This window comes from Glycine max, chromosome 10, assembly GCF_000004515.6.
Source record: "Glycine max cultivar Williams 82 chromosome 10, Glycine_max_v4.0, whole genome shotgun sequence".
NCBI lineage: Eukaryota > Viridiplantae > Streptophyta > Magnoliopsida > Fabales > Fabaceae > Glycine > Glycine max.
The window spans coordinates 45852404-45923356 of NC_038246.2; the positions used below are offsets into that span (position 1 = coordinate 45852404).

Consider the following 70953-nt stretch of genomic DNA (forward strand, 5'->3'; position numbering starts at 1 on the left):
TGCATGGTCCTCGTCTCACATGCGTTGTTTTTGGGAAACAACACATTTACATATAGACAAATAAAACAGTGAAAAGCAAAAGGGTAAATGTTACTCCTACTATTATCATTGTTTGTTCTTAAAATGGCAAAGAATCTTTGTACCATGCAGCACCCGGTCATTTCGGGCTTTTGTCTATCTCTGCTTGTTTTTTCACACATGGTTTTGCATTAATGCATTATTCTTATGGTCTTAAACGCTTCACTTCAATTAATGCTAATTATGCTCTATGTATACATGTCTCTATATGATTCCATATTATTCCCTTCCATGAACATGCATGATGCATATACACTTGCTATGCTAGCTTTTCTGTGTGATTCAACTATAATATATATTCAAGGACCACATTATTTTGTTAAAGCTTCTTTTGGTTCTTTTCTTTATTCAGGCACACAATTAGTTCTTAGAATCTTGTATAAAATTCTTCCCTTTCTACCTTTTTCTCTCTGAAGGGAATGCTTTTGTGTGTGTGAGTCGGCAACTTGGACTGGATCACAAGCGATCATTCAGCGTGACAATAATAATGAAGCCGTTTATTTTGTAACCTTGCATGCATTAAAAGGACTATCTCACAAGTCACCTCACAGAAGCACATGGTGCGTTCAGTGTTCTTGTAAACACTTGTTGCTTTCTGAGTTTGAGGTTTGCATGTCATGATCATATCCACCCATCATTGTAATTGGTGTCTAATTGCATATGCAAATTTGCGTTTTTAAATTAATTATTCGTGTGTGTTCAGACTTCAGATTAGATTATTTTGTATTCAAAATAGTTTATAGTAAATATTAACAGGAGAACTTTGAGAAAATAAATAGGGGATTATTCATTTAAGCAAATCCAAAACATGCAAAGAGTAAACTCCTTATAGACTAATGTTTTCCTTTATTATCAAATGTCAATGTTAACATCTTTTACTCTTAAAATCAGCTTGGTGGTGTTTTCAAGTGTGTTTCTTTTACTAAACCTTGTTGATGATCTGTTTTTTTTTTCCTTTTGATGTTACAGAACAAAGAGAGCGAGGTTTTGAGCAGCAACTAGATGGCAAAGAAAATGGAGGGGTTTTGGAGCATGTTTTGTGGGAAATCTGGTTGTGCAGAGACAGGAGGGAACCCTTGCAATTATGATTTTAAGTTTTTGAAAGATCCTTCCACATGTGTCAACCATTTGCTGTTTATTTGCATTAATGTGTTGCTGCTGATCATGATCTTATTTACAATCCTCAAGAAGTCATCACAGAAACCATCTCAAGGTCTAATCCAAGTGCAAAGTTATTCCAAATTGCAGCTAGTGTCTGCCATAGCCAATGGCTCTCTGGGGCTAATACATTTGTGCTCAGGCATTTGGCTTTTAGAGGAGAATCTGAGAAGAACACAAACAGCTTTGCCTCTTGATTGGTGGATGCTCGAAAGCATCCAGGGATTGACATGGTTGCTGGTGGGTTTTACAATAACTCTTCAGCTGAAACAATTTCCAAGAGCATGGTTATATATATTTTCTGTTGTAATCTTTATGGTTTCTGGTATTCTCTGTGCTTTGTCCTTGTTTTATGCAATTAGTACCAGAAAATTGTCCCTGAAAGTAGCTTTAGATGTTTTATCTTTTCCAGGGATAATTTTATTGGCACTATGCACTTACAAGGAATCTAAGTATAGAGACACTGAGAGAGAAAATAATGAAAGTCTATACACCCCTTTAAAAGAAGAGTCCAATAAAGTTGATTATGTTAGTTATGTCACACTATATGCAAAAGCTGGACTTTTCAGTAGGATGTCATTTTGGTGGATGAATCCATTAATGAAAAGGGGTGAAGAGAAAACACTTCAGGATGAGGACATACCAAAGTTGGGGGAGGCAGATCAAGCAGAAAGTTGTTATTTTCTGTTTCTAGACCAATTGAACAGACAGAAACAGAAAGAACCATCATCACAACCATCAATTTTGAAGACAATAATTATGTGCCACTGGAAGGAGATTTTGATATCAGGATTCTTTGCATTGCTAAAGGTAGTCACTCTCTCATCTGGCCCTTTGCTTCTGAATTCCTTTATATTGGTTGCTGAGGGTCATGAGAGTTTCAAATATGAAGGTTATGTGTTGGCCATATCACTGGTCTTTACAAAGATCATAGAATCCTTGTCACAAAGGCAGTGGTACTTTCGCACCAGACTCATTGGTATTAAAGTTAGATCACTGCTCATTGCAGCAATTTATAAAAAGCAACTGAGGTTGTCCAATGCTGCAAGATTGGTGCACTCTGGTGGTGAGATAATGAACTATGTGAATGTGGATGCTAATAGAATTGGAGAGTTTCCCTACTGGTTTCACCAGACATGGACAACAAGCGTCCAACTGTGTATTGCATTAGTAGTGCTTTTCCGTGCTGTTGGGCTAGCAACATTTGCCTCATTGGCGGTGATAGTTCTAACTGTGCTTTGCAATACTCCACTTGCTAAGTTGCAGCATAAGTTTCAGAGAAAACTTATGGTGTCACAAGATGAGAGATTGAAGGCCACTTCTGAGGCTCTTGTGAGCATGAAGGTTTTGAAGTTATATGCATGGGAAACCAATTTCAGAAATGCAATTGAAAGGTTGAGGGATGTGGAACTCAAAAGGTTGTCTGCGGTGCAATTAAGAAGGTCATATAGCAACTTTCTCTTTTGGGCCTCACCTGTTTTGGTCTCTGCTGCTTCCTTTGGGGCTTGCTACTTGCTTAATGTTCCTTTGCATGCAAATAATGTTTTCACTTTTGTGGCAACTTTACGCCTTGTTCAAGATCCTATTAGAACCATCCCTGATGTCATTGGAGTGGTCATTCAAGCAAAAGTTGCATTTGCAAGGATTGTTAAATTTCTTGACGCGCCTGAACTGCAGAGTGAAAATGCCAAGAAAAGGTGTTTTAGTGAAAATATGAGGGGCTCAATTTTGATAAATTCAACTGACTTTTCATGGGAAGGTAACATGTCAAAACCAACACTGAGAAACATAAACTTGGAGGTTGGACCAGGGCAAAAGGTGGCAATCTGTGGTGAAGTTGGCTCAGGAAAATCAACTCTCTTAGCAGCAATTCTCAGAGAAGTTCCTATTACTCGTGGAACTGTAAGTTTTAATCTCTTCTATGCTTATAGAAAACACTGCAAAAACTCGTGATAACGTAAGTGTTTTTCAGTACTTGGATAACATTGCCACCTCTTATGCTTGATTTGGACAGTAATGTTATTATTGTGTTATTAGATCTGTGATTGTCTTTTTTTTTTTTTAATTGCAGATTGAAGTTCATGGGAAGTTTGCCTATGTTTCTCAAACAGCATGGATACAGACAGGTACAATACGGGATAATATATTGTTTGGAGCAGCTATGGATGCTGAAAAATATCAAGAAACACTTCATAGGTCTTCACTAGTGAAGGACCTTGAGTTGTTTCCAGATGGTGATCTTACTGAAATAGGGGAGAGGGGGGTCAACCTGAGTGGCGGTCAGAAGCAGCGAATTCAACTTGCTCGCGCTCTTTATCAGAATGCTGATATATATCTCTTGGATGATCCATGCAGTGCTGTTGATGCACACACTGCCACAAATTTGTTTAATGTAATGAGAAAAACTTCTTTTCTTCAGATACTATATTTGCTTTTTTTTTTTTACTTATAGATGGCTTTGAAACTTCACAGGATTACATCATGGAAGGACTTGCAGGGAAGACAGTCTTACTGGTGACTCATCAAGTTGATTTTCTTCCAGCCTTCGATTCTGTTTTGGTAATTTCCTCAATCTTAGGCATTGGTTTTGTCATTTTGGTTTCTTTTTCTTTCTTCTAATCAATAAATGTACGTTAGTGATTTAAAAGTTTTTGTCTTGTGTTTGTTCAAAGTTGTGAATTAACATAACAAGATCTTTTTACCTGCAGTTGATGTCTAATGGGGAAATCATACAAGCTGCTCCTTATCATCATCTGTTGAGCTCAAGCCAAGAATTTCAGGACCTTGTCAATGCTCACAAGGAAACTGCTGGTTCTAATAGGCTTGTGGATGTCTCTTCTTCCAAAGGAGACTCAAATACTGCCACAGAGATTAGTAAAATATACATGGACAAACAGTTTGAAACATCACAAGAAGGTCAATTAATTAAGAAGGAAGAGAAAGAGAAAGGAAACAAAGGGTTCAAACCTCACTTACAGTATCTGAATCAGGACAAAGGATATATATACTTCTATGTGGCTTCTCTTTCTCACCTTATATTTGTGATTGGCCAGATATTTCAGAACTTATGGATGGCTTCTAATGTTGACAATCCTTATGTCAGCACATTGCAATTGATTTTTGTGTACTTGTTGATAGGGTTTATTTCTGCATGTTTCTTGTTCATCAGAAGTCTTGTTGTAGTTTCTATGAGTATTCGATCATCAAAATCTTTATTTTTACAACTACTAAACTCCCTATTTCGTGCACCTATGTCATTTTATGACTCCACTCCTTTGGGAAGGATACTTAGTAGGGTAAGCATATCAAATAGTTTAGTTTCTTTTTCCTTTGCAGTGAAATGCAATGAAAAATTTAATATTTTGAATTTTATCTCGTTGTTCAGGTCTCCTCAGATCTAAGCATTGTCGATCTTGATGTCCCATTTGGCCTTATTTTTGCTGTGGGAGCTACTACAACTTGTTATTCAAATCTTGCAGTTATAGCAGCCATCACTTGGCAAGTCTTGTTTATCTCTATACCAATGCTTTACATAGCATTTCGCTTGCAGGTATTGAACAGATTTGATGAAAAGATTTATTTTGCTGTAAGGATTTGATGTCTGCTTTCAGTAATTAACATTGACAAAGCCATCATATTTAACCCCTCAATGCTTATGTTTAACTGCAGATGAATAATAATTCATATAGACTAACCTCTATACCGAAGTATCGTTTGACAATTCAAATTTATGATGTTTATTTAATTAGGAAAATTTTGAAGTGTATGTAGTCAGGATTCCACTTACGAATTAAGAAAACATTGGTACTTGAAATGGATGGTAAGGGTGAGAAATGGATACATATTGCACTAAGTTTTTTTAACTAGAAAGCAATCAAAAAGAAAATTTTCAGTATGGTTTCTGAAAGTTAGATCACTAAAGAATAAAAATAGAGTATCCGAATTCTGCCTAAATATTATAAGCAGTAGAAAGCATGATGCATATTTTACCCCTTCAGTGGATGAGAATTTACATTTTAATATTTTTTTTAACTCGTGTTCTAACATTGAAGCTATTTTTTAAAAATTATTTTTTATATATAATATAAAATATTCTTTGTTGGAAACAGAGGCTAATAAGAATTTTATTTTGTAGAGATATTACTATGCCACTGCAAAAGAATTGATGCGGATGAATGGCACAACAAAATCCTTTGTAGCTAACCATCTTGCTGAATCTATTGCTGGAGTTGAGACAATAAGGGCTTTTGAGGAGGAGGATCGTTTTTTTGCAAAGAATCTTGATCTAATTGATGTCAATGCCAGTCCTTATTTTCATACCTATGCAGCAAATGAGTGGTTAATGCTAAGGTTAGAAACAATCAGTGCAGTGGTCTTTGCATCCGCTGCACTTTGCATGGTGGTACTTCCACCTGGGACTTTCACCTCTGGTGAGCCTTCAGTTTTTACTATCTTTGAAACTACTGTCACTTTATGTTTCTTCTAAACTTTAAGAAAACAACTTTAAAATAAGTGCACTTTTGTAATAAGCAAATATGATTTGTTTCTAGAAATAAAAAAAACTGTTTATTTTAAGTAAAAATAATTTAGATAAACATATCAGAAAAATATAAAACTGTTTATTTTTATTAAAATAAGCGTTTTTTTAAATAAGCTTAAACAAACTCACCCGATATATGTTTATTTATTTTTATGTCAAACTATAACATTCACTCTTATGCAAGTATTTTCATCTCAACGTGTGATGTTATTTCAGGATTTATTGGCATGGCTCTCTCTTATGGCCTTTCATTAAACTCTTCCCTAGTATTTTCAATTCAAAACCAATGCACTCTAGCAAATCAAATAATATCAGTAGAGAGGCTAAATCAATACATGCATATACCAAGTGAGGCCCCAGAAGTAATAGAGGGAAATCGTCCTCCTGTGAATTGGCCAGCTGAGGGAAAAGTAGAATTACATGATTTGGAGGTAATAAAATGAACTAACTGCAAGTGATTTTAAAATTTTGGTGAGTTGATCACTGAAGTGCATGATTTTTTTGTTGATAATAAACAGATAAGGTACCGGCCTGATGCGCCACTAGTACTACGTGGGATCACATGCACATTTGAAGGAGGGCACAAGATTGGTGTTGTTGGCAGAACAGGCAGTGGAAAATCCACTCTTATAGGTGCCTTATTCCGTCTAGTGGAGCCAGCAGGTGGAAAAATAATAGTTGATGGCATAGACATTTGTTCTATTGGACTTCATGACTTGAGGTCACGCTTTGGTATCATACCTCAGGATCCTACTCTTTTCAATGGCACAGTCAGATACAATATGGACCCCTTATCTCAGCACTCAGATAAAGAGATATGGGAGGTAGCAACTAATAATATCTTGTTTTTCAACATGTGTATTAAGTCCTGTTTGAATAAAGTTTTCTATAGACATTTATAGGAGGCAAAAAATTAAGAAGGTAAATTCCAATAGTTAAAATCAACTTATACTATATGCGCTTCGATCAGCTTTGGAAAAATTAAATGAAATAACTTCTATGAAAATTAAATGCATAAATTGATTTTAGCTCATAGAAGAACTCAATTCATTTTACCTTCTAATTTTCTTTTCCTATATGAAGAAATTTATCCAGATAGGACTTTATTTAATAATAACAAGAGGAAATTTTGCTGGTAGTTTATCTTTTCTTGGCATGGCTGAAGTGGACTAAATGTTGCTTGCTTGTGAAGGTTCTTAGGAAGTGTCAGTTGAGAGAAGTTGTTGAAGAGAAGGAAGAAGGGTTGGACTCCTCAGGTACACTTTTAAGCTTTGTTGAAACAACACCACAATAATCAAGTCTTGTTTGATTAACGAATGGCTTGTGATAAAACTGTCATCCAGTTGTTGAAGCTGGGGCAAATTGGAGCATGGGACAACGACAATTGTTCTGCTTGGGGCGTTCCCTTTTGAGGAGAAGTCGGATACTAGTGCTTGATGAAGCAACTGCATCAATTGATAATGCAACAGATTTGATTCTACAGAAAACAATTAGGACAGAGTTTGCAGATTGTACTGTAATCACGGTTGCCCACAGAATACCAACTGTGATGGATTGCACTAAGGTTCTTGCCATTCGTGAAGGTATGTTGCATCTTATCTGCCCGTTATCTAATATTGCACATGACTTTTCATATTAATCCATAGGCCTTGCTAATGCCGCCTCAAAAGAATTTTGTTCTAGCAAGTTGACTAGGTTGCAAATCATATGAGAGTTCTCCTACACTGCATGAGAATTATAACATATCATGTGGTTTGACAGAGAAAAAAGAGTAATAATACATAATCACCTCGTTATTTTAAACACCATTCTAACATCTCTTATTTTTTCTCTATCTCTCTTTTCTTATCACATCATAAATCCTATCATATCTATATTTTTCTCTCTCTTTTCTCCCTCTCTCTAGGTGTTTATGTAGCATTTTTTGAGAAAAAAACATGCTTACACATTTGAGCAAAGGGTAATAAATATAAGCATGGTCTAGTTGATTCAGCATTTTGAGTTTTATCACACAAAATTATGAATCCACATGATATGGTCTAGTTGGTTTCACATTTGAACTTCTATGGCATAAAGATGTGAATAAAACATTTGATTTTGTTTTAAGAAAAAGAAAATTATTATTGATTTTGTTTTCAGGAGAATTGGTGGAGTATGATGAGCCAATGAACTTGATGAAGAGAGAAGGATCACTGTTTGGACAACTTGTCAAGGAATATTGGTCTCATTTGCAGTCTGCTGAATCACATTAAAGCTAGAAATGTTTCATTTTTATTGATGTCAATCTAGTCCAACCCTGCCCATAGACTAAACGGATTGGAAAAGTAGACTCACTTTTTCACCAATTGATTTTTCAAAATTTCTTGATATTTTTATTTTCTTATTCTTTGAGTTTGTTGTTATGAATTAATATGTTGCTGGATTTGTCGTATTTATATATTTTTTCTTTTTTAAATTAGATAAATAAACTCAATCTTGTAACGGTCGTTTTAATTCCCTATTAATTGTTATTGTTGATGACTTACAATGGCTTTTGAACAATTATTACAGCTCCATAGGATTATAATAAGAATGATTTATCATTATTAGTAACGAATCGATTGGAAACCAATCCACAAAAACTAAACTATGTGATAGAAGTTATTGCCGATGCCCGATCAGTACGATGCAAAAATTATATAAAAAGACATAGAAGCTGGTTATATTATAGCTTTAATTACTGTTATACATGCACGTCCTCTATTTATAAATTCACATATTTAAATTTTTACCCATCAACTGACCTTAACAAATTTTAGGATCAAGTAAGAAGAGAGATAAACTCGTGCCAACCCATATATATCACGCTGACCCTATCTACTATTGAAACACAAGACCTAATACACAATAAATATGTACATAGAACAAGATTTAATGGCTTTTGAATTCTTATCTGCAAGCTAGTGTCTTTTAGCTTGTTCCTTAGAAGTCACATTTTCTGACATGGGAGAGAGGTTTAGAGTGACGATGGGATTTGAAGAATTCAATACAAATTTAGATTTGGATCTGAAATGGAATATGCTGCAATTTTTTTTTCTTATTGATGGTGCCTATCGAAGTTATGGATCCTGTTGAAGCAATTTCTATTGTTTAGAACGGCCATAATTGTTTAATAATACATTTAAAACACTAAGGTATGTGTCCAAGAAAAAGGCGTGACAATATAATAATCTATTGTTTTTTTTTTTTTTTTACTTTTTTAGTTTAATAATTATATATTGACCGTATAAAATAATTTTATATCATTCAAAAAAGCTGCTGCAAATATTACGAAACATCATAAGTTTTTAATAACTAAAATCAAGCTTTACATTTAGTTTAAATCTGAACCAAACAATATAGTTTTGGCTGACTGAAGATGGTTGTGGTAGTGAGTGTTAACATAATTGGGATGCATTCCAAGGGGTGGACTTAGAGCAATGTGTACTTGTATTCTCTTATTTTTTAAAATTTATTAAATTTGTAAATAAAATTTTATATTTTTATATTTTATTTTATTTATATAATTGAACTTATTAATTTTTTTTTATAATTTAAATTTATTAACTTAGTATTTTGAATCCGTCACTGTCACAAGAGTGCAGTTGTTCATTTTCAAAAAAAATATTGTAATTGATTATCATATTTCTCTAAAAAAATTAATACGGTAAAAAAAGCTTTGACGAAGTGAAGAAATCCTCTTTTTAATCACATGATTAATCTCTCATACTTTTTATATATTTAAAAATTAAAATTAAAATTTTTATATTTCAAGAATCATTTTGTGATCATCTCACTCCTTCAGAAATCAAAATATATATTAGTATTTATCCATATAAATATGATTCGGCTGCAACAGTGAGAGCCAGAACAGTACCACACTAGGACAGCCACATTAGGAACCAAACCAACGACAAGATTTACAGTTCAGAAGCCTACTACACACATGTGAGTGTTGAAAGATGTCAGGAAATTGACGTACAAAAATTATTTACTAATGTTAATCAAAGAATGTCTTTTAAGTAACACACGTGTTGTCTCTACAAATTCATTTCTCGCCCAAAAACAGAGTAGCCTTGTGCCTTGTCTTGCATAGTCTCTAAGGAAAATAAAAATAAGAAAAAGTGAAGTAGAATGACATGAAACATATAATAAATTTTAAGGTATTTAATTTGAGAGAGATAAAATAGAAATAGGAAAATTAAAAATTACGGAAATCATTTTTTTCAGCTACAAGCGATTTTTTTGCATTATAGTTGATTATTATTTTTTCAAAATCAATTATTTTTACGTTATACACGTTTTTGGCGCTTGTAAATGGCTATTAAACACCTTCATCTAGCCATTTTTGGCAGTTTTTTTAATCGATAGAAGAAAAATCGCTTGTGAATTTTATTTTTTTGGGTACACAAGTAGTGAATATAGCTGCATAGGGTGGTCGTGGTGATTTTTATTTTTAATAAATGAATGCACATATTCAAATATTTCATTTATTTAATATTTTTAAAATGACATCTTTATTTTAAAATAAAATTCATAAATACATAAAAACAAACAATTAAGAGATGAATAAAAAAAACAATTAAAGCCATAAATATCCATTATTCTCCCCTAATACTACTTAATAAATAATGAACACGAATAAAAATAAAAAAATAAAAAATGATCTAAAGTACCCCTATTTGATCAGAAAAAAGTCGCGCCAAAACTTATATATTTTTATTACGTAAAAGATGCAAAAAGATAGTAGTTATTTTCAATTTGGTCATCGTTTATTGTCGTCAACACATTTTTTAATTTGGCTACTACTTTCTTCTTGAGTCTAAACTCCACTTTTATATGGATAAAAATAATCATATAAAATTTTAGAGTGAGAGATTATGTTCGATTTTTATTGTATATAAAAAAAATTTTAGACCAAAGAGAATCATGTTAGTTGAAAATATTCGTTATCTTCACAGAAAAAGAAACACTAATTTCCACAGATATTAGAATAAAAAAAGTAATTTATTTATAGAAATAATTGTAAAATTTTCAATCAAAAGATATATTAATTAGCAAGGGAGTCGACTTTAGAGTAAGAAAAAAATGGACATGACTTTTTTACTGTTTTTTTTCACCCATTAAAATAACAATGTTTGTATTAATATTTAATGATGATATTTAATTTTAAAAATTATGAAAATTATATGGCGAGGAACAACACAGAAAAGACAGCCCAAAAGGATAAATTCGAAAAAAACACAGTAACATACGTGAGCCATGACGACATCGTACCTAGCTCTGATATCATATGATAATAACCTTATACATGCAGTTACAATGCTTATTTATGGCTATGCACACGTTCATTCTTTAACCCATCACTAACTTACCTTCTCTTTTTCTTCACTTGCTGTCTTTCGTTTTCTCGTTCATCCAGGAACCCTTTACAATCCCCTTAATTACGAAACAATTAAACATCATCTACGTACGTTGTTTTCGCGAAACAGTACTTTCACAATACTGAAAAACAACATAAGAACAAGGTTTAAGCGCAAGAAGTTAACTTCTGTCTTTTTTTTTCTTTTTCTTTTGCTTGTTATTAATTTAAGCGTAAACTGTCCAATACAGTTGTTTCTAAGAGGCAAAAGCAAGGACGCGTTGAAATGGCAAATACGTTTGCGTATCGCTTTTAGCCACCGATCATTTCTGGCTTCGCTGTTCGCACAATATAGGTTTGTATCTATTCCCACTTTTGTTTATTTGTTAAATTAAATGACTCGTTTTCCATTCCTCTATTTTAAAATGTTTTCCTCTTTTTTTAGTATTATCATAACAATACTTCAACTGTTGGTTCATTCCTTCATAGACTCAAAACAGCAACCGGACATTTTTTTTATGTGTTTTTGTTCATTTCCATGTTTTCTTAACAATGTGTGTAAAATCTTTACATTCTATCTCTCACCATCTTCTGTCTAACTTGAAGTTATATTGTATTCGATACTATATCTCAGTGTATTAGAAAAATAAATAAATCATGTTAGGAGAAAAATATCTATGTCCTGAAAAATTTATTAGTGCTTTCAGTGAAAATAATTTGTACAAATCAATATCATGGTTAAAAAAAAGGGATTGAAAGTGATGAAAGAGAGAGTGAAACCTAAGGACAGAATTAGAGTTTAATTTTCATGTCTCTGAATCTCATGTATCCATTAAAAATTTGATAACAATTTTTAAGTTGATATGAATTTTATGGTGGTTATAGTACAAGTAAATAAATTTATTATAAATGATGGTGCAAATCTTTTATATTACCAATATATACATATATATGTATTGATTAAAAAAAATGAGACTGAAATTCTAGCACGTCTCTACTTATTATACTCTTTCCTAGTGAAGTTTATGATCAAGTCTCGTTACATAGTGTGTTCTATTTCTAAACTAGTGACATTCACATGAATTTTAGAAGACAAGAGAGTGTGTATTGAAAAGAGAAGGTTGGAGAAGTTAATTATACTATTCCACTTCAGAAAACAAAAAACAAACTAGTATTGCCCCTTTATGATCATATGTATCTACTATATATCTACTAGTTGGTGATAAGTGACGACTGTATGTGCACATTTATATTTTCAAGTTTATTTCTCTTTCATCGAGCTTTTGATCTAACTAGTAAGAAAGATGGAGAGATATTATATGCGTGTGTGGCATGTTTGCAAATGTGTTTCTTTTGCTAAAGCTTGTTTTGAAATTGATCAGTTTCAAAGTTTTAGGACAAACATTTTTGCTCAACAAAGGCATTTTTTTTTTTTGTTACAGAGTTTGAGCAGCAAAGAGAAGTAAAGGAAAATGGCGGGTTTTTGGAGCGTGTTTTGTGGGGAATCTGGTTGTTCAGAGGCTGGAAGAATGCCTTGCAGCTATGATTTTAGGCTTCTCATTGATCCTTCCACTTGTGTCAACCATTTGTTGAATTCTTGCTTTGATGTGTTGCTGCTTATCATGCTTGCATGCATTATGATCCAGAAATCATCATTAAAACCATCTCGTGGTCTAACACAGGTGCAAAGATATTCATATTTTCAGCTAGTTTCTGCCATAGCCAACGGTGCTCTTGGGTTGACACTTTTGTGCTTTGGCATTTGGGTTTTAGAAGAAAAGTTGAGGAAAAACCAAACTGCGTTGCCTCTTAATTGGTGGTTGCTAGAAATCTTTCATGGATTAACATGGTTGTTAGTGAGTTTAACAATAACTCTTAAGTTGAAACAACTTCCAAAAGCATGGTCAAGGCCTTTTTCTGTTCTAATCTTCTTGGTTTCTGATTTTTTCTGTGCTTCATCAGTGTTTTATGCAATTAGTAGCAGAGAACTATCCCTTAAGATCTCTTCAGATATTCTATCTTTTCTTGGGGCGATATTATTGTTATTATGCACGTATAAGGAATCCAAGCATAGGGACACTGACAGTGAAATTGATGAAAATCTTTATGCCCCCTTAAATGGTGAGTCCAACAAAAATGATTCTATTAGATATGTAACCCCATTTGCCAAAACTGGATTCTTTGGCAGAATGACATTTTGGTGGTTGAATCCATTGATGAAAATGGGCAAAGAGAAAACACTTCATGATGAAGACATTCCGCGGTTGCGGGAGGAGGATCGAGCAGAAAGTTGTTATTTGCTGTTTCTGGATCAATTGAACCGACAGAAACTGAACGATCAATCCTGGCAGCCATCAGTTTTGAGGACAATAATTTTATGCCATTGGAAAGAAATTTTAATATCAGGATTCTTTGCATTGCTAAAGGTAGTTGCTCTGTCTTCAGGACCTCTTCTTCTGAATTCTTTTATATTGGTTGCTGAGGGTAACGAGAGTTTCAAATATGAAGGTTTTGTGTTGGCCATATCACTTTTCTTTACAAAAAACATAGAATCCTTATCACAAAGGCAATGGTACTTCCGCTGCCGACTCATTGGTCTGAAAGTTAGGTCGTTGCTAACTGCAGCCATTTATAGAAAACAATTGAGGTTATCCAATTCTGCTAGATTGATGCACTCTAGTGGTGAGATAATGAATTATGTGACTGTGGATGCTTATAGAATTGGTGAATTTCCCTATTGGTTTCACCAGACTTGGACAACAAGCTTTCAGCTATGTATCTCATTAGTAATACTTTTTCGTGCTGTTGGATGGGCAACAATTGCCTCCTTGGTGGTGATAGTAATCACTGTGCTTTGCAATACTCCACTCGCAAAGTTACAGCACAAGTTTCAAAGCAAACTTATGGTGACACAAGATGATAGATTGAAGGCTTGTTCTGAGGCTCTTGTGAATATGAAGGTGTTGAAGTTGTATGCGTGGGAAACCAATTTTAGAAGTTCTATAGAGAGATTAAGGAATGAGGAGCTCAAATGGTTGTCTGCAGTGCAATTAAGAAAGGCATACAACACCTTTCTCTTTTGGTCCTCTCCTGTGTTGGTCTCTGCTGCTTCCTTTGGGGCATGTTACTTTCTTAATGTTCCATTGCATGCAAATAATGTTTTCACTTTTGTTGCAACTTTGCGCCTTGTTCAAGATCCAATCAGAACCATCCCTGATGTTATTGGGGTGGTCATTCAGGCAAAAGTCGCGTTTGCTCGGATTGTCAAATTCCTGGAGGCACCTGAACTTCAGAGTGTAAATATCACACAAAGGTGTCTCAATGAGAATAAGAGGGGTTCAATTTTAATCAAGTCTGCTGACTTTTCATGGGAAGATAATGTATCAAAGCCAACACTGAGAAACATAAATTTGGAGGTTAGACCAGGGCAAAAGGTGGCTATCTGTGGAGAGGTTGGCTCAGGCAAATCAACTCTCTTAGCAGCAATTCTCAGAGAAGTTCTTAATACTCAGGGGACAGTAAGATTTTATTCCTTTTTGGCTATTATATACTTTGCAAATTGTGATACTTTCATTGGTTTATAACTTAGATGAAATTTTCACCTTGTGTCAGCAGTGTGTTAGGATATCTAGCACAGAAATTCAACTTACTAGATTGCATTTTTCTGCCCTTCATTAGAGTAATAATTTTGTTAATTGATTTGATTAATAGGTATCTGATTTTCTTTTCTGAATTACAGACTGAGGTTTATGGGAAGTTTGCCTATGTTTCTCAAACAGCATGGATACAGACAGGTACAATAAAGGAGAATATATTGTTTGGAGCAGCTATGGATGCTGAAAAATATCAAGAAACACTTCACAGGTCTTCACTATTGAAGGACCTTGAGTTGTTTCCGCATGGTGATCTCACTGAAATAGGGGAGAGAGGAGTCAATCTGAGTGGAGGTCAGAAGCAGCGAATTCAACTTGCACGTGCACTATATCAGAATGCTGATATATATCTCTTGGATGATCCATTCAGTGCTGTTGATGCACATACTGCAACAAATTTGTTTAATGTAAGGAAAAGTTCTTTTCTTCAGGTACTACATTCATATCTTGGTGTTATTATATTTTTACTTATAGATGGCTTTTCAACTGGACAGGAATACATAATGGAAGGACTTGCAGGGAAAACAGTCTTGCTCGTTACTCATCAAGTTGACTTCCTTCCAGCATTTGATTCTGTTTTGGTAATTGCTTTCATCTTAGAACACTGGTTATGTCATTGTCAATGTCATTGTTTCATTTTCTTTATCTGCATGTAGTTAAATTTAATGGTTATGTCATATTAAAGCACCAGCTGTAAATTAGCATGGCTGTAATTATTTCTTTGATTACAGTTGATGTCAGATGGGGAAATCATAGAAGCTGCTCCGTATTACCATTTGTTGAGCTCAAGCCAAGAATTTCAGGACCTTGTGAATGCCCACAAAGAGACTGCTGGTTCTGACCGACTTGTGGAAGTTACTTCTCCGCAGAAACAATCAAATAGTGCTAGAGAAATTAGAAAAACATCTACGGAGCAGCATTATGAAGCATCAAAAGGTGATCAATTGATTAAGCAAGAAGAGAGAGAGAAAGGAGACCAAGGGTTCAAACCGTATATACAGTATCTGAATCAGAACAAAGGATATATATACTTCTCTGTGGCTGCTCTTTCTCACCTAACATTTGTGGTTGGCCAAATATTGCAAAACTCATGGATGGCCGCTAGTGTTGACAATCCTCAAGTCAGCACTTTGCAATTGATTCTTGTTTACTTGCTGATTGGAGTTATTTCAACACTATTCTTGTTGATGAGAAGTCTTTTTGTAGTTGCTTTGGGCCTTCAATCATCAAAGTCTTTGTTTTCACAGTTACTGAACTCCCTTTTTCGTGCCCCCATGTCATTTTATGACTCCACTCCTTTAGGAAGGATACTTAGTAGGGTAAGCATATTAAACAGTTTTTTCTTTCCCCTTACAGTGCAATGCGATGAATGGAAGCCTTTATGCTTTGACTGTTATTTCCTTGTTCAGGTCTCCTCAGATCTCAGCATTGTGGACCTTGATGTCCCATTTGGCTTTGTTTTTGCTGTGGGAGCCACTATGAATTGCTATGCTAATCTAACCGTTTTAGCTGTTGTTACTTGGCAAGTCTTGTTTGTCTCCATACCAATGATTTATTTTGCAATCAGCCTGCAGGTAATGAGCAAATTCTTCTTTGGATTACATTGCATGGATAATTTGGTGTTTCTTTCTAACTTAATTTGAGAATAGCATCATTTAACGACACATTGTTATTGTTTGACAGTAGATGAATACATGACATAAATAGACTTCATACCTGTATTAGTAGACAATGTAGGTTTTTGAAACTTATTCTATCTAGAAAAGATTGAAGTTTAAAATAACAATTGCAAAGTGTTTGATTTAACCATGGTTTGACTTACAAATTAAGGAAACACATGTACAGGAAATGGGTAGTCATACATTGATACACAAAAAGTTCTGTTCATCAGAAAATAATCATATAGAAAATTCAAAATATGGAAGCCCTTTTATCCTTTTTTCTTTTGGAAACTTCGTAATAATTTTTCATATATTTAAAATACTCTTATTGGAAAGTAAACATACTAACCTAATTGTTTCTTTTATATAGAGATATTACTTTGCCTCTGCAAAAGAACTGATGCGGCTGAATGGCACCACAAAATCCTTTGTTGCTAACCATCTTGCTGAATCTGTTGCTGGAGCTGTGACAATAAGGGCTTTTGAGGAGGAAGATCGTTTTTTTGAGAAAAATCTTGATCTGATTGATGTCAATGCGAGTCCTTACTTCCAAAGTTTTGCAGCAAATGAGTGGTTGATTCAACGATTAGAAACAGTCAGTGCTGTTGTTCTTGCATCTGCGGCACTATGCATGGTTGTACTTCCACCTGGAACTTTCTCCTCTGGTGAGACTTTACCTATTATTGCTTTTGAAAATGTCACTTTTACTGTTCTTTTAATATCGCGCAACTAATGTTTTTTTCCCGCTCTGTCTGATGCAAGTTTATAATTTCAACATGTTCCAGGATTTATTGGCATGGCTCTCTCTTATGGCCTTTCACTTAACATGTCCTTAGTATTTTCAATTCAAAATCAATGCAACATAGCCAATTATATAATATCAGTGGAGAGGCTAAATCAGTACATGCATATACCAAGTGAGGCTCCAGAAGTAATAGCAGGAAATCGTCCTCCTGCGAATTGGCCAGTTGCTGGTAGAGTACAAATAAACGAATTGCAGGTATTTGTTACTATTGTTAGTCAGGTTTCACAATGTCCTGAAAACTTGTAGTTGAACACTCGAACAGAAGCATATAATTTACTTCTTGATATCAAAACAGATACGTTATAGGCCTGATGCGCCACTAGTACTTCGTGGAATCACATGCACATTTGAAGGAGGCCACAAGATTGGTATTGTTGGCAGAACAGGCAGTGGAAAGTCTACTCTTATAGGCGCCTTATTCCGTCTAGTAGAGCCAGCAGGTGGAAAAATCATTGTTGATGGCATTGACATTTGCTCCATTGGTCTCCATGATTTGAGGTCCCGTTTTGGTATTATACCTCAGGATCCTACTCTTTTTAATGGGACAGTCAGATACAATTTGGACCCATTATCACAACACTCTGATCAAGAGATATGGGAGGTAATAATACAAAGTTTGTTATTTTTCAGTATGTTGCCAATTCTTTTATGTTTGTCTATTTCTGCTTTCCATGGTACACGTGGACTAATTGCAGTTTTCATTTCATATGAAGGCTCTTGGGAAGTGTCAGTTGCAAGAGACTGTCCAGGAGAAAGAGGAGGGATTAGACTCTTCAGGTACAACTCTTCATGTTTTGCTGTCACAACTTTGCAGTGACTGGTTCCTGATTAAGTACTAATGACTAGTGACTAATTGTAATGCAGTTGTTGAAGCTGGAGCAAACTGGAGCATGGGACAACGACAGTTATTCTGTTTGGGGCGTGCTCTTCTAAGGCGAAGTAGGATATTGGTGCTTGATGAAGCAACTGCATCAATTGATAATGCAACTGATTTGATTTTGCAGAAAACCATTAGGACCGAGTTTTCAGATTGTACAGTGATCACAGTAGCTCACAGGATACCAACTGTGATGGATTGCACTAAGGTTCTTGCCATCAGTGATGGTAAGTTTTACATTAACTACTCCTTTGTTCCATCATTCTCGTTGATTACATGTTTTTCCAAGCTAAACTATAATTCAGTCATTTGGTAATTAATAGATAAGTTAGAGAGTAAAAATTAAGTTGTTCATCTGTGCCACATGAGAATTCTAATATACCTCACTGTTTGACCAAAGAAAAAATTTAGGAATGTTGTTGAGTATAGGTCTTCTTGAGTTTACTTATAGCTACTAGCTAGAGAGGGTAATAAAATATGAGATAATAGGTGTATCAGCTTCTTAGCTTCGATCACACAAAATTATGAATTATGATGCAAAATTTGAGGTACTTGATCGCACGTTTAAACATTTGATCCTTTAGTTATTGTCTTATATGAAAATGAAATGACATTGTTTTTCAGGGAAACTTGTGGAGTATGATGAGCCGATGAACTTGATAAAGAGAGAAGGATCACTGTTTGGGAAGCTTGTTAAGGAATACTGGTCTCATTTTCAGTCTGCAGAATCTCATTGAGGCTGAACATGGCTCTCATATCTTTTTCTCTGGATTAATAAGAAGCCAAGAAAGTGTACATAGTAGGATGTAAAGTGTATTATATTTGGAAAACCCTGAGGCTTGAGAAGTGAGAAGTGGGAAGTAAGAAGAAAATGGTGCAATGGTATTCTAATGTACCATTTTCTAGAATGACTTTGATCTGTTTTACAGTGGAAAGCTCCATTATTATCAATCGTTGCTTATAATTTCACATTTTTTAGCAACATTTCACGTTTTATATAATCCACACAATTAATCCCACAAAAGGTACCCAACAATTTAAAAATGTGCCATATTTTAAGTGTGAAACAGGTGAAGTACCTAATATAGTTAACCAAAAAGTAGATATCTTTTCTATCTGGCTATTTTCCCCTCGTCTGTGTGCGTGGAAAACTGAGTGAGATCTAGGTTACTCAACTTTTTTCCATTCATAATTGGAAAAATTATTGGATGTTATCATGAGGCTTTCTATGCCAACCATTTTTAGTTCTCTGTCTGCCAAAGTCTTCTTCCCATGAGTAACCAATTAAGATGATATTTTGTTAACACATTTGCACAATCACCTACCAGTCCTCAATAACAGAGTTTCATCTAAAAGAAACTATTTTTTTTTTGGTGAGACAAATATAACTATTTTTTATTGGTGATAATTTTGTTTTACGGTTAATATAGACAATAAAACTTAAAGAATTTAATACTCAGAATTCAAATTTGAATTATAAATTAAATTAAAATTTTAAACAATCTCTTGCCAAATTGATTCACATTTTGTGATAATTACCAACTAACTTAGAGAAACAGCTCAGCATATTTTTAGGCATATATACACGTGTCTTTTGGTGCAGACTCTGCAGAGTATACGCTCTATAAGGTGGACCCTAAACAAACTAAATAGATATGGGGTACATGTAGGTGAGAGAGAAAGGCCGGTGAGGAGTCACAGGGTAATTTTTTAATAGAAAATTAAATATCATTTGTTATAAGAAAGATTCACTAAACTCATTATAATACTATTGGCAAATTAAGTACTTTTAAATAATGAAGAATCACAACCTTAACATAATTTTGTTTCTGGTTACACACGAAATTAAGACACAGCAACAAACTTCAGTCTAAAGTGAACTACTCCTGAAGAGTAAACATAGACTAACGAGGAATTGAAATAATTTTTCTTTTACTATGTTTACCAAAATAAATAAAAAATACTTAAGGCAACTAATATTTTTTTTCTTGAACTTTATACTTAACTAATCTCAATACTAACTTAACACAAACTTCCTACATCATACAAGATCATAATTATGCTACAAAATCACACATGGAGAGATTATCTTACACAAAATAATTCTTTGTCCTCACTATTCTTTCTCTTAAAATTTAATGATTATAATAAATCATTAATCTTATCCATGTTAAAAAAATAAATAGTGAAAAAGAGATATCAAAAATAGGAAAATAAGTTACTTTGAATCATTCTGATCAGGATTAGTCTCATTCTTATCATTCATTTTTTTTCCTTTATATTTAATGGATAAAATTAGTGAAGGTTATAACCATTAACTATAAATCAAATGATTCCTAGTGATCATTGTGCCTAGCTCTGATCGATCATTAATTACCATACTATATATATGCATCCAGTTATGCACATTCATAAGCCATCACTCCTCACCTTCTTCACTTCCTCACTTTCGTTTTCATGTTCAGCCACGAACCTTTTCCAATCCCCACACAAAACATCATCATTGTCTTCATGAAACAACACTTCACATGCAGTACTACTGAAAAACAAAACAAGAACGAGAAGAAGAAGAAGTGAATTAAACATTCAACTTCTATTTTCATTTATTTATTTTTGTTTATTTAACCGCAACTTGTCCATACGGTTTTTCCTAAGAGACAAGCAAGAACTACATTTGCGTCTCGCTTTTAGCCACCGAGCATCAGGCTTCGTTTGATCCAGGTTTGTCTTATTCCCAATGGTTTTTTGTTTCTTCATTTATTCCTCTTTTTGACATTGGAATAATGCTAACATTTTTCTAGTGAGTATAGGTGAAAACTTTTCATGACATTCTTAAAAAAATCATCTTAAAAAATTATTATTCTAAGATAATTTTTAGATACATAATCGTCGTAATCGTTTTAAAATGTATTTTTTTAAAAATAAAATTAAAAAAATTAAAAGTTTTAAGATGATTTTTTTAGCATGGATACAATCTATGATGGTTTTTCAATGAATCATTTTAGAATTTATTTTTTTAAAAAATAAAATAAATTGAAGATTCTAAAATGATTTTTCTAAATACCATCTTAAAATGTAAACATTTTAAAACCGTTTTTTAGATAACCATTTTAGAATGTTTTTTTTTTATTATTTTAAAAAAATTAAAGATTCTAAGACATTTTTTTTAAATAAAAGGTCCTAGATTTTTTTTTAAAAAAAATAAATTGAAGATTCTAAGATGATTTTCTCAAAAATCGTCTTAGAATGTTTTTTTTTTAAAAAAAAAGGGTTAAAGATTTTAAGACGATTTTAACCCAAAAACCATTTTAAAATGTCTTTTTTCTAAAAAGAATTAAAATTATTTTCTTCATAATTTTAAAAATAAGATGATATTTTTAATTATAAAGAAAAATAAAAAATACTAATTATGAATACAACATGCATAATATGTTGCTTCAGAAAACTATAATGAGGTAAAAAAATAAATAAATGATTTTGATTACTTGAATACAAAATCATTATTAAAAACAACTAACTTTACATATACCTACAACTATATGTAGAAAAGATAGCTATAAAAAAATTTAACAAGCATTTGGGACCTAGTTAGTTCAATTCTTTAAGTGTAGAAAGGTTTCCCTGTCTTCCATAAAAAATGTGTGTTTGTTTACAATATACCACTTTTTTTCCCTAGTTCTCGTAACTCTAACAGTATAGGAATAATTGACCAAGTAAAACTAAATACAAAGCATTCTCTATCAGAATAAAGGTTTAATCTTAACATAGGTTAATGGGCTTTAGTTTATAGGTTTTATGACAAGGTTAATTTATCTGATATTACAATAAATAGTTCATATATTACAATGAAAAAATATCACTAAATCATTTTAGTTTCCATGCATACATATTCCATTAACAAGAATTATATAGCATGTTGTCATGTGTAACACTCTTTACCCCTAGACATATATGTATTAATAATAAAAGGAATAATATTGTGAAATTAATTAAAAAAATTTAAAACATTTAAATAAAAGTATTTCAAAAGGTTAAAAAGGCTCACGTTCACTCTTCTAACATTATAATAGAATGCGTCCAAATAAATAATAAAATTATCTTGGCTCAAAACAAGGTCGTCCAAGACTTCATGCAATTAATATAGAAACTTATGTCCCAATATCACATCCTATCAGAGTATTGTTTTCCAGCGCCCTCTAGCATGATGTTCTTTAAAATCATCCACCTAGTCACTACTCCCATGAACATAAGGTTCGAGATCATCACATGATCTAAATACAAATAACATACAAGTAGTGAGTTATCACATTTCTAAAAAAATACAAATAAACAAAGACATAATCAAAATAAATTATAAAAGTATTTATAACATATCTCAAATTAATATAATCTACGTCACTTTGCCACTTTATCATTTAAAATTTATTTTTTAATCATCAATCACATTACACATAAATCACACACTTGGATCAAAATGTAATAACACTTATTAATTTCATAATAAACAATTAGCAAACGTTATGCAACAATTATACTAAGACTCAAACATATATGCAATGTGATATCATGCCAGTGAAAACCCATATTGGGACGCTTAGGAGTACATAACAAGACACACCACACAATGGGTATGTGAGGTCACTCTTACTAAGTAAAATCATAAGGTAACGAGTCAGGGTCACTTTGTTTTGCGAGAATGTTCCAACCATATGAGATCAACATAGGCTTAAAGGAGCACTCAAACCATGTGTCTTTATCCGAAGGCCTAGACTCCAAAGAATCTGTTAGGATCTCACCTTCTTGATTCAGGTCCAACACCTAAAATAATTTTTGCACGCAGATACTGCTTATGAATTATACAATATCCACGACCTCACACTCATGTTTCAAACATGTTTAACACATTATGCTATAATTTAACACTCTAGGTTCCTAACTAGGAATCCTACACTTTCCCTTTAACACTGCGCATAAACAATTTTCTCAAGATAAACACCAGTCGAGTTATTGTATAATTCACAACACAAGTATTTTCATATCAAGTATTAACCATTAACATCTTATAATGTCATAATTCACCATCACATGTTTACTTGTATCTCATAAATTGATACAAGTTCAGCTTTACACTTATAGTAAATCTCAATAACAATATTATAATCTCAAAACAACATGTTATTCCATAATTCATCATATATTCAATTTATCACTTATAAATAATTTCAATAACAATTTCATGATCCTAATATAACTATTTATCATGCTAATCTTATCCAAAACGCACAAAAATTATACAAAAATGTTCCACAACACGGGGAGTAAAACCCCTTAAACAATTTCACATAATCATACAGGAAGAGTTACAATACAATAAATATACTAAAATAAATTTCAATTTGATCCTATAAAGACCCTACACATATTTATTTTAATCCCAATTGCGATAAACTCATCACTTACCTCTAAGCGGACTTACTATGTATTCTAACAATGATAGCGACATCTCTAGCAATTTTCTAAGATCCCTCAAGCTTTTTCTATGGTTGTTCTATTAGGGTTTCCAAGCATTAGAACGAAAGAGAAGGGATTGAAGTCTCCATTTTACTGTCTCCGTGAAAGGGACACTTCTCTCTTTATCGACATTATTTCAAAAATCTAAACGGTGAAAGTGTGTGAAGATGAATTGCAAACATGCTATTTAAATTTAACAATGATCCAATGGTTAACGAGTCCAGATTGTAGTTTTACTGGAACAATTTGGATGTATGCGAGAAAAAGAAAGTTATGATGCGAAGGACATTTCTCTCACCTCAGACGTTGTTTCGGAAATTCCAACGAGCAGAATGTTTGAAAATGAGTTCCAAACCTGGTGCTCATACTTCACAATAATTCAATGACTACCGAGTTCGAAACCGTTATTTTACTGAGACATGTTTGGGTGTATGCGAGAAAAAGAGAGAATTTTGGGAGAGGAAGAAGGAAAAATAAAATTAAGAGGAAAAGGAACCATAAAGACTTGAAAACTGACCTAACATGTCTCTATTTATAACTAGGATACTCGCAGCCTATTATTTATTCTATTTTTCTTTATTTTTATTATTTTGTAAATAAGAACTCTATTTTATTTTCTTTCAAATAATTATTTTAATTAATAAAGTTATTTTTTCTTATTTATTTAATTATAAAAACTTCATCATTTTTATAAAACTATTTATTTTTAAATAAAAAATATTTTTTTAAAATTTATTTTAGAAAAATGACGAACAAAGAAATAAGGATAAAGCCTACATCAGAAAGAAGTTGTCTTGTCTTTGTATCTCAAAGGCGTAAATAGTTGTCCGGTCCAGTAGCTACACATTTTGAATGAGCTTTAGGAGCAATTAAGAAAAAGTAGATAATGTAACATAAGATATAAATTTGTTGACTTTTTTCTGTGAATATATTCTCTCTCTTTGGCTTTTTTTTATTTTTATTTACAGTACTTTATAATTTAATTTCTAATGTATATTACTTTGAACTTTGTGTTTCGATTCATATCATTTTGTAAATCAACGTTGCTCGAGAGATATGAGAGTTGGAAACTCAAATGAACGTGAATACACTCTCTCAATATATCTCCATCTTAAATTTTTTCTTAGCCAAGTGTAATTATTTATATATTTTATTGATAATGCAATATAATATTCTTCTATAAATAAATTGTTAAACAAAAAGTCTTATCATTTTTAATTAAATTTAATGACATAAACAAATTAATTATATTTAGTAATATAATTATATTAGAAAATTCTGATTTTAAATAAAAATATTCACCTAAAAAATATGTTAAATAAATTAAATAATAAAACAAAAATAATTATATTTAATAATATAATTTTCTTTTAAAAAAATAAAAAACAAAATTATGAAATTTAATTTAATAAATAAATAATTTTAAAACCAATTAAAAAATTATATAATATAATATTTATATTTTATAATATTTTAAATTAAAAAAAAAAAGGAGAAAGAGTGCATTCAGGTTCATTTGAGTTTTCAGCTCTCACTCTCTTTGGTCATATTGATTTGCAATGCAATGCAAAATAGTGTGAATCAGACCATAAAGTTTAAAGCAAAATAGTGTGAATCAGACCATAAAGTTTAAAGCATGTACATTGAAAACTAAATTACAAAGTAGTGTAAATCGGAAAAAAAACCAAATTACAAAGTAGTGTAAATCGGAAAAAAAGCAGATTGTGTATTCACAGAAAAAAAGCTAAATTTGTTTCACAAAACCAAAATAATTTTAGAAACAAACAAATAAATTTTAGATATCCAAAACCTGCATCAGAGAGCCTTACTTGTATTCAAGGAATATGCAATAAAAGGAAATCACGGAGTAATACTCACCACAAGAAGCTATTACGGGTAGCTCGGGGTGCTTGACTATGGATCTGATGCTTCCAAAGCATTTTCTAGAAAGAAAAAAAAACCTTAGCATTTTTCCTGTAATAATTCTTTTAAAAAAACAAACTCATTATAAAAATCAACAAAAAGGCAACAACAATCAAACCTTTTGATATGTATAATAATCAAGTACATAATAAGTTTATTAGTTATTATAATAATTATCTTAAGAATAATTTTGTATTAATTGGCAAGTAAATTACAAAAAAAAAATAAATGTGATAAAATCTAACAATTAAATTTGGATTTATATTATTAGTTCTAAAATTTCATATTCATGAGCCACAACACAACTACACCAATTAAATTTGAGATTTATATTATTAATCTCAATACAGCATGTAACTTACATGTTCTCGATCGAATTTCATGATGTTCTTGTGTTTCAATGTCTTGAGAAGATGAATTTCGCTTTTTAACCTCTCAAGATCTTTGATTCTGCAAAAAGTCAAAACTTTACTTGATTCCATGCTACCTCCGATCCACACGCTTCTCTTACATGTTAAATTGAAAAGCATGAAAATAGGAAGAGGAGAGAGCACCTTGGTTCTCGATCGAACTTGGAGTGGCGACACTTGGAATTAGAGTCTTGATGAGACATTAGGTTTTTCTCTTGACAAATTGAAATCTCAATCCGATCAGATTAGGTTTTTCTTCCTCGATGCGGACACTAATGGCAAAAGGGGTTTTGAGGCTGAGGGACTAAGTCATGCCCATGGCAATGGCGGTCTTGCCAGTGCCGGGTTGGCCAACCAAGTCGACTACACAATTTTCCCAACCATGTCGTCCGAGACGATGCGTGATTCCTGGGAGGAGTCTAGGCCAAGGCCGCGGATATCAGAGTGCGTGCCTAAGCACTTTATGCGAGTTAGATTACCATTTACGACTCTTAGAGAGTTTTAGGTGCGCCATTATAGAAATGGCGAAGTTGGTGAGAGGGAGAAAGAGGATTTCGGAGTTTATTTAGGGTTTTGAGGGTTTGGTCTTTAGAAACTGAGAATACTATTCTTACTGGAGAATGCATGAGAGTAGTTAGAGGGACACATTTAAATATTAAAAATAACAAATAATCTTTTAAGTTGAATTTTGTAAAAACCAAATTAAAATGATAGTATTATAAGACGGTTTTATAAAAATCATCGTAAAATGATAATTATTTTAAGATGATTTTTACAAAATCGTCATAAAATGATTATATTTCTTTTTAAGATGACTCTTTATTAAGAGTCATAAAAATTCATTTTTCTAAAAGTGTTATTACACAACCAAACGCATATAGCTTTAGGTCTTTTTAATATACTCTTTCCCAGTGAAATTTATAAGTCTAGTTAAATAGTGTGTTCTTGTTTCCAAATTAGTGGCATTCACATGAACTTTAGCCCACGACAAGCGAGTGCGTATTAAAAAGACTAAGTCAGAAAATATGTTAATACTTCAGAAAACAAACTTGTCTTGCCCATTTATGATTTGCCATTATCATATCTACGTGATGGTGATAATAAGTGACGACTGTATGTGCACATCTGTATTTCCAAGTTTATTTATCTTTAGAGTAAGAGTCTTGATCTAACTATTAAGAGAAAATTATTTATATTGTCAGTCTTAAAAATTAACTTATATAGCTAGGGACATGGACATGCTTTCAAATGTGTTTCTTTAATTTGCTTAAGCTTGTAGAAAAACTATTTATGGCTTTTAGTTTCCAAGTTTTACGACAAAGATTTGCTCAACAAAGGCATGATATTATTTTTCTTTTCTTATATTTACTTAACAAATGCAATGGAGAGAAGGCAGGTGGAAGAGCGTGGCAATGGCTTTCATTCCTGCTGCAACGGAGCTGTTGCCGACCGTTGTCAGTGATGCTGAACTCTCTAAAAAAGATGAGAAGCAGAAGATAGATATTCAACAGAATAGTAATCATATGACCAATCTTGCTATCACCAAGTGCAGTGGCGAGACACAAGCCAATTTGGCTTCAGTTATTACTCAATACGTGGAGACTCTAAATCAGCACAACTTGCGCTTCTTGGGTAAGTTTTTGGTGTTTTAATTTTCTTTTAAGCGTGTGCTTAATTAGTTTTTATTTATTTATTGAAATAGAGTTTAATTCAGTGCAAAAACATATTTTGTTGGGTTTAATATGTTTTTATCTTTTAAATATAGCTGTATTTTAGTTTTCTATTTTATTTTAGTTCTTATAGTATCAATTTATTTATTTATTTTGGTTCCTATAATATATATGTAGATAATTTGTTTTTAGTGTTTCTACCTGGACTAAAATAAAATAATAAGGGGGAAAAAATAAAAAATAAATTTTACAAGTATTATTTTAAAGTTATTTTTTATAAAGACTAAAATAATATTATAGGTCAAAAGGTATAATTTTTTCTCCCAAAAACTAGCTGAAATGGTAAAATTTATGCTGTCCCAAACATGCTCTTTGTTTTTTATAATGGGGTTCTCAATCATGCTCTGAAACAATGTTTAGGAAACTATAAATATATTCAGGACTTCAACTATAATGTGGTTTATGTACTAGATTGGTTTGTAAATATGTGAGAGATAATTAAAGAAGAATGAGTATATATTGGGGTATAGTACTACATTATGCTTGTATTTGGAAATATATATATATATATATATATATATATATATATATATAAAGAGCTTCACTAACAATTTATACGCAAAACAGGTTACCCCACTAATCAAGACTTCGACTATGATGCACTAGCACCGTTATTGCATTTTCACCTAAACAATGTTGGTGATCCATTTACAGAGAGTAGCTTTAGTTTAAATTCATCAAAATTTGAAGTTTGCGTGCTTGATTGGTTTGCTAACCTATGGGAGATAGATAAGGGTGAGTATTGGGGATATGTCACAACTGGTGGAACTGAAGGAAATCTTCATGGAATTTTAACAGGGTCAGTTTTGTTGAATCTAGAGCCTTTTCATGTATTACAAATAGTGAGTATCCTAAATATAATTATTTATTAATTAATTCTCATTTACTATATATAGGAGGGAACAGTTTCCAGATGGTATTCTATATACTTCACAGGATTCGCATTATTCAATATTTAAAGCAGCAAGAATGTATAGGATGCAATGTGTGACAGTTGGCACTTTGGTCTCTGGTGAGATTGATTGTGTTGATTTAAAGGCTTTACTTCTTGCTCATAAGGACAAGCCAGCCATCATCAATCTGAATATAGGTATTCTCTTTATTCCTGAAAGCTATAATGCATTCAAGTAACAAACTTATATGCTTAATAGTTCCCATATATAGATCTTATTGTCTCTAAGCTTATATATGCACTTAATTAGACACTTAAAGGATTTTTTTTTCGTGCACAACTTAATTAGGAACAACCATGAAAGGAGCTATTGATGACATTGATCTTGTAGTGCAAACACTTGAAGGAAGTGGCTTTTCGTGTGATCAATTTTACATTCATTGTGATGGAGCTTTATTTGGAATGATGATGCCATTTCTTATACAAGTGAGTATACATTATTAACACCAGTTTCTTTGTTTCATAAAAATTACTTTGATAGTGCACATATAGTGAAAAAGTGCTACGTACAATCAATTAGTTGGTAAGAATGCCAAGAAATGCAACATAATGAATTGAAGTGACGACATTCGCTAATGGAAAAAATGATGAAATTCACATGATCAACATCGCCATCCATCATTGCTTGAAAATATGCTTCATTATTTTTATATAAGAGTATGTTTGGATAGAGAATTTCAACTGGGGAAAGTAATTTATCAGAGAATTTGAATTTCTGTAATCTAAAATTTATTGTTTGAATATTTTTTTTGTGAAAAATTTAAAATTTTGAAATTTTAGAAAAGAATTTTAAACAACTAAAAATCTGAAATTTTAATTTTTTTCTAAAAGGTGAGAAATTGAAATTTTCTTCTTACCGTCTTCTTCAAGAAACACCGTTTGAGATGTGGAGCATTGTTCGGGCCTGAGAATATAGAGGAACATGTATAATTAGCACACCAATCATATTTTTTTTCATTCATTTTTTTTCACCCTGATAATTTTAACTTTTTTTATTCAAACACAAAATTTTGAAAAATAAAAGAATTTCAATTGAAATATTTAAAATTCTTAGAATTTAAAATTTTTCAAAATTTTAAATTCCTCCATCCAAACACATTCTAAGAGTAATTGTGTTTTTTGTTATAATATATAAAAATAATTTCTGTATATCATCAGTGCATTTTTAATATATATATATATATATATATATATATATATATATATATATATATCAACTTCGCATATTTTTCATATTAATATATAGCTAGGTAGAGTTTTATGGGTTAAACGAATTTATCTGATAAATTTTATTCAACCAAATATTAACTTGGATAAATATTTTTGAATCACTTAAAATTCAATCAAAATATTTTTGAAGCTGTACAAGTCGTGATTCTCTTGCCATAGTGTAATTCGTCTTGTTTTGTATTTTTTTTTCTTTCAGCATTGTACCAAAAGAAAAAGTTGTGCATTTTAAACTTTTCTATCTAATTAGTTAAACACTATTCTATCCCTTTTTGAGTCATTCTGACTTCAGAACTCAACGCTTAAATTGTCACCAAATGTTTTTTAAGTACATTTATTATGTTTATTTGTGTTCATATTTAGAGTAATTAGAGTTTAAAAGGTATTTAATAAAAATATAAGCATAATTAAATTTGTTACGAAAAATATAAGCACAAAAAGAAAAGAATTGCGGGAACCCTAGTCCAGCCCAACCTAGCCCTCAAATTCGCTCGGCACCACACAAACACACACATACACTTTATTTAAATTTTTATATAATGAAATAAAATATTTTAAGAAAGGTGGATTATTGAATTGGTTCTGTATGACGTTTCTTGACCTGATGGAAATGTGATTTGAGTTTTAATTTTTCATATCCATCTCTTTTCTTGACCTAATAGTTCACTAGCATATGATTCATTCTTGATTATTGTGGTTGTTATTGCTATTATGGATATTTGGAAAACCATCAGGCTCCAAAGGTTACCTTCAAGAAGCCTATTGGAAGTATAACCATTTCTGGCCATAAGTTCCTGGGATGCCCATTTCCTTGTGGTGTTTTAATAACTCGTTTGGAATATATCAACACATTAGCTAAAAATGTTGAATATATTGCTTCAAGGGATGTCACAATCACAGGAAGTCGTAGTGGGCATGCTCCAATTTTTCTCTGGTATGCACTCAAAGAAAGAGGTTCAGTAGGACTCCAAAATGAAGTACAAAAATGCATAATTAGTGCACGTTATTTACAACATCGACTTCGTGAAGCCAAAATTGGTGCAATGTTAAATGAGTTTAGCAACACTGTCGTCTTTGAGAGGCCTCAAGATGATGACTTCGCTCGTAAGTGGAGCTTAGCATGCAAAAAAAATATTGCACATGGGGTGGTGATGCAACATGTTACTGTTGAGATGTTGGACTCCTTCGTTAATGAATTTATTCAGGAACGACAAATTTGGTTTCAAGATGATGGTAAGAGAAATCCCCTATGCCTTGCAAACGACATTGGTGTTGGAAATTGTGCTTGCATATTGCACGAATGATTTTCATGCTTGTGTGTTCAATTGTGTTTCCTAGCTTTAATTTTTCCTTTCTGAATAGTGTATTGGATACAATGTCATAATATATTTCCGAACCATCTGCATTATTATCAGCAATATGCATATTGTACTATTTCTTTTGTGGTCTTATTAACCAGTAATTTTTGGAGGTATCGATTAAAAATTTTAAAAAAAAGAACTTATTTATTGTAAAAATCATAAAAGAATAAAAAAGGTTATAAATATTGTAAATTTTCACATTTCAATAAAAGCATTTTTATTTTAAATTTATTAACGAATATCTTAAAAATACCAGTTAATATTTATCTTTCTTTTATATATTATCTTTAGCATTGATTTCACCCAAAGGGTGTACGTATTTAAAAAGAAAAACTAACTTATATGTCATTTAAAAGTTTATAAGCTGAAACTTATAAATTATAAACTATAAATTAATTAAAAATTAAAAGCTTAAAAATTAGTTGATTGAATTAAGAGTGTTTGCTGACATGAACTAATAAATCAGTAGTTGCTAAATGACATAAAGTGAATTATTTAATTATTAATTGATTATGTGTGTATCACTTTCAATATTTCAATTTATTTCTAATATATAATAATTAGGACAACAATTTTTTATTTTTACATCAGATTTAAATATGTTTTAGATCTTTAATAAATTTACAAATTTTAGTTTAAGTTTTTAATTAAAAAAAATCTTTGTATTGTGTCCTAATAAAACAATTTTTTTTTTATTCTTGTTATTTTATTTTAGTTTTAATATAACAATTTTTTTGTTTTTTCCCCTAAGATATGTAAATAATTTGTTATTAGTTCTATCAATACTTTTCAAGAGAATAATACAAAATGAACACAAAATATTTTCTCGACAATTTCTGTACTATATTTGTAGCCTCTTTTATAGTCGTGTTGGGTTGTAGTGCTACAGTATTTTTCTATGCATCAACTAAATAAAATATTAAAAATATATATAAACGTGCCACTTAATTTAAGTTTCCATATGAGCCCTAATATACAATCTTATCCAATCATGAATAAACTATTCAATTTCTGCCTTACTCTTATCCAATTATTCTTCTTAATTAATTAATCAGTCTTTACCAATTGAAATTATTAAATTATGATTTTTTTACCACAAAATATATTAGTAATTGATGAACAATATTAAATTACAGCATGCATGTCTAACAGCGCTTCCTGTTAGTTGGAAGTACAACTTACAAATATAAACTACAACATAAAGTTCGTCTTTGAAATAAATATTTTCCTTATAAGCTAAAAATTAATATGAATAGATAATTAACATTGATCTAAGCAAAATACTAAAGATAATAGAAGCTTTTGGAGAAGTTGACGGAGAGAACTTTACAAATTTACTTACAGATAAGCCCAGGTTTAATTATAAAAAAATGTTAATTCATTTAAATTTTTAAAAAATTATCCTTATGGAATCTCAAACCAGACCACAGCTGCAGCACGCATAACATGGGTGCTATATATCCTTCCCGCTTTACAACAAATTAAGAAAATGAAATATGCATGTGCTAAAATTTTCAATTAATTACTTGAATTTTTTTAACTGCTATTATAGTTCTTTAATGTAACCTGTTTTGCGATGATCTTTCCATTTCATATTATAATATTATATTGAAAATGTTTAAAAAAACTATTTTGGCCTTCATCCACTACAATAAAAGTGTCTTCTATTGAAAAAAAGAAATCTATTCAACTCAAAAACTATTAACCTCCTTCATTTATTTATTTATTATTATTTATCTATAAAAGAATCTAAAACGATAATTATTTTTAAAGTACTACACCCAGTTGAATTAAACACTATTTAATAGAGTTAACAAGGCAGGTAATTTCTGGTGGAACCTACAGACTCCATGGGTTTGTCTCTTTTCTACTGGATCAATGGACATGATATTTTTCCATGTGTGCATCAGTGTCTTCTTGTTTTGTCTCGCCAAACTCACCCCATCCACGTGATTCATGCGAACAACAAATACGAATGCTTCCGATGATGAGACAATTTTCATTTCCGATGATGTGGTTCGATTAGATTAGATCGTTTATTAGAAGAACATTGTTTGCTTCTTCAAGTTCAACAATTGTTTAAAGAAATAAATTAAAGCTCAAATATGACATATATCCGTCTTTAAAATGTTTTTTATATAAAATATTGAAGGCAATAATTTAATGAATAATACCTAACCCCTTAGAATATCAAACATTTTTTACCGTTTGTTTTTATAAGATTTTTTTTATAAAAAATTATATCAACAATTATTATGAGTTAGAACTTAGAAGTACTTCAAAAATTATATGTCATATTATAAAATGTTTGCTTCTTCAACTTTTTTTTTTATTTTCTTAATTAATATGTTAAGATGGTCATTCATTTGTTTACTAAAAGAGATTTAAACCCACCTCCCCTTACCCCTTCAACAATAGTTATCACACTCGTTTCAAATTAGTTTGTTTAAAATTTATTTTTAATAATCACGTGAGAAACATTCTATTTTAACCTAAAATTTTAAGATTTATATTTATAAGTATTTTTCTTATTTATATGATGTTTTTTTTATTTAATGTGAGATTTTACCTCATTTATATTTTAGGTTATAGTTTGGTGCAAGGGCTCCGGTCCCCACGGTGGCCAGCGAAGTTCCATGATGGAGTTCTGGCGCAACTAAACACACTGAGGAAAGCTAGGTTGACAATCTCGTAGTTGGCAGTGTGGCATGTGGAACTCAAGGTGTCGTCGCTATTGTTTTGGCCCCAGTAGATGGCAATGCCACCAGTGCTGGCCTCTGAAGATTTTATTATGGTGAAGAAGAATATTTTCAAGAGAATAAGCATCAATGATTACCTTTTGGAAGTCATGTGTACTGGGATTATTATTCTTTTATCTCGATGATTGTAGAAGCATGAGAACAAAGCAACTTATTTATATTGGAAATTTTTATTCATATATACATATATATATATATATATATATATATATATATATATATATTATTTTTATTGGGATTATTCTTTTAGTTGATTTTGTAAAAATATTATTTTTTTTATTTATTAAATTTTCTTAATTTATATATAAAAACTTAAAATCACACTTATTTTAAGATGAAAGAAGTATTATTTAAGTATTATTTATTTTTAATTTGAGCATATTTTATTAATGGTGGTCAATCTATGTTAACAAAAATTAATTATTAAAAAAAGTTTATGAGCATTTTATATTGATGTATGGTGATAAAAAAATACATAATAAATTAATTATTACGTGATAATGTAAAAAAGTTATATTTACTTTCAAATTAAATTCATATCAAAATATTGTTCGATTTTCAATATATGACCGAGACAAATTAGCCAAATTAAAATATCAAAGCCAGGTTAAATTATAGACTGCTTATATATGTTGTGCTTATGTTGTGCATGTGATCTATTTTTACCCTACCTTTTTCTTGGGTAAAAATAAAGCACGTGGAAAAGAATTTTAAATTTTGAAAAGAGGGTAGTGTTTATAGACTATAGAAGTAATAATAGAAAGGAAGAAAATTTAATTATTTTATTATAGAAACCAATTTTTATTTTCTTTTTACTTAAACAAAAAACAACATTGCTTATATTTTCCTTTGTTTCTATTTTATTTTCTTCTATCAAAATGTATCATTAGGAAGAAAATTTAATTATTTTATTATAGAAACCAATTTTTTTATTTTCTTTTTACTTAAACAAAAAAAACATTGCCTATATTTTCCTTTGTTTCTATTTTATTTTCTTCTGTCAAAATGTATCATTAGGGTCCGGCCAGTTGTTTTAGCATTGAAGGTAATATGTGCCTTTACGTTAAACTAAATTAATCTATAAATGTCAAAATAATTTATAAAATTTTAAGCCTTAATATTTATTCCCTTGATTTGGGGTATGTTATTTTTAGTCTCTGAACTTTAAAAATATTTTTTATTCCCTAAATTTTGACGAATATTTATTTTTAGTTCATAACATAATAAATTGGTTTTTTTATGGTAGTTTTTATTATTTCGTAATGGATTTTTTAATAGTTTGTAACAGTTTTAAAATATAAATTCAAGAAATTAAAAATAAAAAATAATTTATGAAAGCTAAAAACCATCATAGTATCAATTTATTTGGTCAAAGACTAAAAAGGGTAATTTGTCAAAATTTAAAAATAAAAAAATAGTTTCAAACTTAAGGGATTAAAAAACACACACACCTAAAATTTAGAGACTAAAGCAAGCAATTAAACTTTGTTTAAAACTAATCTTGATGTCAAAGATCATTTTTTATACTTGTTTTAAAAGTTGTAGAAACCCGTTTGCAAGAAAATTGATTTATTTTTCAAATTAAATCATAATATTAGTTTATTTTGAATTAATATTTTAAAGCTATCATAAAGTAAGAAAAAAAATTAACACAAAGCATTAAAAATTTATATAAAATGTCAATTTATTACGTCATGAATTAAAAAATTAATTAATAAAACTGAAGGACTAAAAAAATATTTTTAAATTTTAGTGACTAAAGAAACACACCCCTAAATTCCAGGGACTATAACATAACAGTAATTAAACAAACTTTAAATACATCCTATATTAAAACCATTTAATTGAATTCTTGATTTTCTGCATTATTTTTAATTAAATCTTTGACTATATTTTGCTTAGAATTCCGTTAAACACAAAGTCTTAGTTAATCTTTTTTTAAATAGTTTAATAACTTACTAAATAATTATATCAGTTCGCCTTTGAATTATATGATTTTTTTTTTACAATTAAGTTCATGTGCTATAATCCAACCTTAATACAAATGTAATAAAAAATTAATTAAAAATATTTTGTAAATTTAGAGTAGTTACAACTTTTTAAATTATAAATTTTTTAAAGATTTTAAAATATCTCAACAACTCATAAATGAATTACGGCAGTGTTTGTAATTAACATCTTTTTTTCCCTATTTCCTTTATTAAAAAATAAATTGATTAGTACTTTATTTTTGTTTACTACTATTTTAATAATCATGTTGTCTTTATGTTTCAACTAAATTGAAATAATCAAAAGAAACTATATTAACTAATTTTGGAAAAATATTATTAATCTAAATATAATAAAAATATTATGGATCTATATTAATTTTTGAAGCCGCCGAGTCTGTTAACCATGTTTTTCAGGAGTGGCCGTGTGTGGAGTGGTCACGGTGGTGGTGGGTTTCTCTACAATACTCCATTATGTGGGGCGTGATCTTTTTCAATACTTTAATGGCCTATCATGGAGCACAAGCATTCACAATGAAAGGTGGCAACTGATTCGGTAGTGGAGTATGGGCATTTGTCTAGGGGAGAACATGGTTGGAGTATGTGGTGGTGACTAATGTGGGTTAAGAATTGTGTATGAAGGGTTTAGGAAGAGGTGAGAGGTGGGGATAAAATGGGAAACATAGGAATTGAAACTTAAAAGGGGGTGAAGTTAGAAAAAGTAGGGTGTGAATAACAAAGTTCCTGGGCTCGTCTTGGATTGGTTGACATAATCAATGATACCTTTTTTATGGGACATTAATTTTAGTCTCTGTTCTTCAAGCTGAATTCTGGGACATTCTTTTAAGTTTTAAGTCTTGGGCTTTTATGGAGTCTACGTGTGGACATGGAGATCATTATAGAGACGGATTGTTTGGATGCGGCTTATGTAAGGAAAAAAAAAAAAAGAACCAGGGTTAACTGCAAAGGAAGAAGAAATAGAAAATTTCTACGAGGGGTATGTTTTTAATTTCCTAAAGGCCATTAAACCTAGAAAGTAGAAAATAATATCATCATATTCAACTCCTCATAAGAATACAATAAATAACCTAATTTGGTGTCACGAGTGAATAGTAACAACTATAATAAAAACTAAAGCCCATATCAAATAAAATCCTTGAGCCAGTAGAACTTCCCAGTTCCCCCCACTTTATTTGGGGTCTAGTTTGGATCATATATCTTAACAGGGTATGTACTCTATATTTTCCATCCGTTTTACCAGATGCATGTTATTTCCATTTTGGAGTTCAAACTCAAAGAGTTCTCACATATGGAATCACGCCCATATATAAAGAGGCTAACTAATCAGCCAACAAGTTAATTAAGAGTGGATTTCAATTACTTTGTACCCTTCAAATTTTTTGACTTTCCACCAGATTTTCTTTCTTTTCATTTGTTAGCTAACAGTAGCACTGCTTCTATATTATTCCCTTTAGGATTCTAATAGCTTTTTGTTAAACCCCCTTACTTAAAAATAAACAAATAAACTAATTGACATGCATTTTCAAAAGCCTTCTCCTTTCAATTTATTCCGCTGTAATCTCGTTCCCATATAAAGTTGATTAGATTAAAGAATGTCACTGCATTATTATACATATATTCTCTCACATAGAAAACTTTTTCTTCATGTAATCATAATTAATTATTCTATACTTGGATTGTAGTTCAATCATCTAATACTTATATGACGATGAATATACACCAAGCAAATAATTTTTTTTTCTTATAAGAATGAATACACCAAGTTGACCAAGCCTCGCCTTTGACATCAAATGGGAATTGAGATCACAAATCCGGGAGTTGACCCTTTCTCATCATAAACAAAGCACTTGCAGACATTCTGGACTGGTTTGTCAAATGGACATTTTGAGAGTACTATATATTATCCCTACGCCCTAACGTTATTCCTTTACACACAAGTTAATCCACAAAATCAAATTGATATCAGATTTTTTCATTAAAATATATTATACAGTTATCAGTATCAAATCTAAGTTATTTTAAATAATTATTTTAGGTTAATTTTAGTTGTCGCAAATTTGAGTTCAGATTTTATAAAAAAAAAACAAAAAATTGAGTTCAGATTTTATCAAAAAAAAAAAATTGAGTTCAGATTGTGACTTACACGGTAGATGATAAGTATTTGATTTAAATATGTTTTTTTATGATATTAAATAATTTTTTGATTTTGTGTTTAGTTCTTAATAAGTTTTTATTTTGTATTGAGTCTTTCATAAAAATAATAATTTTATTTTTTGCTTTTGATATTTTTTTTAGTCCTTAATAAATTAACGAATTATGTGTTTAGTGAATTTTATTTTAGTCTCAACTAATAAAAATTAAATTTTTTTTATCAAAAAGCAAACATAAAATTCGCTAATTTATCAGATGATGTTAAAAAAATGTCAAGACAAAAAATAAAATGATTTTATTAAAGACTCCACACAAAACAAAAAATTATTAGGAAATAAACACATAAATTAAATACTTATTAGGAATAAAACGTATTTAATTCTAAATGTTTATAATATATTCATTAACTATATTTATAATATACAAATATCGATAAATACATAGTTATAATTTTAAACATTTAGCTAAATGCTATGTACAAATAAGAATAAAATGTTCGTGGACAGGGGAATGGAATACATGATAAAAGGACTAACTGCAATAATAACTCGTATGCATCTAATCTAAATGTACTAGTATATGATATATTTTTTTTTTTGAAAAGTTTAATTTTGATATCCGGATATTTTTATACTTTAATTAATTACAATAATTCTAAATATTACTTATAATAATACTTTTTCTTCTATTCTTATATATAAGACTTAAGTTTAAAATTGTATTTGTCTACTTTTATAAAACACAATCTATAATATTTCTAACATTAATTATTTTTAGATTAATAATATCTCTTATTAAAAGAAGAAATATAATATATTAATACATCATTAAAATAGAGATAAGTATTAATTAATAATAAGGATAATTTTAAAAAAGTTATAAATTTATGATAAATTTATTATTATCAACTAAATAAATCATTTTCCTTAATCTTGATAAATTAGGTAATTGAATCTTATATATAAGAATGGAGGGAGTTATTATTATTATTATTATTATTATTATTATTATTATTATTATTATTATTATTATTATTATTATTATTATTATTATTATTATTATTATTATTATTATTATAAAGTCAATAATTTTAATTATGCTTTATTTACTATTATTTTATCCTAAAATTTAGTATATTATTCTTAAATGATGCCTTATTTAACAATGAACATGGAACCACTTGAATTATTTAATGTAGTCAACCAAAAAAAAACTTGCATTTATTTAATGTTGCAGTTTCCTGAAAAAAAAGTTGCAGAACTTTAACATTAAATTTAACGGTTCAATAATTTAAAGTTAATTACAGTTTTGCGTTGAATTTTAACGCTGCATTATTTTTTATATTTTATTTTTCTAAAGAGCACATTATTTATTTATGAATTTTAAATTTTAAAATAATTTTTATTGAATTAAAATGTGATATATATTTTTTATTTAAAAATTGACCTGCAAATGTATTAATTAAAATTAAGATGAATAATAAAATATTAAAAAAAGTGATACTATATAATAAGGGGTCTACTGAAAAAGAAAAAAAAATAGTACGTGGTTTTCTTCAAAAAGTGGTTGAATTGCTTAAAATATGAAATATTATAAATAAATAAAAATGTGAAATATGTGATGTAGCAACTCATGTTGATTGCTTGGAGATGCCCCACGCTTCTTCTTACTTCTGCTGTAATTAACTATTGTAATTAAGGTTACTGGCTCTGTGGCTCATGCGTCATGTAGATGTAATCGATTTTATTTTATTTTTGTTCAAATGTAATCAAGTCCTACTGGTTTCAGTTTAAAGCAAATACTCAATTTACAAACCACGTTGAATGTTAAACACAAAAAATAAGATCATTCTTCAATTTGATTCATCTGGTAGTTGATAAACATAAACACAGTGATAACGATAGTGGATAATACTATACTACAGACCCCACTGATTAATTGACAAATAAGAGAGTTGTTGAAAATTAAAGCCTCTTTGACCTTTTCCAGTGGGAAATGACATCTTTCTGGTCAACACCTTCATTCCAATCTTCTTCAAACTTTATAGCTGTGAAAAGCCAGCCATTGGCTTTATAAATATCAAAATTGCAAAGAACCCTTCACAAGACACCAAAGGGTGAAGAAAAAGCAAAAACACTGAATACACCAAAAATGGCCAAAAGCAAAAACTGTCATGCTTTGCCTCTTCTCCTTGCCCTGATCCTCTTCTTCACTCTTCTTGGAACCTCTCACGCAGGTGGCATAGCCATCTACTGGGGGCAAAATGGTAACGAGGGCACCCTCTCAGAAGCATGTGCAACAGGCAAATACACCCACATAAACATAGCCTTTCTCAACAAATTCGGCAATGGCCAAACCCCAGAAATGAACCTGGCTGGTCACTGCAACCCCGCAACCAATTCCTGCACAAAGTTCAGCTCCGAAATCAAGGACTGCCAAAGCAAAGGGATCAAGGTGTTACTTTCAATAGGTGGTGGCATTGGAAGCTACACTTTGGCTTCAGTAGAAGATGCAAGAAACGTTTCAACTTTTCTGTGGAACACTTTCTTGGGAGGCAAGTCATCATCATCTTCAAGGCCACTAGGTGATGCTGTGTTGGATGGCATAGACTTTGACATTGAACTTGGTTCAACACAAAACTATGAGCACCTTGCACGTTTTCTTAAGGCGTATAGTGGGGTTGGCGGGAAGAGGGTGTACCTAGGTGCTGCTCCTCAGTGTCCAATTCCTGATAGATTTTTGGGCACTGCCCTTAACACTGGCCTTTTTGACTTTGTTTGGGTTCAGTTCTACAATAACCCTCCGTGTCAGTATGCTAATGGGAACATAACTAACCTTGTGAGTTCTTGGAACCGGTGGACTAGTACGGTGCCTGCCGGGAAGATATTTTTAGGGTTGCCGGCCGATCCGGCCGCTGCTGGCAGCGGTTTCATTCCGGCTGACACGTTGACTTCTGAGATCCTGCCTGTGATTAAGGAGTCGCCAAAATATGGTGGGGTGATGCTGTGGTCAAGATTCTTTGATGTCCAGAACGGGTATAGTACTTCAATTATTGGCAGCGTGTGAAGAATGGTTGCAATTAGCCAATGATTTTTTATTTTCAAGTTGTGATTTTGAAAGTAATAACTACTAGGAAAAGAATAATGTACTTTTGTAAAGTGGTGTGTTGTTATCTGCAATTGTGGGCGCAAGAATATATTGCACTTTGGTTTGTTTTATTTTCAACTTAACTATTAGTAGTATTTTAAAACAAGTTGAACATAACAGCTAATGTGGAAAGACAATGAAGATTAATTTAGACCTGAGAAGCCCTTCGCTTAAATCATACTGCAACTCGCCAATTATTATTGTATCTGTTAACGTGAAATAGTTTTTTATTTTTGGTAGAAAGCAAGCATAGGAGAGGTTTTAGCCAATGAAATCTATTATAAAAAGGAACATGTGTAATGGGGAAAGAACAGAGCCGCAAGTGAACTTCAAAAGGTTCGGTTAAACATAGAAAAAACATCTCTTAATAAAAAATCAAATTTAGGGAACTGAAACTCGACTAGCCTAACCCCATGTTGAAATATTCCACACAGCTTATGAAATACATTAGAAGCAGCATATAAAGCAAGTTTATATTTCGTTAGACATAATTCAGAAGGCCTACTAAGTCGGATGTTGATGTTAAAGCATCTCAACGAATGACTCAGTCATGCATGGAAGCGTTTCCAATTCCAATTTCTGACCAAAATTTCAAATGCCATGAAAGCACTAACACTAACACCTGTTCATGCTAAATATATAACACAATTAAAATGTTCACTTATGATAACAACAGGGCAATAATTAAACTAAGAAAAGATGAAACCTAGTAAGCAAACAACCAACCAAAAAGCAAGATTGGCATCAACCCATCAAAGAGGAATACATGTGTTCTTCTAAAATTATATATAGTATATCCTGAAAGTCTTAACGGTTAACTTGCCGTCTTTTCAAGTGTTTCTTGGCTTCAGCATATATGGAAACAACACGCATATAATCAATAAAGAAATAAAAAGGAATAGGGGAATAGTGTGATAAGTCTCTGTTAAGTGTTAACCAGTCATGTGTGTGCATTTCTGGCATCAAAAGAATTAATTCAGTTGGAGGCTTCCAAACAACAGAGTTTATTCATCACAATCTCTTTCATCTCACTTATAGGCCAATCCTATCAAGTATGCATAAAACTTTCTTACCTTCTTTCAGTTAGATGGAGCCGTGGTGGAAAGAATAAGAGGCTGTTTTTTTTTCTTTTTATAAAAAAACGTTTAAAAAATAAAAAGTAACGCATTCTAATAATTTTCTTACTTCCATTACATCTAATACATTTCTATAAACAAGAAATTAAAAGAAAATATACAGCACTTGCAGCATGCAATAGTAGTTTCATTTGATATCTCCATTTTGTTATTTGTAGATTCTCCGGATAAGTTTTGATGTATTTATTGGACAGGAAATGAGTAAGTAATTCACATCCACGTCAAAGAATAGGGTGACCAACCAATGGGAGGAAATGTATAGGTTTTAAATTACAACTTGTTAAAGGGAGCGTGTGGCTTATGAGAAACGCGGGCTATCTTATATTCAAACTTCCAAGTATGGAGGCTGCTGGATAAGAGAGTTAATAGTTAGAAAAAAATTATGAACATATATTCATTTTTTTTCTTCTTATTTCCACTTCATTTTGTTCTTTTCTTTTTTAACTGGTTTCCAAGTCATTTTCTTCTCATTTCTTTATTATTTTCAAATCATTTATTGTATTTATCACTTTTTCTATATATTATTTTTATTATTATTTTGTTTCTATCTTTTTTCCTCTTTTCACCTCAAGAGTAATGATATTCGTACATCCTATTTTTTTTTTAAGTACGAGTGAAAAAAAGAGATACATAATAAAAAAATCAAAGTAAATAAGGAAATTAATAAATATGAGAAATGGAGTAATGAGAATTGATTGAGAAATAAAAATAAGGCAAAAATTGAATATATGAAAAATTAGGTATATGTGTAGTATTTTCTAAACCCCAATTCACCCTAACCCAAAGTGAGGTGGATATTCATAATTCATATATTTAATAATTGTAACCGAGCACTTGGGCCACTACAGTCTACATAGGCCCTGAAAGTGGTTGTTATTAATATCGGGCAACGTTGGCTACTTTTAATGCAAGTAATTGATAGAACAAGGATAGTAGAAGATATCGAGGGATCGCATAAAAGATAGTGCGACATGATAACTGCTAAAAGCTACAGTGAATGCTTATTTATAAAGTGTAGTAGCTCGGGATCTAGCTCAATTTTTGTTGAAAATATCTTTAGTAGCTAAAAGTTCAATTCTTATATAAAAAAAGTTTAGCTATTAATTTACCAAATTTAAAACCGAAATGATTGATCCTGTTAAGCATATTCCATACGGCTTATGAAGTGCTCGAATTTGATTTTGTTGTAAATATCTTTGGTAGCTAAAGTTCAATTTCGATCCAAAATATACTCGAATAAAGTAATTTATCACATAGAAAGTATCTAAGTTAACAAAATCAAATTTAAAACCGAAATGCTTGATCCTATCAAGCATATTTCATACGGCTTATGAACTGAATGACACAAGCGAAAGCAAATTAACATTATATTAATGATGGTCATATATCAGACCTACTAATTTGGATACTAAATATAACAATCAATGGTTAAGTCTGACTCGGTCCAGGATGTGGCTGAAAGCATTTTTCATTCCAATTTCTAATCAAAATTTCAATGTCACCTACTATCATATGTCTAATGTCCGTGATTAATATAGAACAATCACCCAAAAATAATGATAACAAGAAAGTAATAGATGAAGAAAAAATGAAAAACCTAGGCAACAAACAAACAACTAAAATGCCGGACTTAGCAAATTGGCATCAACCCACCAAAAGGGAACATGCTCTTCTAAAATTAAATATATTGTCCTGAAAGGCTGAAACTTGGTTCATGGCCATCTTCACCTTTTTTTATTTTGTTTTCACTGTTCGGACCTGGATATTGTGAGTGGATTGGAACCTCCATATGGGTTGCCTGCCACTTTGTACTAGTGCTACTTCTTCTCCTGATTTCACCATTCCTTGCTTCTGCATTTCGAACAACACAAATGATCATTAAAACAACTAAATAAACTAAATTTACTGAAGATATCCTCCAAACATTACCTGCAGCAAATCCAAGGCCCTTGTGAAAGTCTCTTCAGCATCTTCAGAGAATTCCATGTAAATAGGACAGACTCCTTGATACAAAGCCAACCTCTGTTGTATCCTCTTTCTGCATGGCCAGCAAAAATAGGCAAGGGTTTTGAACTGAATACATACTTGAATATAAGAAATCAGATTGATTGGTTAAGAGCTACTTCAAATGGCTTCTGAAAAGGCAGAAACGTCATAAACCTTTAAAATAGTTGATTCATTAGATATATCTTCCACCCTTAGATTCTAGAAATCATATTTTATAAGTCAACAAAGAATCAGTTTTATTTTATAAGTCAACAAAGAATCAATTAAGAAAATGATATTAAGGGAAAATAATACCCAACACATTTGGGAAGAATCTCTTACAGATGCACTGATTAAATCAGGCTTATGTTTACCTAGTATCTTCTGTAATTTTTTTAAATAAAAAAAGTTTTCTTATGGTATCAAGAGAAAAGGAAAAAGGACGGAACTTACTGATCTGTAAAAGCAAATATGGTGCCTGAAGGTCGATAGTGGCTCAAAAGGATAGCCATGAAGCCTGATCTAGTGAAGACAACAGTTGAGGTTCCGAGGGTATTAGACATCATGGTTGCATGGTAAGCAAACATCTCACTCATGTGGTTCTATATAGTACAAAAAAAAAATTACATTTCAGTACCAACAGTAAAGTAGAACACAATGATTAAAAAAAGTCAGAGTTATTGAGTTTAAATTTCAAACCTTGAATACTTGACCAATATTTGGTGGCATCTGACCACCGGGTATGGTGGCTTCTGTCCGTAATGCTACGGTATGCATTACTTTCACGGCTTTTAGCGGGAACCTGCATTATAATAAATGTAATTATTATTTTCACATCCCATGAATAACCTTGCTTTAGATTAGTCTTCCAAGTCATTAAGATGCAGTGCTACTAATGAAACCAGATATTGATACTCAAGCATGTAAAATCACAATATCTACTCTCAACTATACACATCATTAAATCCTAAATTTTCAAGGCAACACGCATTTGATTGTGATTTTCCTGTCCTTTGTAAGAACTCAAATATGAGAATATCGCCTGCCAAGGTAATAGGACACTTCAAGGCATGGAATTATTACTTACTTTCCGTGAGCAGTTTCCCCAGAAAGCATTATTGCATCAGAACCTTCTCGAACAGCAATTGCAATATCGGATACCTCGGCTCTGGTTGGTGTTGGGTGAACAATCATGCTTTCCAGCATATTTGTTGCCACAATAACAGCCTTTCCCATGCTACGGCATATGCTTATTATCTCTTCCTACATTAGCAAGCATTTTTTTATGTTACGAAGCAATACCAACTGATAATTATCTTTACCATTAATCTCATTTCTGTTTAAAAGGACTTTACCTGCAAAAGTGGAACCTCTTCAATAGGGAGCTCTGCACCAAGATCTCCTCTTGCAACCATGGCCTAAACAGGATGGCAAAAGTAGACAGTTCAACATCAGCAATCAGCAAACAAGGGCTCCACATTCCACAAACTTAATCCACAAGCTCCAAACAAAACAAACTCATTATCAAAGATTTCTGTTTTTAAAAAATGGGCTAAATCATCCCTTTTAGAAAGAATCAGGCAGTAACTATAAGGAAATAACATAAGGATTAAGATTAGCACCCCATCAGACGCTGTAATAATTGAATGCAAGTTTGGTATAGAGTCTGCACTTTCAATTTTTACAATGACATGTATATCAGCATCACAGCCTGCAGTGTTGAGTGGACAATTTATCATACTTTAAAATAATTAGAGAAATTAATCAGACGAACTAATTAAAAAAATTACAAGTATCTTGAAAATTTACTTTTCAAATAATTCTTCAGTTCATGAACTACTTGTGCATCTTTAACAAAAGAAACAGCATAGAAGTCAACTTTGTTATCCACTCCAAATTTGATGTCATCCCAATCCTTCTCTGTAGCAAATCAACACAAATATTATATGTCCTTGGGAAACCAACAAAACCTTAACCCTCACCCAGTTGTCAGTACCCAAATATATGGAGAGGCATGTAGAAGAAATGGACAAACATTAAAAGAAATAATCAAGATAGAAATAATAATCCGGAATCTAACCAGTGATGGAAGGAAGTGTTGCACTTTTTCCTCTAACATTCAAATGTCTCCTTGACTTGAGCTCTCCTCCATCAACAACTTCACATTTCACAGAATCCTCTGTCTTAGACTTAACCACCAAAGACATCATACCACCTACATCATACACAAATAGTATGCATCAAAGACCTGGCATTAACTCTTTCTGAGATATACAGGATACTAAAGATATTGTCCAACAACAGTAATGCTAAATATATAATAAATACATTATGTAAAGCATTGTCTCTTGGTATTATAGTCTTCTTTAGAAAAACAAAAATAAATCTTCCAACAGTTTAGTTGGCTGATTCATGTAATGTTGACTGAAACTTTTATGAATAAATTGTAATCAATGATTTATGGATCTAACATAAGCTTGTGACCCTGCATAAGTAAGGGTGAAAGATGGGGGTTAACAGGATAAAAAATATATTTAGTAACTTAAGATGAAATTATTTTTGTATATGTAATGCTTCTTTTATCCTCAACCCAAAACCATGTTCATAAAATCAAACAACTAATCATGATTCAGGGAAATAAAAACGGATCAAGATGCATAGACAAGTTATAACATATTTGCACCAGAAGGCCACAAGGCTACACTGCCTTGCAGACACATCCCTTAGACCATAATTTTTTCAGAGATTAGGAGACTTGCCCTTGTTACAGTACACAGAATTCAACAAAGGTTAAAGAAAATCACAAAATAATAAATTAGTCCCATGCTTGGTGGCTTATCAATCCACGAGCAAAACACATTTTTTATATTTCAAACACTTTTACCAATTAGTTGGTTGCCATACCATCAACAAGAAGCATGTCCCCCACATCCACATCATTGACGAAATCGTCATAGTTCACACTAACACAATCTGCAGTTCCAACACCCCTCCGGATGGTAAATGTGAATTCCTGCCCAGTTGTTAAATTGATTGGTTGTGGCAAATCCCCACTCCTAACCTCAGGACCCTGAAAAGAGAGAAAAATTAATTATCAGCTGACATGAAAACTAAACTGTGACCAAAGAAATGTGATATGAACAAAGTATCCTTAAAAGCTAATAACTTGAAGGAAGAACATAATTATCACCTTGGTATCAAGCATAATTGCAATTACATTGTCCTTGGATTGAGCATTATATTCTTTAACCAAATCAATAATTTTCTGATGAGAAGCATGGTCTCCATGAGACATATTCAATCGGGCAACATTCATCCCAGCCTCAGCCAGCTTCCAAATCATTTCCCTGGTGTTGGTAGAAGGACCAATGGTGCAAACAACCTTTGTCTTCCTCCTAAAAGTGGGTTTTGACCACATTCCAACAGAAGTGTCACCAAGTTGCCGCATACCACGCGAGTGCTGCAACTCTTCCTCAATCTATTCATCACAACACGAAAAGGGTTACAACTCACACCAATTTTCCCAACCACCTCCACTTATTTCATGGAGAATCCATTAGGAACAAATCTTGTATGCCAAATCAGTTTCAATAAAAAATTTGCCTTTCAAAAATAAATAATCATGGAGAATCCTCAACATACACTCACTTCCTCTTCCATCTCAGTTCCACACAATTTTCTTCCTATCTCTATCTTCCTTTCATATCACATCGCATCTCCCTTCTTTCCACCCCAATCCAACCCAAAAGTGCTAGTTTAGCATCACTCTACTTCTCTTTTGGGTTGAGTAATGATGTATGAACACTTACATATTACATACAACTGATTAACACTCTTTATGTCTCCTCTTCTCACATTATGTCACCTACCACATCTACATTTCTCTCTCTTTATCTCTCTAGGTGTAGATTAGCACAGCTGTCCATGATTTTTCATTTTGGGTCATTCCCAAAATATCAAAATTTTTCACACCCCCATCATTTTTATTTGGGAAAATTGCAGTGAGAGAGAGAAAAAGCACGCACCTTTGAATCATCCTCGGGTGAGACGGGAACAACTTCAGTGGGTGCAGATTTCCTCGCATTGACGAGGCAACTTCGGGAGCAAACTTTGGAGGGGTTGTTCCTTTGTTGTGGGAACACTTTGGAAGCAAAAGTTGGAGGCTTCAACAACGTTTGGGCTCTGTGGTGTGCAGATCCTGAGGTGGGGCGCGTGAGGGAGGTGTGAATGGATCGAGTGACCACTACATGAGACATTTTTAGAGAGAGAGAGAGAGAGAGAAAGAGAGTTGAAGGAATTGTGTGTGAAGAAGAATAAAGGGGTAGGGTGTGAAGATGAGAAGAAGAAGGTGGAATTGAAGGTTTTGGAGAAATCGCCGTTATGTTCGGCAAAGGTCAGGCTATGAGAAAAATATAAAGAGCTGGGACACAAGACACGACAGACTCCTCTTCGTTTGTATCGAACTGACCACTATCTGCTATGTTCCCTTTTTGCTCTCCTAAACTAAACTATCGCCTTCAAAGTGAGTCATGTATTCTTAGGAAGAATTATGGGGTGCGAAAGTTAAATTTCTTTCCAATCCTATGTAAATTTATAAAAAAAGTAGTTGTTATTTCGGTCTGTCTAATTTAATAATAAAAAAATTGAATAAATCGAATTTAATGATGACAACCAGATTGAGAGATGCTCCTACGATCATTATTTTTTCCTCCCCCCTCCCTCCTTCCTCCCACTCTACCTGTGGTGATGTCAAAGAGGCTAGATCTCCGACAACGACGGTTCTAGTTGTGGCGACGGAGGAAGTACTTCTGAGCGTGACTAGCGACCTGAGTGGTCGGTTGTAACAGGAGCCCTCCCCTTCGGTGTAAGCTCTGGGCCTATTGTCTTCGTCGCAAAAGTGACCTTTGGCGCCACCTCGAACACCTTCAGTCAACACGAGAATCTCACGACCATGTATAACAAAGTTCTCAGAGTCGAGCTTGAGTTTCCACCGTGGTTTTCGCTGAGTCAAAGAGGCTAATCTCCAAGATTGTAATGGCGAATCTCACCAAGAGAACCATGATTTTCGCCATAACTCGCGTGTCGTGGTTTTGGCAGGGCTTTTCTTCGTTTTTTGCATTGGACTTGTGCCAGTTGGAGAAACAAGAGGCCCTTACGGTTACGAAGGAAGAAAATAATTTCAAGGTGCCCAAGTTCTTCAACGCATTTGAGTTTATTTCGTCCATGTCTTTCGGGTCGACCTCTCGAGGATGTTCGAGAGCAAGAGGAAGACAACGGCGGTGTTCACGTCGAAGTGCTCTATGGCGGTGATTGTGGCGAAGATTGTAGTGGCGGCGTGGGGGCTGAGGTTCCACGTGGTGGAGGTCAAGGACTTCAAGATCCAGTTGCAGGGTGCGGCGGAGGGGAAGAAGGGGAGGCTGGGGTCATAGTGGAGGTGTTCAAGGTGGCGCTGGAGGTCACTTTCGCGACAAAGACAGTGGAAGGGGAGGGCTTCTGTTACAACCGATATCCCAAACAGATCCCCATCGTTTGATTTTCTAATTTTAAAATCGAACAGACACGATGTATTTTTTTTTAATAGAAACTTGCATTGGATGCGAAAGTAATTTTATTTTCGCACCCTAGTAGTCGTCTTCTTAGAGTACCATGGATCAACTACTGGAGTTTCTTTCACTTAATCATAAATCTCATATTAGAATTTTGGATACATAATTATATTAAATATTTATAGAATTTTTTTATATTAATATAATTTTTTTTATTAATTTTTACATTATTTTTTTATTTTGTTGAAATTTTCCCTATTGTGTGATAAATTACTGATAAGAATGTTTTAAAAAGAAAATAGAGAGAGATATAGATACACACGTGTGTGTTTTAAAGAAAAAGCAAAAAGGGAGATTGTCCCTTTTTGATCTAAGCATCACTTAAAGAGTAAAAAATAGTTAAGATTGCTTACAATAAACAATGTTCTATATTTAGTTCAATGGAAAAAAATGTTATTGTTTTATTAAAATATTCCAAAGTTTCAATCTCTCTCTTTTTAAAAAAATTTAATTACTTGTTTAATATTTTTTAAACTTATTCTTTTAGTTCTTATATTTAATAAGTAAATTTTTTAATCCTTAAAATTTACATTTTAATTCCTACAAAGTTTTTATCATTAAATTATTTTAACTTCATTAATTAAAGAATTTTAATCACATTGACCTTTTAAAGACTTATTAGTGAGGACTTATTAGTGAGATTGTGGTTAAGGTTTTGGGCTTATTAGTGAGATCAAGACGTTTCTACAAATTTTTAGTTTTCTGAGTTAAATATAAAACTAATATTCAATCAAGACTTAGGATATATTTATACTATACTTTTGTATATTTAAAAGTTAATTTTAAATAAGTTAAAAAATAAGAACTTAAAAAAGTTAAATTTCTTTATCAGATTTCATTTTTTAAGCTTAAAATATTTTATTTTAAATTAGTTATCTCGTGGAAAAATATTATAGAAACTAGTTTTCATGAAAAAACGTGCGAAAAGTAAAGCTGTGAACAGCATAGCATTGCCATTGATCAGTATCCGTCAACGATAGCCTGTTATTAAAGCCCACGACCCATAAACCCACGAAACTAAACGACACCGTTTTCCTGCCCTATACCGTCAAAAGCGCGGGAAGATTTTCCGCCATTCTTCAACTACACAACTCAACTGAACCAACTCTTTCTTAGATACCAAAACCCCACACACCACACCCTCTCCAATTCCCTCACCATGGACACTGAAGGCTTATCGGTAATCTGCGCTGGCATTGGAACCATCGAAGCCGACGATGAAGGCAACCAAATTGGTTACATCAAAGGCCAATACTGTCTCGGTACCAATCTCTCGCACTTCCAATTTCCCTTCGTTATTTTATTATTCTTCCGTATTCGATCCAATGAAAATTTTCGATTCCTCTTTGCTCACTTTCGTCACCGATTACCAGATAATCTGAAAGACTTGCTACGTTTTCTGAGGCGCGACGATCCCCAAACGCGCGATGTCTTCAAGCAAGTCTGCAAATGGAACATCGTTTCCAAGTACTTAATCCCTACCATCGAGCTCTATCACGAAGATCGCAACTTGCTACTCAATGCAGGTTTTTATTTTCTTGAATTTTGCATTAGTATTGTTGATAAAGTCGTGTGTGTGATTTGGTTAATTGGTGGTAGTTGTTGAGTTGTTATGTTTTTTTTTTGGCAGTGAAGGTTCTGGTGTTCCTTACAATGCCGATCGAGCCTTCTTCCACGGATATATCTCAGCAGTTGGAGTATCTTTGGGGTTTGAAGTCTGCTTTGACTAACAGTGATGTTGCTGCAGTGATAGTGTCGTTTCTAGAGAGACCGCTCGAGAATTTGGAACGGTCAGTGGCTGCAAACTTCTGTTTTTTTTCCGGTGTTGTTGAGTATGGATGGAAAGAAAAGTATCGGAAGAATCACTTATTTGTTTGTTTTTAATTGTTTGTGTACAGTAATGCGTTCAGTGAGGATGATTGGAAATTGGTACAGCTAGTGCTGACGTTATTTAGAAATATCCTAGCTGTCCAAGAGATTCCGATGCACCAGAAGTCAGGGGGACTTGCTACTCAGTTGTTATCGCTGAGAGACCGGTTTCTGGAACTTTTGTTTCGTGAAAATGTAATGGATATAATCCTGGTTATATCTCAATACGTTGGTAGTTCCAATGTTTATCTCCGTCAGGATAACTTGCTTCTACTGGAAATTTTTCATTACATTTTGATGGGTCAGGACCCGGAGTTAATTGTTTGGGCACATTTGAAGGAATCAAAGGTTAGCCCTCTCATTGCGACTGATGTCATTTTTTGTCATGCTGGCAAAGAGCACCCTACGAATTTAGATTATTCTTTCTGGAATGTGCTTTGCTTACTCTTTCTAACTGCTCCCATCTTGTGCTGTTATATCCTATTCTTAGGTTGTATTTTTGTTTGGTCAATTACATTGTGTAAACTTCATTTTAGGCGGATGAACAACCCCAAACTTCTCTTTATAGTCTCCAGTTCATTTTGGAGGAGGAAAAGAAGAGAAGAAATATTTGTAAGCTCAACAATCTGAGTCGACATTCACAATTTAGTCCAACATTTGCTCGGCTTACCATGGTACTACCTTTTTGCCCTACTTATACTTTTATCACGGTGGACTTGAGTGATAACTGTTGTCTGTTTGGTAGGATGGTTGTAAGGCAGTAATTAAGGGAAACCCTAATTCTTCTCATAATGTGCTGCTTAAAGCACAAAATGTCGCTCGAGGTCCTACCAAAAGAACTGTGTGGGATCATCCAAGGTTACCTTCAACGGAGGATAAGATATTGGAGTTGCTTCACGGATTTGTGAATCAGTTTCTTTCTGGGGGATACAATGGTATGATTTTTTTTTCAGAATAATTTGTATCATTTTCAAATATTTTTTTTTCCAATTATAAAAGCTATAAGTAATCTTACTACAATTTGAACCTGTATCAGTTTTGATGCAATCCATTCGTGAAGATATTGAAAAAGAACATCCCTCAATTCAAAAAAGTGATGTTGCTGTTTTCTTTCAAGTGGCTGAATTTGTCACTTCATTTCAGTTTTACAAGTATTCAGCTTCTAAGGTGAGAATGATAATATGAGAATTGCATATCTTTCAGCATGCTTTTCTCTTTCCTCTTTCAAGCTGAAATACTTAACATTGGCACTTGATTAGAGGTATTTAATGAAATTAAGTATTCATCTAATGTTGGAATTTTATAGATTCTCCCTGCATATTTAGTTGTTTTCTAATTAATTAGCATTTAGCATAATGAATTTCTGATTTTTTTATTGAAGTAGGTGTAAACTGTGATTTTCAGTTTCTCAAAGAATGTTGAGGCAAACTTTTCATATAATGATTGTTTGTAGGCCTTACAGTTCCTCACACAATGTGAGAATAAAGGAAATAACAAGAGGATAGAAACTCACTTGATTTGGTTTCTTTGCTTTCTTGGATTTTCTTGGTTTATTTTTTTCTGAGCTTTGATATTGGAATAATTCATTATCCATGTGCTAAATGATAAGTTTATAAATGAAATTTTTTGGCTGGACAAATGGAAACCAACAAAAATACAAAATGAAATTAGACAGTAAATAACAGCATCTCTTGTTCTCATGTTGTGTGAGCTTTTCTGCTTTATTTGTAAATAACATATGTGTGATTTGCCAATCTACAATTGAGAAAATATGTCATCCTCACATATGTTCTCTTCTTCATTAGACCAAGGAGGAAGGGGACACATTTGAGACTTTGAGTGATAAAGATGCAGTCACCTCAGATTTCAGTGGTCAAATATGTGGGCCAATTGCAGCATCCTTGAATGAGACAATGTTTCAATTGATCATTTCAAAGTGGCGGCATGCCTATGATGGTCTAAAGGAAACAAATGACTATCAGTTTCTATCTGCAGCTGGTTCTCTTTTGAAAAACATGGTAATATGCACTATCAAATCTTAATAAAATGTTCTGCTATGTTTTGTTTATTTAGTTTTTTGCATGTATCTTTGCATCATGGGGTTGAAATAGACAACTTGCTACTTTCTTTCTTTTATATCAGTGCTCTCATTTTTAACCAAGGTGCTTAGGTTACTGTAAATATATCTTACTGCTAGTTCACTTCTATAAACAGTTTTGCTTTGTCAATCCCCTTAATTTTTGTTTGGGTTCCATTGGTCCCACTTTGATTTACTATTGTTTTGGTTAATTTTACAAATCTGGGCATTTCCTTACTACATTAAGCTGAACACAGGAATGGTGGCAAGAACTCCATCCCTCATTAAATGTTTCTTAATTGCTCTTTGTTGGTTTTTCAGATTCGCATGCTGGATTTGATACTTAAATTGTTGCCTGAAAACTCAAAGGAACCTCAAACAGCTCGCATACTTCTGTACAAGTTATTTTATGATCAGACCGAGGAAGGGATGACTCAGTTCCTATTGAATTTGATTAAAACCTTTGACATCCACAAGCAACCCAAAAGGTTTGACCTCTTTATTCTAACAGAAAAAAAAGTCACATTTCTTAATCATGAACATATATGGATGGCTTTTTTCATGTCTTAAACTTGTATCTTAGCAGCCTCTGGTCCATGAAAGGCCATTCAAAGGACCTCTATTGATCAATTACTAGTTATGTCTTTTTAGTTCATACTTCATACAAAAAATAAAGTATAAATACTCTACAGGTGTCTGAGTGTTAATTGTTAAGAAAGCTAAGTATGGGAAGGTGCATCGTGATAGAAAGTGGAAAATCATTTCTTTCCAATCAAGTAAATTTTCTTTTATAATCAACTTAAGTAATTCACTTTTCAATTCAAATGCATTTTGTGCAAAATTGTCTGTTATGAGAGGTATCCAATTGTTGTCATGTCAGTCCAATGAGAGTGATTTCATTTCATACATTTGTTGTGTGTTTGTGTATAATCCACTATTCTTTCTTTGCTTCTATATTTCTGATTGCTGTTTCTTGTCAGTAATCTTTCAGATTTAGTGGAAATCATTCACAAGGTTGTAAGGCTGATGGATAATCTTCAGTCTCGAGGAGCATTGAGGGTAAGCTGAAATTATGTGTGTGTCTGTCAATAGTTAGCTATATGTTTGAAATAAAGTAGATCTACAACAAACAAGGCAAGATGCCTGTTACCACTTTACAACATATAGTTATCAATTCTACTTCATATGCAATAACCCTACTTGTTCATAGTGATTTCAATTTCACATTTAAAAGTAACAACATTGCTTCCTTTTGCTTTGTTAAGAGATATTCTGAAGCCATTAATGAGCCTTCACTAGTAGCTCAACTTTTTTGGAGAGTTAGTCCTTGACTTTAATAATTAATAATGTGATACATAGAAATGTAAAAAAATATATTTTAAAAAATATGCTACAGAGCATACCGACTAAGATTTTACTACATTTTGATCCTTTTCTCTACTTTATATCTTATAAATTCAAGGTGTCTAGAAAATCAAGGAAAGTGAAAAAAAATAAAATTCCAGAAGGAACAGAATCAGGGGACAAACTGTCTGGAGATCATTCTTGCATTCAAAATGAAACTGGCATCTCAACTGCCAATCAATCAGCTGAAAATCAGCCACTGCTGGAAGTACTACCAAATGCAAATTCCACTGGGGAAGATGTTGTCCCTGATGATAATGAACATGAAAATCGTGTTGAGGAAGATGAGAACTCCCAAGTTGGGTTAGAACCAATGGGAGCCACAAATTCTGAACATGTTAATGAGGATATGTTGGATGGTACTAATAATTTTTCGGAAGATGAGCAACTACATGCATATAATGAAGTTGATTTCAAGGTTTCAACGCTGGTCTCTGCCTTTGCAAATCACAATATCATTCAGAAATTATGTTGGTTGCTCAAGTTTTACAAGAGCAATTCCCTGGCTACAAATTATTACATAATAAGCATGCTGCGGAGAATAAGTGATGACCTTGAACTCCATCCTATGCTTTACCAGGTTAAATCCGGAAAACATTTCATCTTCAATGGGAATGTGTAGTTTTTGAAATGTGAATACTGAATACTATTTATTAATCTTGTTGACATACTCTTGCAGTTATCACTGCTCACAACTTTTTATGACATCCTGATTGAACAAAAGTCATGCCCCTGCAAGGATTATGCAGGTATAGTTGATTTCCTGACTTGTTTGGTCAGAAAGATGCTAAAGAAAATGAAAAAGCAACCTCTCTTGTTTGTGGAACTCCTTTTCTGGAAGACTCGAAGGGAATGTCATTACATCAATGCTGAATATTTGTTGAGCGAGCTTGGTCATTTGAAGAAAGAAAGTGCCAATTGGAATAACTCTCAAGGAGATGAAGAAATTGGTTCATCCCCAACAAAGGTGTGGACACGTAGAAGCATAGCTGATGCACTTGGTGAGGATGAAGCTGATGTTGTGATTACTCATGACTCAAGATGTCAACAGTAAGATAAAATCCCTAAAACTTCGCTTCTAAGCTCTTGTGTATGATTTTGTACTTTTTATTTCTTTTGGGAAAATTTTGGAAACACATGACCAAATGTGGGTCCAATTTTCAATTTATGTTTGTCGCTTGATTGGTTCAAAATTATTCTTGATCACTGCAAAGAATTATCTGCAATGAGTCTACTCTTTTTTTTTTTTCTTCTATAGAGACAAGCTTGAGGATGTTATTGAAGGTTTTGCATCTACCTCTGGCAGTAACAGTGGCAAAGATGTTCATAAGTACGTTTACAACTGGACATCAAATTTTACTTAAGATTTTATAGTTTCTGATACTTGATTCACTTGGACATAACAGTGGGGAGCAATTGATGGAAGATGAATCTCAACTGGCTCCAAGGAGAAGGAAGAAACTTGTTCTTGATGGTGATTTGGAAAGACAAATCAAGGATCTCTATGAGAAGTAGGTTTGACCAGATCAAACATTTGTCTGTACATTGGAGCATGATTTAAATTAGAGCCTTGTCAAAAAGAAATTCAGTATTTTTTATTTTATTTTTTTTACATCATCTGTTGCAAAGTACAAACATACCTAAAGGAGTCAGCATGATATATCGATTCATAGCTTTTCAATTGGATTTGACCCTCTTGCATAAAAGATTTAGCCTTTTTTCTTTTATTTTTTTACATCATTGGTACAAACATACTTAAAGAGTCAGCATGATAGATTGATTCATAGCTTTTCATTTTTTCTCTCTCTCTCTCATATAAGATTTAGCCTTTGTTTTCACTAATGGTTCTTCCTTGCTTCAAACAATCTAGATTCAAAGATGAACCACATTGCAGTCGTCATATAGCTGAAGTGCTAGATCCAGATGGTAAAATTTCACCAGCTCAAATTTCCAATATGTTAAAAAGATTAGGACTAGCAGTTGCACCTAAGAGAAAGATGGGTGATGCTGATGCTGAAGGACATTTGTCTACTAGCCCTAATCAGTTAGATGGTGACAAAAGAGCTACCAATCATAAATCAGTGAATTTGGAGGGAAGCCTGTTGGTTCAGCACCTGTAAGTTTATACTGAACTCTTATGCTTATTAAATGTTAGTTTATTACTGGTATTTTTTTCTATTAAATTTATGTTTCCTCTGGGAAATGAAATGTCATTATTGTTCATCCTAATTCAACAATTTTTTTTATATAAATTTTGATGCATCAAATATGTTTAAGTCTTCTCTAAGTTTGTGTTCAATTTCATATTTATAGGCAAAAAAAGAAGAGAGTCCAGGCTTTCAATGAAGCTCAAGAAGCTCTGATCAAAGTTCTATATGAGCAGTGAGTACCACTTGGTTGCCTTGCATTGGATCTCTCTGCTCTTTGCTTGATGAGTCCTGAATGGATAGTTAAATAAGAAAATTCAATGTTTTCTAAATTTTCTATATTATTTTACTCAGGATGACAAAAGGCACTTGAATTTGGCTTTTGATTTTGTTGTTAATAGCTGGGTTGTTATTTCTGCAGATTCAAGGATCACAGAAGATGCAGTTACATGATAGCCAATGCACTGGATGAGGATGGTAAAATCACTGCTGCTCAAGTCTCTCGAAAACTTAAGCAACTTGGTTTATCTCTTCCTCAGAAGAGTTCTGGAGGCAAAATGCACCCAAAGGATGCAGATCTCATGGATCTTTCAAATGATAGGATTAATGAATCTGATGATGAGACATTGGTAACATTGATAAAAAGGTAATGATGTGTTTGGTCTGTAGTTTTACAGACCTGGGGCATTAATACTTCTGCCTGTTTGCAAAATAATATTCACTCATTGCCATGTGTAACTTCTTCCAAAATGCCATACATTGTTTTAAATTTTATACATAAATATATGCTTTAGCTGAATTTCAATACTTTGTCAAATGCAATTTTATTGAGCTGTCTAGATGGATGAGTCTCTCCTAGCTCTCCTCCCTTTAACTATTGTTTAATGTTTATATAAGTTTAGGAAGAAAATGGAGAATGACAAATTATCAAGGGGACAGTTACATGGACAAATCAGTGAGGATAGATTGTCAATAGATGATTCTGATGATGAAATGCTCAGCTCTGTTCTCAAGTAATGTTCCTTTGCCTTTCCGTTTATAGGATCGCCACTTTACTGATCAATGATAGTATCATAAATGTTTGTCAGGAATTTAGTTTGAGCTGGTGATTCTTCCAGCTCCTGCTTCTATCTGCTTTGACTTGAAAAAAATGATGGATTTGTCTCATATGTCAACAATTTTTGTTTTATTTTGAATTAACTATCTTTTATTTAATTTAGGGAAAAAATAAATAGCAAAGTATCAACTGAACAATTACTTGAACCCATCAATGTGGATGCATTGTCAAGAGATGATTCTGATGATGAAATGCCCAGCTCTGCTCTCAAGTAAATATTCCATACTTTCACTTTTCTTTTCTTGGATATTGTTGATCGATGATAATAAATGCGCATATGAGGAATTTAGTTTGAACTGTTTATTTTTTAATGTGAAATCTTGTTTCAATGTTAGTTAAGTTTGTATGTAAGGATAGATTCCTATCTGGTTTAATTTCTTAAAATTAATTACCCATTGCCTATAACTCTTTATCACTTGTAATTTTAGTTTTATATTCCAGCACTGTTCACACCAGATTTAATTTTCTTTGTAATGGTACAATTTATGGATGTAGAAGAACTAGAAGATCCTCTCTTAATTCAAAGCAAGTTGAGCTTGAAAATATCCAAATTCAGGAGAGAATAATGGGCGATGATTCTTTCAATGAAGGCAAAACAGATGCTTTGGAAAGGTATGCCTTTGTAATCACTATCATTTTTATTTTTGGTAATAGACTTTTATTTAGTGTACAATGATGTCAATGAGATTCATTTTTGCTATTATAGACTAATGGCACACTTTTACCACTTAGTTGGAAAAGACTTCTGGTTGCAATAGCACACTTTTGCTAGTTTGATTATTTAGGCTGACAATTGAGTTTATTAACATTTCTGGGTGTTTAATCTATTTGTTGAACTTGTACCAAAAAAATCTATTTGTTGAACTATAAATTGTAGTAACATTTATAGTTATTCAGATGTAAATAAGAATCAAGGGGTGCTTCTCCTAAACTAACACAACAATCGGCTTTATGGAAATAAAGATAATTATTTTGGTGCTACATATGATTGCAAAGGAGTATTCGAGTCAGTCACCTAGGTTTTTAGTCTGCTTCGGGGATCTGTTGGCACTGATAAGTGAGCTGCCCCCTCTCCCAATAATTTTTTTTCTGTTGGTGTGCAGTCAGGATTTGAGCCCTTGATCACATGCTTAAGAGACCCAAGCTCGGTGGAGCACTTGTTGGTGTACAAAACACAAGTTATTACTATATTTTTCTGTTTAATTGTAGTGGGGTCAAGCAGATTGTGTCTGAAGAGATGTCTTAGTTGATAAATAGTATATTCTGTCTATTTTCTTATCTAACATAATGTAGTAATATCTATAAAGCAGAGTGGAATTAGAAATATATCGATACAGTTATCTCGGCCTTTTCTATGGACTAATTTGATTGCTTTGGTGGTTGAATTGAATTTGTACTGGCAGGGATAATCGTGTTGATTCTATGAATTCCTCCCAAATAGAACATCAGCAAATGGATGACTTAGCAGATTCAGAAGATGAAGTGGCTGTTAGTGGATTTCCTGACAATGCCAGATCTAGAAGGCAGCTGAGAATGGTGATTGATCCTGAGGATGATGACTGAAGGAGAAAGCATGATTAGGGTCCAGGTTTCTTTATTTTTGCATATATTTTCTACTAAACTGAAGGAGAAAGCATTGATTAGTGAGTGTTGCAGAGACAAGATATGAGGATGTTTACAAGTTGCCATCCTTATTACAACATATCAGTTCTATATTTATAGAGTATAATTATAACTGTTATAAACTTTCATTAAATCTTGGACGTTGATGATTTTAGTCTTTGATTTTTATTATTGATAGCTTTGTCTTCAAATTTTAACCATTGAAGACTTTGGTATTCGATCTTTACCATTGATGATTTTGTCTTTAATCTTCATTGTCGATGATTTTAATCTTCTATCTCTACTTTTGTCTTTGATCTCTACCGTCAATAGCTTTATTTTTTAGACAAAATTGTAAATTTGGTTCTCCAATTTGTTTCCAATTTTGATCCCTCTTTAAATTTATTGATGAATTTTCCTCTTATTTTATTCAATCACGCAATCTTGGTCTCCCAGTCCAGAATTAGACGTTGACGGTCACATGTCACGTTTTTATTGAATCATGTCTGTCACGTGTCACGTTTTGATTGGTCAATAACAACAACAATACATTTCATTTTTCATGGAATTGACATCCAATTAAAACATGACGCGTGATAGTCATTCTCCAATTGGAGAATGTGACACGTGACATACAACATTCCTTTGTAACAGTAATGTTCAATCCTAGACCGGTGACCAAGATTTTGGATAAAATAGGAGGACAAAATTAGTAAATAATTTTAAAGGAGGATCAAGATTCAAATTAAAGACAAATAAGGGGACCAAAAATATAATTTTACCTATTTTTTATCTTCATTAATGTATGATATTCATTTTTATCACAATAACAATTTTCAATACAATCAAAAAATAATTGTATTAACATCTATAATAGTGGAAAATATAATTTACATCAGCTACAGCTAGCAGCCTAGCACAGTATTCAGCATATATGTGCGTCGACCTGGTCTTTCTTGCTTTGGCCAGAGGGGCAGAGGGCAGAGACGCGCATTCCCATAATTTTGAATTTTTTGATACTTACTGATCGCCATTGACTTAGTAACTCAATTATTTGTCAAAAGAAGAAATGAAAAAAGTAGTCATTTTTTTGTGTGCGCGTGTCTGAAAGAGAATAAATCAGTATTGCTTTTGAATTGGAAAATAAAACCCACAAATTTTACCGGATTTTGATGACCTTCTTCATGTGCCGAGGAAATTATATTAGGGGTATTTGCAATTCGAGGTGGATGAATTTTGAGGAAAATTAAAAGCATTCAATTTAATCACAAAAAATATTGCCTTTTAAATCGGATTGGTTATTTCGATTTTTATCTTTTTATTTTTTATTTTTTTATAAGCGACAACAGTACTTTATTGACAATCAACAAACATAAGAATTTTCATTAATTAAAATAAGAAGAAAGTCCCAAACCAATTCATAAACAAAATTGTGACTTTTTTATACTATTTAAGAGACCTTTTTTTCCGTCTAGACCGGCTTGAACCCAAGATTTTTTGTTAAATAGAAAACAATCTTACATAAATTAATTCATGGATTTGATGGATTTATTATTATTATTATTATTATTATTATTATTATTATTATTATTATTATTATTATTATTATTATTATTTAAGAGACTACACTTATTAAATAAAAGGTCAAATACATAGTAAATAAAAATTCATTTTCATAATAAAACTGCCTGATGTAAATTCATATTTTTACAGGACCATTTTGGGAAAGTTCTAATGTTCTATCGTGACTCCTGTAGGTATATTAATAAAATAGGTGGATCACAATTCGGAATTTGAAATACAGATGCAACAGGGGATATTCAGGAAATTTCCCATATTTTTCAACCCAATAAATAAAAAACTTTACTAAATTAATCTTTGTTTTTTTAATCAGTCCCCAAGTATTAAGTTAATGATTTTACTACCTAAATAATTAATTTGTTGATATTAAGAGAATTGTTTGAATATTATTTGAATTTAATATTTGAAAAAAAAAACTCAGGACAGATTTCATTTAACTTTCGATTGAATTTCAAATTAATCAAAATTTTTCTTTTTCCTGATGATGATTAAGAAAAAAAAATGTATTTATTTTTTTCTTCTGATGATAGAGCAGTTTCTATGTCACAAATCTTGATCTCAAAATAATCAAGTTTTCATTAAGCAATGACTTTACAAAATGACATTTATGATTTTTTTTTTGTTTTTATGCAAAATGACAATAAAATATAAAACAAAATAGACTAAAATGACATTAAGCAATGACTTTACAAAATGACATTTATGATTTATGACTTTTTGTAAAGCAGATTAGGAATAGACTAAAGATGGTCCTTTTACTTTCACATTTGAGAAAATTTTAACTTAAATTAAAAAATATAAGTTGATTGTCAGTTTTTAAGAGCTCCTTTTAAATTAAAATTGTTTGATAATTTAAAAAAGTAATTTTATTTAGAACTAATTATCTCTTTGGCAATGATGGAGAGAATCAATTTTATCTCACGGTGAACCTCAATTAAAAATATGAAGAATAAAATTGCACAAACAGGGATCAAAATTATATCTAAGTGAGTTTTTTTTAATTCTAGTAACTGATTCAAACTTTCAAGCGCACTGCATGCGCCTTTGCATTATTCCACGAAGACAATGAGAAGTGGGAACTAAATACAGATTTTCCACAATGTCCACTCGCGTCAATGGAAGACTGACATCAAAACAGGACTTAATTAATCACAATTAGAAGTTTTTGCAATGTATTATTTTCCAGTGTCCACTCGCGTCAATGGAAGACTGACTTCAGCCATGCATATAAATAGCTGCAGTGGATAGTATCTCTTCCCACCATCAACACATCTTCTTGCTTAATTAATCATGGATGCCTCTCCCTCAAGTATGAAACTTCTTAAATTCCTTTTACTTTGCTTGCTATGTACAATCTTGTTCAACTCTGTCATGTGCAGTTCCAAGATTCATTGCAACGAGAAGGACATGAACACACTCCTACGCTTTAAAACAGGAGTCACAGATCCTTCAGGTGTGCTCTCCTCATGGTTTCCAAAATTAGATTGTTGTCAATGGACTGGAGTCAAGTGTGATAACATCACTGGAAGAGTTACACATCTTAATCTCCCTTGTCACACAACTCAACCTAAAATTGTTGCTTTGGATGAGAAGGATGACAAATCACACTGCCTAACTGGCGAATTCAGCCTTACTTTACTTGAACTTGAATTTTTGAGCTACTTGAATTTCAGCAACAATGACTTCAAGTCTATCCAATACAATTCAATGGGTGGTAAAAAATGTGATCACTTGTCAAGAGGTAACCTTCCTCATCTTTGTCGAAACTCCACCAACCTCCATTATCTTGATTTATCATTCAATTATGATCTTCTTGTCGATAATCTCCATTGGATTTCCCGTCTTTCCTCATTGCAATATCTTAACCTTGACGGTGTCCATCTTCACAAGGAAATTGATTGGCTTCAATCAGTCACCATGCTCCCTTCACTTTTAGAGTTGCACTTGCAGAGGTGTCAACTTGAAAACATCTATCCATTTCTTCATTATGCTAATTTTACTTCACTTCGAGTTCTAAATCTTGCTGACAATGATTTTCTATCAGAGTTGCCTATTTGGTTATTCAATCTTAGTTGTGACATCTCTTATATTGAGCTTAGCAAAAATCAGATACATAGCCAACTACCCAAAACATTGCCAAATCTTAGAAGTATTAAGTCCTTGTTTTTGTCTAAGAATCATCTCAAAGGACCCATTCCAAATTGGTTAGGACAACTTGAACAACTAGAAGAACTTGATTTTTCTCAAAATTTTTTATCCGGTCCAATCCCCACAAGTTTGGGAAATTTATCTTCTTTGACAACTTTGGTACTCGATTCAAATGAGTTGAATGGAAATCTTCCAGACAATCTCAGGAATCTCTTCAACTTGGAAACACTTTCAATTTCAAAAAATTCCTTGACTGGAATTGTGTCTGAAAGAAATTTACTTTCTTTTTCAAAATTGAGATGGTTTAAGATGAGTTCCCCTGGCCTGATCTTTGATTTTGATCCTGAATGGGTCCCTCCTTTTCAACTTCAACTTCTTGAATTGGGCTATGTGAGAGACAAACTTCCTGCATGGCTATTCACACAGAGTTCTCTAAAATATCTAACCATTGTAGATTCAACTGCTTCATTTGAACCTCTTGACAAGTTTTGGAACTTTGCTACTCAACTTAAATTTTTCTTTCTGGTAAACAACACTATCAACGGGGACATATCAAATGTGTTGCTGAGTTCGGAATGTGTTTGGTTAGTTTCCAATAATTTAAGAGGTGGGATGCCTCGTATATCACCAGATGTGGTTGTTTTAACTTTATATAATAATTCATTGTCTGGATCCATTTCTCCTCTCTTGTGTGACAATAGGATAGATAAAAGCAATTTAGTGCATTTGGACATGGGTTATAACCATTTAACGGGAGAACTCACAGATTGTTGGAATGATTGGAAATCGCTGGTTCATATTGATTTAAGTTACAACAACCTAACAGGAAAGATTCCTCACTCAATGGGCTCCTTGTCTAATCTTCGTTTTCTGTATCTGGAAAGCAACAAGTTCTTTGGAAAGGTACCTTTTTCACTAAATAACTGCAAGAATCTTTGGGTACTTGATCTTGGTCACAATAATCTTTCTGGAGTTATACCAAACTGGTTGGGTCAGAGTGTGAGAGGTGTTAAATTGAGATCCAATCAATTCAGTGGAAACATTCCCACACAGCTATGCCAACTTGGTTCCTTAATGGTGATGGATTTTGCAAGCAATAGATTATCAGGACCAATACCTAATTGCTTACATAACTTCACAGCCATGCTTTTTAGTAATGCTTCAACCCTTAAAGTCGGCTATATGGTTCACTTACCAGGTTTGCCAATTATCATAACATGTAGTATTACGATGCTTATAAAAGGGAACGAGTTAGAATATTTTAATTTAATGAATGTGATTGATCTCTCAAATAACATCTTGTCTGGAAGTGTGCCTTTAGAGATATATATGCTCACTGGACTACAGTCCTTGAATTTGTCCCATAATCAATTACTGGGAACAATACCACAAGAGATTGGCAACTTGGAACTATTAGAATCCATTGATCTCTCAAGAAATCAATTCTCGGGAGAAATTCCAGAGTCCATGGCTGACTTGCATTATCTTTCGGTCTTGAATCTGTCATTCAACAATTTTGTGGGGAAAATCCCAACAGGGACCCAACTTGGTTCCACAAACCTTAGCTATATCGGCAATCCTCACCTTTGTGGAGCTCCACTTACAAAGATATGCCCACAAGATGAAAAGTCCAACAACACAAAACATGCAGGAGAAGAAGATGATGATGATAAATCTGAACTATACTCCTGGTTCTATATGGGCCTGGGAATTGGATTTGCCGTGGGATTTTTGGGAGTTTTGGGCGCCATTTTCTTCAACCGGAGATGCAGGCATGCTTATTTTCGATTTCTGCACCGAGTGTATGACTTTGTGATCCAAAAGATGAACTCCATCTATTGAAATCTTAAGTAATTGCAACTGTGGCAGTGGTACGTAAAGGATCTAATTTATTCAGATATAAAGTAAATCAAATTTATATACATCTTTTGATTAAATTCAAATATACGATATATTCACTCTCTGAAAATTAAGTATTTTAATTTTTACCCTCTTTGATCCAACATACTCATAACACACATATATAATAACTCTAGGTTGCATTGTACTCTGCAGGTTCTTGATGTCCATGCTTCTACACGTTACTTGATACAGACTTTTTTGACAGAGGCCCAATGTGTTATTCGGACTATAGAAATAAAATTGTGACTTGTACGTTCAAGCTTTTATGAAGTTACTTAATATATACTTATAGCAAAAGCTTCTATTTGCTCTATGGGATTTGTGTTTTGTAAAGTGTGAACAGTTTGTAATGTTTTTTATAATATTATGTAGACTTTTTTGAAGATACGGTTTAAGGATATTCAAAAAGAAAGTTGGAATTAATAGTCATTCTCTATTTGTAACTTCATTTCCCTCTTTCCATTTTTCATTTGCAGCGTATGATTATTTAACAATAACCTTATGGTAGCTTTAAGAGATGGGTTGAGAGTGGAGTAAAATAAAATAGGATTTCACATTTGATACATTAAATATTTGAACCCTAGTCATTCAAATTTTTGAAGTGGAGTAAATGTACATGTGATCATAGGATGGGCCTTAGGTCCAAAAGAAATCAAATTAAGCACTCCAAAGATTAATTTTATTGGATAGAGTTAGGTTATTTTAATCATATGATATTTTGTTTTTTTTTGTATTTTCTTTTTACTCTCTAGAGTATGGCACTTGTAGGGTCTTTATTTAGTTGTTGACAACAATTAGGTTATATAAGTGTAAGTATTTCTCCTAGCCTATGAAGATGAATGAAAAATCAGAATTAATGTTCCTTTTATCTTCATAATAGCCCACTTTAATGACAGACTCTTAGTGTGTGTGTGTGTATATAGAGCAGTAGCTTTTAGTAACAATACACAGTTGCTTCTCTTTTCTTCCTAACAAAATCCTTCGTAAATACGTGGAGCTGGTTGCTTATTCTCTAAGGTGCTATAATATGGTAGAGTGCATTAAGAAATGATTCTTTGGAGGAGAATTAAACCTGTGAATCTCTGATATTGTTCCTTATATGCTGGCCTTTTTGCACTACTTTCGGCCTATCTAATTTGGACTAAGGTGAGGTTTTTATATGCTGTCCATGTGGTTCATGTCATAAATTGGCAGGAAGAAAAATTTGTACATACATATATAGGTTCTTCAACATGTTTTAGAAGTGGGATGTAGGTGGATCTGTCAATGACTCAATGAGCCTTGGATGCTCTCTCTATCTTTTCAATCTGCTTCATGTTTGTTACAGGTGTGTTATATATACAGCATGGAGGATTTTTGCAGCATTCTTCTTGAGGAATGCTTATGCAGGCGCCATCATTTATGTTGGCCATTATGTTTTGTATATACTTTAGTTGGTGGGGTCTGGGGTCTTTTGCTTTCTTTGTTCTAGTTTTGCAGAAACATTGTATCGGACTTATTATTGCTGGAGAATGGCATTTCTTGTGGTACGGTTAAGTTTTTTTTTCCTTTCTTTCTAGCTTATGAAATTCTCTTGTCTATAAAAAAAATCCTTCACATATATTTTGAAGTCAGAAACCTTCCCTACATTAAATTAAACATCATTTTTTTCCGCCAAAATTCTATGTATGATACAAAACTTTAACCTTAAAAATGTGAGTAATTCATTATTATTTATTCAGCTAAAACTATTATTTAACCCAATATGAGTGCAAGTCTTCCAAAGTTGAATGGTGTAATAATTAATAAAGTGACATGACTCATCTAATATTTAAACTATAGAACCTATCACACCTCATGCATCCATTTCTTCTGTACACCCATATTGTTTCTATTTCATTTAAATAATTAAAAGGTGATTCTAAATCCATCTCAATTATTATTTATAAATTTTAATTTTAAAAATGAAATAAATTACTTATATTTTTTGTTTCTTGTGACTTTATACCCACAAGACTCGTGTTATGCTCTAAGGGATTTGTGTTTTGTGAACAGTTTGTAATTTTTTAACCCATAACTTCTCATCCCTCAATTTTTCTTCACTAGACCAACCTTATAATTTCATGTTCTTTTTAATACTATGTAGTAGAATATTTTAAAGTTAGTCGTAGGACACACACATAGAAGCTTTTAGTGGCCATTCTTGTGGTCGTTAAAATGGCCAGAAAAAGTAATTCTTCCAATTGCGTCTTTCATCCGTTTGCTGACCTTTGTCTATTTCTGTTAGAAGATACTAAGATAACAATCCTTATGCAACTAGCTTCTGTATTTTTTTTCAAAACAAAATGAATTCTATTACTAAACAAGAGTGAAATACATCCATTGTTCATCATAAGGTCTAAATACATGAACCCCCCACAGTAAAGGCACATAGTCAAAACACACCAAACGAACCAAAATCCTAATTATGCCCAGTATAATCTATTTCGTTGAACACCAGTCAAATAGGTATATTGGGAGGATCATCCTAACATATCAATAAGACGAAACTTTTAAAAAATCAAATAGGTAATTTTGGATTATATTTATTTAGGGAAAATAAGCCAGGATGACCTTTTAAATTCTCCTCTACAATTTCAACAACACGATCCAGAGATTCTGGATTATGATGGGAGAAGACTTGTTAGATTCCTTCTACTGATATGAGCTGCTCGTGATCAGGAAGAATAACATCGTTGTTGATATATAACATCAATGTTCCACAATATAACGGCCACGAGCAGCTTCTGCAAGAGAAATTTCTTGGGTGGCAATAAGATCATTTCCATCACGAGTGAAGACACTGATTTTTTTCATCGATGATATGAAAACAAGGTCTGTAGGGGACACCGATCTTTGTACCTTTTTTCCAACCAGGCTTCACATTAATTGTCAACATCTCTTCCACCTGCATACTTTTGCTGCAACCACATGGAAGTAAGCACAACACGCTATATAACTCCCTCCAGAGTGCAGAACAACTTGCACTCAATGGGAGTAACCTTCTTGCTCCCAAACATGGCATCATCGCTTCCCCCTCAAATTGGTCATATAGATAGCTATCGCTCGAGGATCACTCAACACCTACCGCATAAAATTGAATATCATATTAATTAAAATTTCAAAAAGGTGGAATTTAGCCTCGGAGAGTTCTTTGAATTTGAATTCGGCTTCCTCTATGTTGTTTGGGTTTTTGTGGGTTGCCATTCCATGACGAGCTTCCAGTATGCCCTCTTCAAATCGCCCTTGTTGGCTTTCCGATTAACCGTCCGGACCTTGTAATAGTCAGGATCGTCCATGTTCTCTCACTGCTTCAAATTAATTCTTCTTCTCCCTCGGAGGTTCATGGGTGCTCCGGAGACGTGTTTTGATGTAGTTCGTGTGTACTCTTTCAGTTTTTTTTTTTTTTTTTTATGATTAGAAATTAAATATGATATTATGAGGTTTATAACATTCACTCATATCCTATCTAACTAACTAAACTAGACATTTTTATTACTCTTTCAGTTCTAAATATACAAGTCACTTTTTTTTTATTAAGAAAAAAATACCATTTATAAAAAAAAAGTTCATTTTTTTAAGAAAAAAAGTTTCCTTTTTATATGTAAAATAAATACTTACCTCAATAATGCTTGATTACAACTAGTATATAGTAACTAAGGTGATTTTTTTTACAAGAGTAAATAAGGCGATTATAACGATGATATATTAAATCGTTAAATATTATAAAGATTTAGATTTTATGATAAAAAATATTAGCTTTAATGGTTTATTTTACTATCTAACTTTCATAATTTCATTCATTTTATAATTTAATTTTTTTATAAAAAAAAATTTACTACTGCGACTTGATTGGCTGCTCACAAAAAACGTGGTTCCATTTCAAATCACCACCAGCAACATGAAAGGACATAATACCTTGAACTAAGCTGAAGCAAGGATGATGGTGAGAATGGCAACCATTGCTCAACAAGTTATATTAATTGCAAGGCTAGCTAAAGTATTCAACATGTTAATCGCAATTCGAGGGATTTGACTCAATACCTTCCTCATGCAATTTTTTTGCATTGCTTTTTCCTTTCGGGGAGGGGATTCTTTCTTCACAAGGATTTCTCCTCTTTTTTTCACACAAAAAAGGGGATTTAATTAATTTGTACATAAAAATGTGAGGTGTTCACAAATTATTTCTGAAAAATGAAATTCAAATTTAGTTTGAAATCATTCATGCGTTCACCTCGATCTATATAATGGTTAGGGTATTCCTTAACCAATCTACTAATTACAAACAACAAAATTAAATATTAAAAGTTAGAAATAAAGAAATGATAAAAAAACATACGTTTTATTGTATTGAATTGTTTTTCGGATCATAATTCTAAATTAAGTTGAGTAGTCTGTTAGTAGAGTATTCTGTATGAAGTTAGTTAGTTAATTTGGACATGAAATTAGTAAGTTTGAGATGTGATTGTCTTGTTGAAAACTGTTTGATAAGACTAACAAAATTGTAAAGAGCAGAATGCATGAGTACCAGCATCTGAAAGCCAACCTCATAACAGAATACTCAGCTAACATAATAAAATATTCAACTAACTTTTACATTCTCTAATACAAAGGCTCAAATCTTAACACACTCTTCACTCATGATGAGAGAAAGGGAGCCATTAGCACTACTCGCATGTACCCCCTTCAGCTGGTGGTTCTCTTTGTTGGCTCCTTAGGCGTGCTTTGATCTTCTCTTGTTGTTGGCATGGTTCCTTAGCCGGATCCTTTACTATATAATTGTTCCAGTATGACCCACATAATAACTTGAGCATCAGTAGTAGGAGCACCAGCCGAGGAGCCAGCAACAAAACTACGACCAAGTACGGGCACTGTGGGGGAGAGACACCAGGTTGAGTAGTACCAGCCGAGGAGTCAGCAACAATAGTATATGAGAGTAGCCGAGTAGGGCTAACGACTCTCCTTCTCTCATATCATCATCATGAGTGAAGAGTGTGTTAATATTTGGAAGGGTATGAGGCAGTGGTA

General features: G+C 32.4%; 7 protein-coding genes and 1 long non-coding RNA gene across 15 annotated transcripts; 6 read left to right on the forward strand and 2 right to left on the reverse strand.

The window, feature by feature from the left end:
- Window positions 1-380: 380 nt before the first annotated feature.
- On the forward strand, window positions 381-8300 carry LOC100784336 (ABC transporter C family member 10). Of its 2 annotated transcripts, none has more exons than XM_041005904.1 (12): window positions 381-684; window positions 1048-3138; window positions 3308-3628; window positions 3709-3795; window positions 3945-4532; window positions 4622-4786; window positions 5372-5666; window positions 5993-6207; window positions 6295-6600; window positions 6969-7032; window positions 7120-7359; window positions 7916-8300. In XM_041005904.1, the coding sequence occupies exons 2-12, from the start codon at window positions 1081-1083 to the stop codon at window positions 8026-8028; spliced, it is 4452 nt and encodes a 1483-aa protein (XP_040861838.1). In that variant the 5' UTR covers window positions 381-684; window positions 1048-1080; the 3' UTR covers window positions 8029-8300. The 2 variants fall into 2 exon arrangements, with proteins under 2 accessions (XP_040861838.1, XP_006589503.1); XM_006589440.4 differs by having other exon boundaries at window positions 381-638.
- Window positions 8301-11140: 2840 nt separating this feature from the next.
- On the forward strand, window positions 11141-19103 carry LOC100817665 (ABC transporter C family member 10). Of its 6 annotated transcripts, XM_003536390.5 has the most exons (13): window positions 11141-11322; window positions 11408-11511; window positions 12599-14674; window positions 14896-15216; window positions 15304-15390; window positions 15541-16128; window positions 16219-16383; window positions 16841-17135; window positions 17256-17470; window positions 17571-17876; window positions 17989-18052; window positions 18140-18379; window positions 18777-19103. In XM_003536390.5, exons 3-13 carry the CDS (start codon window positions 12629-12631, stop codon window positions 18887-18889), a joined length of 4440 nt encoding a protein of 1479 aa, XP_003536438.1. In that variant the 5' UTR covers window positions 11141-11322; window positions 11408-11511; window positions 12599-12628; the 3' UTR covers window positions 18890-19103. The 6 variants fall into 6 exon arrangements, with proteins under 6 accessions (XP_003536438.1, XP_006589504.1, XP_040861834.1 ...); XM_006589441.4 differs by having other exon boundaries at window positions 14896-15390; XM_041005900.1 differs by having other exon boundaries at window positions 15541-16383.
- A 3068-nt stretch (window positions 19104-22171) lies between these two features.
- LOC121172905 (uncharacterized) lies at window positions 22172-26413 on the reverse strand. Its single transcript, XR_005886717.1, has 4 exons — window positions 26141-26413; window positions 25949-26036; window positions 25542-25606; window positions 22172-22423 (listed from the first exon to the last, which is right to left on the reverse strand). It is a non-coding gene; the product is annotated as an uncharacterized lncRNA (long non-coding RNA).
- A 995-nt stretch (window positions 26414-27408) lies between these two features.
- LOC100784867 (serine decarboxylase) lies at window positions 27409-31209 on the forward strand. Its single transcript, XM_041006226.1, has 5 exons — window positions 27409-27628; window positions 28294-28525; window positions 28623-28816; window positions 28968-29104; window positions 30640-31209. The coding sequence occupies exons 1-5, from the start codon at window positions 27409-27411 to the stop codon at window positions 31207-31209; spliced, it is 1353 nt and encodes a 450-aa protein (XP_040862160.1).
- Window positions 31210-39907: 8698 nt separating this feature from the next.
- On the forward strand, window positions 39908-41403 carry LOC100818728 (hevamine-A). The gene has a single exon (XM_003536392.5). It carries the CDS (start codon window positions 40337-40339, stop codon window positions 41249-41251), a length of 915 nt encoding a protein of 304 aa, XP_003536440.1. The 5' UTR covers window positions 39908-40336; the 3' UTR covers window positions 41252-41403.
- Window positions 41404-43920: 2517 nt separating this feature from the next.
- On the reverse strand, window positions 43921-48988 carry LOC100818193 (plastidial pyruvate kinase 2). The gene is made up of 12 exons (XM_003536391.5): window positions 48480-48988; window positions 47645-47932; window positions 47359-47524; window positions 46535-46669; window positions 46264-46374; window positions 46077-46165; window positions 45810-45872; window positions 45542-45717; window positions 45154-45256; window positions 44908-45056; window positions 44398-44506; window positions 43921-44319 (listed from the first exon to the last, which is right to left on the reverse strand). The coding sequence occupies exons 1-12, from the start codon at window positions 48708-48710 to the stop codon at window positions 44203-44205; spliced, it is 1737 nt and encodes a 578-aa protein (XP_003536439.1). The 5' UTR covers window positions 48711-48988; the 3' UTR covers window positions 43921-44202.
- A 2103-nt stretch (window positions 48989-51091) lies between these two features.
- On the forward strand, window positions 51092-60415 carry LOC100785399 (uncharacterized). Of its 2 annotated transcripts, XM_006589447.4 has the most exons (21): window positions 51098-51322; window positions 51434-51586; window positions 51691-51850; window positions 51959-52277; window positions 52466-52603; window positions 52675-52864; window positions 52966-53096; window positions 53735-53947; window positions 54328-54494; window positions 54987-55065; window positions 55469-55990; window positions 56090-56460; window positions 56669-56740; window positions 56817-56921; window positions 57281-57526; window positions 57724-57792; window positions 57979-58203; window positions 58460-58570; window positions 58778-58885; window positions 59170-59286; window positions 60078-60415. In XM_006589447.4, the coding sequence occupies exons 1-21, from the start codon at window positions 51220-51222 to the stop codon at window positions 60235-60237; spliced, it is 3759 nt and encodes a 1252-aa protein (XP_006589510.1). In that variant the 5' UTR covers window positions 51098-51219; the 3' UTR covers window positions 60238-60415. The 2 variants fall into 2 exon arrangements, with proteins under 2 accessions (XP_040861839.1, XP_006589510.1); XM_041005905.1 differs by lacking the exons at window positions 59170-59286; window positions 60078-60415 and having other exon boundaries at window positions 51092-51322; window positions 58455-58570; window positions 58778-58890.
- Window positions 60416-63054: 2639 nt separating this feature from the next.
- On the forward strand, window positions 63055-66275 carry LOC100785934 (receptor-like protein EIX2). Its single transcript, XM_003535532.4, has 2 exons — window positions 63055-65876; window positions 66061-66275. The coding sequence occupies exon 1, from the start codon at window positions 63148-63150 to the stop codon at window positions 65845-65847; it is 2700 nt and encodes an 899-aa protein (XP_003535580.2). The 5' UTR covers window positions 63055-63147; the 3' UTR covers window positions 65848-65876; window positions 66061-66275.
- Window positions 66276-70953: the final 4678 nt, after the last annotated feature.

Bases quoted from the DNA above. Each gene is read 5' to 3' on its own strand.
- LOC100784867 (XM_041006226.1), top strand. From the start codon at position 27,409: ATGGCTTTCATTCCTGCTGCAACGGAGCTGTTGCCGACCGTTGTCAGT. The intron at 27,629-28,293 runs GTAAGTTTTTGG...TACGCAAAACAG, and splicing joins GCACAACTTGCGCTTCTTGG to GTTACCCCACTAATCAAGAC. The intron at 28,817-28,967 runs GTATTCTCTTTA...CAACTTAATTAG, and splicing joins CATCATCAATCTGAATATAG to GAACAACCATGAAAGGAGCT.
- LOC100784336 (XM_041005904.1), top strand. From the start codon at position 1,081: ATGGCAAAGAAAATGGAGGGGTTTTGGAGCATGTTTTGTGGGAAATCT. The intron at 6,601-6,968 runs GTAGCAACTAAT...TTGCTTGTGAAG, and splicing joins CAGATAAAGAGATATGGGAG to GTTCTTAGGAAGTGTCAGTT. The intron at 7,033-7,119 runs GTACACTTTTAA...ACTGTCATCCAG, and splicing joins AGAAGGGTTGGACTCCTCAG to TTGTTGAAGCTGGGGCAAAT.
- LOC100785934 (XM_003535532.4), top strand. From the start codon at position 63,148: ATGGATGCCTCTCCCTCAAGTATGAAACTTCTTAAATTCCTTTTACTT.
- LOC100818193 (XM_003536391.5), bottom strand. From the start codon at position 48,710: ATGTCTCATGTAGTGGTCACTCGATCCATTCACACCTCCCTCACGCGC. The intron at 45,257-45,541 runs GTAAGTAATAAT...ATTATAATGCAG, and splicing joins GGGGAAACTGCTCACGGAAA to GTTCCCGCTAAAAGCCGTGA. The intron at 44,320-44,397 runs GTAATGTTTGGA...TTCGAAATGCAG, and splicing joins GGGCCTTGGATTTGCTGCAG to AAGCAAGGAATGGTGAAATC.
- LOC100817665 (XM_041005900.1), top strand. From the start codon at position 12,629: ATGGCGGGTTTTTGGAGCGTGTTTTGTGGGGAATCTGGTTGTTCAGAG. The intron at 15,217-15,303 runs GTAAGGAAAAGT...TCAACTGGACAG, and splicing joins CTGCAACAAATTTGTTTAAT to GAATACATAATGGAAGGACT. The intron at 18,053-18,139 runs GTACAACTCTTC...ATTGTAATGCAG, and splicing joins GGAGGGATTAGACTCTTCAG to TTGTTGAAGCTGGAGCAAAC.
- LOC100785399 (XM_006589447.4), top strand. From the start codon at position 51,220: ATGGACACTGAAGGCTTATCGGTAATCTGCGCTGGCATTGGAACCATC. The intron at 56,461-56,668 runs GTAAGATAAAAT...TTTCTTCTATAG, and splicing joins CATGACTCAAGATGTCAACA to AGACAAGCTTGAGGATGTTA. The intron at 57,793-57,978 runs GTGAGTACCACT...TTATTTCTGCAG, and splicing joins ATCAAAGTTCTATATGAGCA to ATTCAAGGATCACAGAAGAT.
- LOC100818728 (XM_003536392.5), top strand. From the start codon at position 40,337: ATGGCCAAAAGCAAAAACTGTCATGCTTTGCCTCTTCTCCTTGCCCTG.